The sequence below is a fragment of the Panicum virgatum genome, chromosome 6N (genome assembly GCF_016808335.1).
Source record: "Panicum virgatum strain AP13 chromosome 6N, P.virgatum_v5, whole genome shotgun sequence".
Classification (NCBI taxonomy): Eukaryota; Viridiplantae; Streptophyta; class Magnoliopsida; order Poales; family Poaceae; genus Panicum; species Panicum virgatum.
The window spans coordinates 14,805,639-14,877,727 of record NC_053150.1 but is presented as its reverse complement, the minus strand read 5'-3'; the positions used below and the strand labels follow the sequence as shown (position 1 = coordinate 14,877,727).

General features: G+C 43.4%; 1 pseudogene; it reads right to left on the bottom strand.

Annotated features, from left to right (window-relative positions):
* Positions 1–51,079: 51,079 nt before the first annotated feature.
* LOC120677952 lies at positions 51,080–70,315 on the bottom strand (annotated as a pseudogene).
* Between the last annotated feature and the right edge of the window lie 1,774 nt (positions 70,316–72,089).

The window sequence follows — 72,089 nt, the reverse complement described above, 5'->3', positions numbered from 1 at the left end:
GTTGTTGCATAATTTAATTGAGCCCCTGTCAGTGTTTTGCTGGCATATGAGATTGCATGAAGCTTTTTATCCTTGGTTTGGCCTAACACCGCACCAACGGCATAGTCGCTAGCATCACACATTATTTCAAACGACAGACTCCAATATGGGGGTTGAATGATTGGAGCTGAGACGAGTGTTTTCTTAAGGATTTCGAAAGCTTTTAAACACTCTTCAGTGAACTCGAAGGGTGCATCCTTAGCTAAGAGGTTTTTGACGGTCCTAGCGATCTGAGAAAATTTCTTAATGAACCGACTGTAGAACCCGCATGGCCTAAGAAGCTATGGATCCCATTAATGTTTACTGGAGGTGGAAGCTGTTCTATGACATCGATCTTAGCTTTGTCCACCTCAATCCCCCTTTCGGACACAGGCGTCCAAGGACGATGCCTTCGCGGACCATGTAATGGCACTTCTCCCAGTTTAGTACCAGGTCTTTCTCTTGGCATCGTTGCAAGACCTTGTCTAAGTTTTCTAGACAATGATCAAAAGTTTTCCCTTAGACAGAGAAGTCGTCCATGAAAACTTCCATGATTTCCTCGATCATGTCTGAAAAGATAGACATCATGCACCTTTGGAAGGATGCAGGAGCATTACAGGGCCCGATAACTGGTCTGACCGGTCTGCGTAGAAGGTGCTGCAGTGAGCTCGTTGCAATCTTGTGTTGACCCCAAAAGGCATCAACACTCAGCAAGTATATTGGAAATAAATGACATGAAAGGCTTAAAACAAGGAATAAGGCTGGCTGAGTAAAGTGGTAAGTATTTTTAATTAACAGTTAAGCATTATCAGTTAATTACTATTCATGTATGATCCATCCCACATTTATGAAAAAGAAGAAGATATCTGAATAAACATATAACATGGAACATTAAGTAGCTGAATTAAAATAATGATTTCAATTAAGTAAACATGTGAGGGTCTGAGCCGCTCTTGACCATGAGCACAGTTGATATATCAATTTTTACTCTATAGAGGTTGCACACTTTCACCACAAGTCGTGTTACCCGTCACGCAGTGCTGATCAAGCACACTCACCACACTTCCTTAGGTATGGCTGCATGGGTACACTACGAGACCTTTACATAGACACCCTTACCAGTAGTAGCCCACTAAGATTTTAGCCGCTAGGTGAGTGCACCCTCCCCCAAAGCGAGTGTACCCCATAGGCGCACCAACTCCTTTGGAAGGCCGAGTACCCCTCTTGAAACTAGTCCCCCTCTTGCGCCTTTTGGTAAGCTACTAACAAGCTAGAGAAATATAATTAATCGGCTAAAACCAGAGCCATATAATTCTTATGGTTGCGTTATTTTTCTGGGTGGTTCTCCATGGTTGATTTTATTTAACTTCACTAGTTCTTCATATTGTTCCAAAAGATATAACATCATGTCTCAAGTATTATTGTCGTAAACCACCTATAACCATTGTTTAGCAACTAAGCAAACTATCTAAAAGATTTTATAGAAGAAATTCAGCTATTCAAGGATATGAATGAACAATAAGGATAATAGATACCCATCAAATTAATGCATGTAAGCATAGATTACATAATGGTTATTAGGACAAAGTATGATCAAGGAATATATTTGCCTTATTCCAGAGAAAAGCTGCCTAGAGTCTTCAACACTTGCTCTTGAAACTCTTAATCTTCAGAGTTCTCGAACTAATTTCCTTTCTACTCGCAATAAGCATGGGGCACAAACATAAAAAAACAAACAAGAAAACAAGCACCACTAAGAAAAGATCACTAGACAAAAAGAAAGCATTACAAGAACACACTAAAGGAGTGGGCTCGAAGCTATGATCACCAGAGCGCAAGAAATGCTAAAAATAAAGCTATGGTTGAAAAGATACATCTAACAGAAGATTTATATCATAACAGAAAAGAAAACTATAAGATTGGATTTATTTTAATTATGAAAAACATATGTAATGGATATTATAAAGAAATACCTTTAATTAGAATTAAATTAACTATATTTACATTTGTAAAGTCAAAATAAGCTTAGTCACATTTTATTCTATCAATTTTTGATCCAACTTATACCAATTAATTATTTAAATAGCAAATAAGAATTAATTATTTAACTAGCAAATAAGAATTAATTATTTAACTAGGAAATAAGAGATATGCGAGAGCAACTAGCGTAAACTTCATGATTCGTGTTTCTCTAAACAAATTATTTAAAAGACACATCTATGTTGGCATTAATCAATTTAACATAAATTATGAAAACCGATGTACAACTCTAATTAGCTTTATTAGAAAACCTAGTTCAATAGTTATTAATCAAATTAATTCTAAATTTATTTTAAAACAGGAGCTATGATACAACGACACTACTAAACTGTTGCACATGCTAAAACAAACTAATGCAACTAGAACGAAATAAAACATAGCTAAAACTGTCGATCTATGGACTAAACGGTTTTGTAGGGACCTATGTGCGATAAAACAGCATATTTCAGGGACCAGTCTGCAAAAGCTTGGGCTCTTCCATTGATGGCGGACAAGAGCTTCTTATGGTTAAATTGTCGATGATATACAGCATGAGAGGGCTTGGGATTTGGAGGATAAGAAAGTGGACGACGAGGGGATTCTGTTTTATACCTTACTTGCGACATGGACTTATCGTTGTGGCCAGACTTGCAGCCAGAAGGAGGCACCGGTAGTCTGCTCTTGTCGAACTCCCTGGTGATGACACTGGATGTCATGCAGGGCCTCTGGTGCTCATGATTTCCATGTGCCGTGATAGCAGGAGGGACTTGCCCGCAACCAGACGAGCGGCGACGACACTGGATGCAAGGAAGGGTGTAAACAACAAGGGGGGATCATGCGCGATGTCTATTTATCGCGGGCGCGAGTAGGCGCTGGCGCGTCACACAAGCCTCCCCTGTTCATCTTCTACCCCCAGTCAAGGGAGGCGGCAGCGGCATGCTTGGGGAGGGGAGTGGGGGAGGGGGTGGCGCTAATATTCTGATGAGTGCAGCAGCTCCTGTCCTCTCTCTCAAATTCCGTTCGATGTGTCTTAAGATTCGTGCTTCTACCGCCACTAGGGTGCCGTCCCAGGGTGGTTGGTGGGGGGGGGGGGGGTCGCCGGCGGCTAGGGTGGTAGAGGGAGGTGGCGGATCATAGGGAGTTCGGGTTTTGGGGGTGCCATGCCCGCCGGACTTAGAGGAGAAGGCGGTGGCGGCGGCGGTTCGTCCGGCATCATGGACGAGGGGGTGGCCCGGGCGGGGTGCAGCAACTGGTGGGTGATGGGTGCCGGCGACGGCAGGTCCAGCAGCGGCCGAGAGGGGCACGTGCCGCTGCGCTCACCAAATCCACGTTCGAGGGGCTGGCCAGGGAGGGGTGGTAGGTGGGCGGAACGGCCGCCGGCAAGGTCGCCGGCGGCTGGGGTGGTGGAGGGCGGCAGCGGAGCTTTAGAGTTACGGGTTGCCGGGGCTTCTACGGCCACCGGATCTAGAGAAGGGGGCTGGGGGGTGCCGCCCGGTGGTGGTGGCGGGTTGGCCAGCGAAGGGCGAGGCGGCGCGGGAGCGCCGTCGATCCGGCGGTGCCGGATTCCCGGTGGGCGGTGGCCGGCGGCGGGAGCGATGAGTATGCGGCGTGGTGGTGCAGTGGTTAGCGGTAGCGGAGGGCAGCGGCGGAGACGGCGGAGGCGCCGCCGGAGCCATGGAGGGGTGGGGGGACGCGCCAGCGATTTATTTCTCGCTGACAACGGAGCTTCTCAGCGACGAATTGAGGGCGGCAACCAGTGGTGGGCTTCGGCACATCACGATGACGCTCGAGGAAATCGTGGATTGAGCAGGCGGGTGGAGGAGTCAACAAATCGATAGCCAACAGCTGGTGGCGCTCGGCTTCGACATGCGGGGGAAATGAGAATGGTTGCCGGAAAATTTTTTGGGACTTTTCATTGAATGGGCTTAGCTTTGGGGGGAAATGAGAATGGTTGCCGGAAAATTTTTGAAACATTCTTAGAAAATTCAAAGATGGATAATTATATTCGAAAATTTATTCACATCCCAAAATTGAATTTTTGGGGCGTGACATTCCACCTCAAAGAATTGGGCATTGAAACAGTTAGACTTTGGTGCATATAAGTGCCACATTGATACTAATATATTGTATATTATACCCTAAAACATAATATATGCATAAATAGTTAATTGTCATACATTATATTCTCAAATAAAGAAATGTCATTAATATAAAGAAAAAGATCTGGTACCTTGACCCAGTAGCGATTTGCGAGTCCTTGCACGCGGGCCAAGTTGGTGGAAGGATGACGATAAAATACTAAAGTTGTACAAAACTCGCAAGGAAAAACAAAATCAATGAAATAAATTTCACAAAGGCACCATGAAGAGGGTTGCGGCCTACATATCGTTTATGATACCATGATGGCAAGATATGGATTCATATTTGCACCATACAGCGTCAAGTAAGTCTAATTTCAATCATTTGATATAATAAACAATTACATTGATCCAAGCCTAAAAATTGTATATAATATTCTTGCAGGAATCACTGGATTGCTTTCGTATACTACAGCCAAAGCATGGAAAGTCATCATATTGGACTCCCTGGATTGGCCATAGAGTAGATAAGAATTTACAGTCATGCTAAGATTGTGAGTGAATTTCTTATCTAACATATGTACATCATGCTAATTTCTCCACAAAAATATACATTATAAACTAACTTCTCATTTCTTTCCTTTTACAACAGGGCTTACCAGTGCTACGTTGCCAGAGGAGGAGCTCGTACCACTAATAGAATAAAAGAAATGACTATGCACATACACTTCCCATGCCACAAGCAACCCTTTGGTTTCATGTACCGTGGGTACGGCCTGTGCGAGCATATGAGGGTGCAGGGGAGATATACTACTAATCCCGATTGTGTAAGGGGAGCTCTTTATTAGGGATAGATGCATACGAAGATATACTATTAATCTCGAACGTGTAAGGGGATACTCTTTATTAAGGATAGATGTATATATATATATATATATATATATTTCTACGGATTCAATAATTGGAGATTCACCAAGAAAAAGCACCAGACGCTAAATATAGTGGGCGGTATGTGCCGTTTCATTATGCATGAAGTAGTCAACATAAGGGACAAATACTTTTATGGTGCATAGGAATTAGCAGTAGACCTTAAATAGATTGGCCTTCGTGAGTGGGAGAATCACCATGCCGCCTCTAGTAGGGTTCGTAGAGAATAGGGAAAATAAGTATTCAACATGCACTTTGATGATGTACTCTAATGATAATAACGTTTTATTTCTATATGAGTTAATTTTGTATGCATAAGTATTTCTATTTATCAAATTATTCCGTGTCTCGATTACTGTGACATTCGATTGCAAACTAACTTGATAGCTTAAAAATTGGCGGGAATCCAATTTTAAAACATACTGGGAAACAGAATAAAAAATTTCAAATTTAGACTGGTGAATTATTTGGCGCGCCGAAAAACCCATTTTCAACGGTGGGTCTCCTCCTCACCCACCCCTGGAAATTGATTCCCTGAGGCGGGTGAGGGAGTGATCCGTCCCTGCAAATAGTATGTTTAGCTGCAAGAAGCAGGGCCGGTACCGCACCGGCCTCTACAAATGGATTTTTACATGCTTCTAAAACCGTTTTCTTATTAGTGCGTGTTAGCGTCGTTCCTTCTCTCAATCTCTGCGTCTTCTCCCCTCGGCAGTTCCTCCAACCATATGATGGGTGTGTTGTTTGACGTGTTGGCTGAACGCCTGAACCCACATTTAGTTTTCACTCTGCGTATCACCACCTGTTTAATACAATTCCTGCTTGTGCTCGATAAGATGTTTAGTAGTGATGCAGGTAAAATCTGAATATTAACCTTTGGTTGTTTGAGCAACAAGCTTTCATTCCTTTTTATCTGAAAAATGATTTCAGGAGGAGAGGAAGAATTGAGTCAGCACTAGATGTTTCCGGAAAGAATTGAGTCAGCGGCTCAGCGCTAGATGTTAAAGGAGGATTTAGTGAATTGTTAACTTGAAAAGTGAGTAGCAGAGATCTTACATTCTGAACTTATCTGTTGCTATGAGTATCTAAGAGGTAGAAACATAACTGCAGCCAATTAATTCTAGCTTGCTTTAACTTTCTTAGGGATATTATGCAAACAAAATAATCTTAATGCACAATTGGTCGCACTACGGTTCCTGATAGAGGAGGCGGGCGCCCCGAGGCCGACCTCCCTGCATGCTCTGCCACCGGCCGAGCCTGCTCATGTTCCCCGTCGCGGCGCCGCTCCTTCCTGCGCATGCTCGGCGTCCTCTCTCTGTACTGAAGAGGTCACTTGGTTTCCCGCCCTTGACCTCCGCGCTGTTGTGCGCAATTATACTCAGTCGTGCAGACCTGCTTGCTTTCTCCGCTCGTGGAAAAAAATAACAGAGAGGTGTGAAGGAGATTAGTTGTAGAGCTTGATATGAAGGAGGCCAAGCAAGTGGCATGTGCTCACTGATTTTGGAGTGGAATGATTTCGTTCTGCTGGTCTCGAGATGAAGCTGTCATCCTACACACCAGCATGGTCTATTTTTATCTCTCTCTCTCTCTCTCTCTCTCTCTCTCTCACTCTCATCCAGGAAACCTGGACCCTTACATTCTGATGGTGGTTTTATTAGTTGGAATTTGCAGTTTTGTAGCACTAACTCAATGGCAATTTCTCGCTGAAGTTTTGATGTTCCTTTGCTGGTCTGTTGTTTGATTGTTCTTAATTACTTCATCTTTGATGAAGTCAAGAAGAGAGATAAGGAAATGCTGCACCCATGTGTTTTTATTATGCAACTGATGAGATCTGGTTAAAACCAAAGTTGTAATCTATCTGGGCATATATATTCCACGCAATATGTTGATTAAGCTTGCTGGTTAGTCGATGTGTTTCATGGCTCACACCCAATGGGTCCGGTAGTACTCTTAGATAATGCAACTATACATGGTGTATTTTTGTCTAGAATCTATCCACAACTGGGTCATTTCAAAAGCAAAGAATAGAAAGTTTAGTAGTGTCATGTTCTATGAATATAAAATGTGTGTTTAATATTTCTTAAATACGTGTGTGCCACATGTACACTTTACTAGCTAGTTGTACATGAGGAACAAAATTTTTTGACACCATGAAAAATCATATGAACTCACAAAGCAAATAATGTTTATGCACATGGCTTGCTAACAAGAACTATTCAATTGCTTATAAATTTTCGTGCACATGGATCACATTATGCAAACTTGTGCAAATGGTTGTACGAAGGAAAAAAAGGTTTGGACATCGATAAGAAACTTATATAAACACGCAGAGCGCCAAATCGATGGAGATAGAACAAAAGATCTAGCAGGAATTTGGGTTATGATCTGGTTGTCTAGTTTGGTGGCATACCAGAGTGCTGTCAAAAGATCTATACACTATCAAAATCAAAATGATCCCCACCACCGTCCTAATTGAGCACTACTGCAAAAATGATCTGTAGCAACAATCTAATTTTTTTAGGGACGGACCAAAATTTCATCTGTTCCTACAAAGGGAGCGGGGTTACTTACAAAGGAAGTGGAGTTACTGTAGCATTCAACCCGCTCCTAGAAAAACATTTTTAGAAGTGGGGCGGGTGATGGCGTCACCCACCCCTAAAAAGAGCATTTCTTGGGGCGGGTGACGCCATCACCCACCCTTACAAATGGTGGCATTTCCGCGGGCGGGTGATGACCTCACTTGTCCCTGCATTTTTAGAGGCGGTTGATGGCATGACCCGCCCTACAAATGGTTTTACACAAAAAAATTATAACATTTTCATATGATCTAGGATGAAGTCAAACTTTATATCACAATTATAGTGAATGATGAGATCTAAAACTTTATAGTTGATAATTTTTCATTTAAGGTCATTTAATGGTTCCAAAAATTATTATAAGTTCTTTAATAGCTACAACCATATAGTATCTCATATAACTCAAGTCATATTTTGAAGTTTCCACAATCTTAACCTCTATATACACACTGAAATATACTTAGCATATTTTTTTTTGTTTCTACAGTTCTCAATAACCATAGTGCAGAAGTTTTATTTATTTATTTATTTTGCTATATGTCAAGATTCCCCTAAAAACTGATTTTTAGGGGCGGGTAATTGCGTCACCTACCCCTATAAATTAATTTCTAGGGGTGGGTCACGCTATGACCGGCATCATCTTTAGGAGCAGGCTCGTTACCAGCTCCAAAAAATAACATTTTTAGCTGCGAGAACTAGAGGCGAGTTCCGCACCTGCCCCTAAAAGTACATTTTTATCCGCCTCTAAAAATCTTTTTATGTAGTAGTGAAGGGTACTGGTTAGTATTCATGAGTGTAGCCCACACATCATATTGTACAACCCCATATTTGAATTTGAGATAACGTTCCATGCTTCTGCATGGAAAAATATGATAAGAAATATTTTAAGCGAACGAAACTGACATAGTCAAATGGTTCTAGAGACAAGTCTGCTGTCCAGAGGTAACATATTTTTTTCAATATTTAAACAAGAATAGACTCTAGTAGAATTCAGGAAATCACATTAAGGAGATACTTTAATTCACATGAACAATTTCTTTTTCTAGATTAAGGAAAAATCCGGCCTTCAACAATCACATGTGAACGTCTATAGCCAATTAGGAGAGCTCTTTGGCTCCAAACCTCAAAATAAGGGATTAAAAGGTATAAGAAAGAAAACTCTAAAACAAAGAAAGAAACATAGAAGACTATTGTTTCAATCCTGCAAAAGCTTTCGCAACACCAATCCAATATATGTCTTGTCTGCTTAGAAACTTGATATTTGAATCTTCCATTGCTCGCGAAATCCTTCCACATAGAGCACTAGGTTCTAATGTTTGGGAGGTTCCTCCACAAGGACACCTACATGTTGGACACGAAGTCTTGATGCTGCTGCCGCTGGTCTGGTATAACCAGAGCTGAGTTTTCACATGGAAGGATCCTATAACTGAAGGAGGAACATTGAGTGCGAAAATTGCACCAGGTGGCCGTCTGTATACGCTTCTAGTCATAAGAAGCTTCTTGAACCCCATTTGTTATCTGTTCGATGTTATACGGATACTGAAGAAACAAAAGATGTCGTGTTTCTTCAAAAATAAAATGGTGCGTAAGCGCGATGTTCTGATGAAATGGTTGGGCCTTCGTTTGTATAGAATTTGTTTGATGGACCGAATGCTGGAAGCTGGCGGGCGGAGTGGGCTTGAAGGCAAACTGTGGGGTAAACTATATGCGCAAAGCCCAGAGCCCAACACACTGACTCGCTTTCTCCTTAAGCTCCCTAGCACCCCAGCAGCACGACCAAGCACAGCAGATGTAGCAGCGGCCAAGCAGCATCCTGCATCGCTGGCTGAGCAGCAACGCACCATCTGCCCCCAACGACAAGCGGCACGACCGGCCAATGCCGTGGGACTGACCAAGCCCTCGGAGCCCCACAGCCAAGGTTGCTGCCGAGTTATGGAAGGGGAAAGAACGATGGAGGAAAAGATTCGTGGGAGGAGACCCGCCGCCGCCGTCATTGAGCTCCGGCAGACTTCCACGCGGAGGCGCTCTGGCAGTGGCGAGGTGGAAAGAGGGAGGCCGAGGGAATGTGGGGACGGCCTGAGGTTAAACTATTAAACTTGAATTCCTTTAGTCGTGAACAATTTCGGTGAATTCCATTTACATTCTTCCAATCTGTTGACCTATGGTACTAGCAACATGATCCATGTATGGTTTGCAGGGAAGGATGTCCAGTGTCCAGTTCATGTTTGATGAGAACTTACCAAAAAAAATGTGCTGATCCACTTTCAAATGTTGAAACATAAATATAATTGTCTTTAATATCGAGCACATTATTTCTAATCATACTTTATGGCAGGGGCAACACCACATTATTGAGCTTCCCTGGTGCAAATAAATGCACCGGGGTAAAAATTTCTTCGTGCCACTAACTAAGCTCAAAATCACGATACAATCCTGGGAAGATATACAAGTCCCTTGAGGTTACACAATGTATTTTATATTAACAGTGTGGCTTCGGTTAACCCCATATGGTATTACTCATGAACTGACATAGAAAATGTGTTGTGAAACATTCCATTAGTAATCAATTAGATCAATTATTTATTTATTTAATGATATGGATAATTGGAGGGCCGGGGCCTCTCCAAGGGACACCCTCGTACCCTTTGTATTTTTATATATATTTTTTGCGTTATGCTTTTATATATACCGTGTGTTGCTGCGGGTAATATAAATTTTACCCACATCTATATGAGACCAGCAATTTTATGTTCTTTCACTCCGTGTACAATCGTATTGTGACCGTGTGAGGTATTGATTGTCCGGGTTCCGATTGGGATTCCGATTAATTGGTTCGGATTCTGATTAGGATTCCGATTGCTTTATTCAAGTTTCGATTAGGATTCCGATCGACGGAACATGGAATTATTGATTGTTTTAGAAATAGTAGGGATAGAGTTAGAGATGTAAACAATTACATCAATGACAATCTCTTGGCATTTTATTTCTCCCTCAAATTCCATTTCTAACAGAAAAAACTGTAATTTCCACCACCCAAATCCCTTCCTGCCTTTATAGTTCAGAAGAATTACATCAAGAATAAAAGCAATAAAAGCAACAGCACAGAATATCGAATGTTTGGCGGTAGGGAGACACGGGAAAAAGGAAGACCTTAAAGTTCAATCGGATTCTCAATCTTTCCTCACTTTTTTTTCCCGGTAGTATGCATGGCAAATCTAATAGGCCTGACAAATCCTGTATCTGAGACATGTACGCCTTCCCGGATAACTAGCAGATCCGTCCCTACATATTCTCCAGCAAAGCTCGTCTCTTGTGTACCTTCCTCCAAGATTTCTGTGAATCCCTGAGCTGCTCTAGCCGGCCTCTAGGTTCATCGACTCCTTTACATCCGATCAATCAGGCTTCAGACTCATCCATGGGCAATATCTGGTTGTCTCCGGCGACGGCGAGGACGACTGTAACACCCGGTTTATAAAGGAGATAAACCGAGCAATCATATATGCGCCAGGATCAAGTCACGCATATATACAACAGAATCATTAAGATATCACAACACATGTCACGAATAAAAGAGTTATAATAAGCGAATATGATTTTATTACAATAATGAAAAAAATATCTGATACAGCGGAAGCGTAAAACAAAGGTATGGAACTCTCCGAAGCAGGGCGCCACAGGAACGTCAACTGGGAGACAAACGCCTAGAAGTCGTCGAAGCCGCTGATGTAGTCCTCCATGTCGCCGGGAACTGAGCAGCAGTAGAACATAGCCAGAGGAGGTAGAGGAAGCAAGAGTGAGTACACAACTTGTACTCAAAAAGTATAACACAAACTATGAGACTCTAACGCTAGCTTACTTTACTGTATTAGCTTTTAATCTTGGCAAAATTTTATTAAAACTATTTCCTATAAGTGGGTGAATTACCATGAACCCAAGTTACATAATAATTAATCAAATTAATTATGAAACTACCGAGAACCAAGCCAAATCACCAAGGTAACCCCACTAATCAAACGGAGCATCTGGGCCGCTCATGACCGTGAGCACGGCTAGTATACTAGTTTTACACTCTCGAGATGTTGCACATCTGCACCCACAAGTTATGAGCTACACTAGTTGTTCATCACACTTCCTTAGATGAGATGACTAGCAAGCGCACTACGGGGCCGTTACAAAGGACACGTTGGTAAGGTGTAACCGTTGAGGATTCAGGATCAGCGATTATGGAGCAAGCCTCGAGGGGGTACAAGCACACAGCACAGACTAAGCCTCGTAGCGCGAGGGCCATAGAAGCTTACCACCCCTCTTGCCCCGCAGGTAAGTTACTCCCAAACCAAAATGACCTAATTAGTAAGCCAAGACCGTCCCATTCCAGTTTTGTGGTTGCGCGGTTGTCCCAGGTTGTCGCTCTATGAACCGATCCTTATGGAGAGTGGCCAACCAAGCACTAAGCACTGTGCTGGCTCCCTAAACCATGTTTCTGTAAAAACACATTTTAACGAGATGTGAGCCACTCAAGCACACAACACAGAGGGCCACTCTCAGAATTAAGTTGCATATACCATTAATCAAATTAATTAAAAAGGACCATTATGTGTGAGAGTGCAGCACTTAGCACAACTAACCAAAATGCAACCCAAGATATTTATAAAGGATACAGGTGGGTAGGAAATCCTTATAGGCATACAGTATTAAAATGCAGTATGAAATTGTATTTAAAAGTGATAGAAATGTTTATGTTATACTTGCCTTCCTCGACGTTCTCCTGCTGCTGCTCAAAGTGCTCTGCCGGTAGCTCCTGGTACTCCTTCGGTGGCTCGATGTCTACTAATGATCGCAACACCAAAGCAAAGGCCCAATCACATACACATACATGCAAACAAGAGCAAAAGTTAAGAAACAGTACATCATTATATAAAAATAGCGCACAAAACTAGGCTAAGACTATTCTACGCATTACAACGATCGCGTGGCCGTGAAAACCACCTAAAACGGAGATAGAACGCGAAAACTAGAGCTAAAACAAAGTCCAGCGACTAAACTGCGAGAAAACAGAAAGCTACAGGGGGTTCTGCGCAAAAACCAGGGACTAAAATGTAATTAATAGGTAGATCTGGGGTCTAACTTGCAAAAACTCAGGGGCTGGATGGCGGGTTCTATTTCTAAAAAGATCAGGGGCCTAAACGTTAAAAATATGGTTTATCTAGAATTACTTTTGAACTGCTATGGATCGCGGGTTGATTCTGCGAAAGTTCAGGGGCTCTTTAGCAAAAAGACCAGGCTGAAGCGATAACTGCGGATCTGATCCGTTCGATCTCGATCTGGCGGCTCAGATCTAAATGGTACGCGATCTAATCTTGGACGTCGATCTTGGGCGGTCCAGAGCGAAGCGGTACGCCGATCTAATCTGGGCCACAGTTTTCAGATCGGACAGCTAGGACAGCTCGTCGCGTGGGGCTGCGGCGAGGGTCACCGGAGCTAGAGCTCCCATGGCGGAAGTTCGCTGGAGCTGGCCGAACTCGGCCCTCCGGGGTCTATTCGAGCGGGGCTTAGGCCTGGGAGGACTAGCGGGACATGGCGAACACACCTGGGCACTCAGGATGGGCGGTCTGGGATCGAGCGTGGCTTGCCACGGCGAGGGGCGGCGCTGGGTCGCTGGCGAACTGTGCGAATGCAGTTCTGGCCCTAGTTCGGGCTGGGTTTCGCTCGGGTCAGGACCAGCGTGGCACGGCCTAGCTTCCTAGGTACTCAGGTTGGGCTGCAGCACAGTGGACAGGGCCGCCGCCGTGGCACGGCGATGCGGTTGAACTACTGCGAGTAGAACCACTCGCCACAGAGGGAGAAAGGAGTGGGGAACGAGCACGGCACGTTTGTTACCCCCACGTGAAGCTGTGGCCGGTCGCAGACGTCTACAAGCGGCGACGCAGGGGCGGAATAGTGTGGCGCAGCGGTGGTTGACGCTCCTCCTCCGCAGCGATTCCCATGCGTGCAGTGGTCGGGGTCGGCGGCTGTGGCTCGGAGATGTTCCTGGCACCGAGGCGAAACTCCTCCGGGACCTTGCGATGGGGGGGGGGGGTGCCGCGGAGCACTGGGAATGCGGCGGCGCAAAGCTCTGCTAAGGGCAAGGGTGGTGCAGTGGCGAGCTAGGGTTCGGTGGTGGCTGTGGAGTGGAGAGGAGGGCGCAGGGGGAGGCTTGGGTACCAATTAAAGGCCGGGCCAGGATCCTGGGCAGGCGTGCCCAAGGAAAGTCGGCGAGAATCACGGCCGAAATCGCAGGCCGTTGAGTGCGGACGCGAGGAGGACGGGGGAGCTGACAAGCGGGGCCAGGGCATCAGCGACACGGCGGAGCAACGGGTGGACGCGCGGTGCGAGCGCGGAGGCTGACATGCGGGGCCCGTGTGTCAGCAGGAGGGCGCGCGCGGGAGCTGAGGGGCGAGCTGGGCCGCGTGCTGGGCTGAGGAAGGCCGGGCCGAGCGGGAACTGGGCTGAGCGGAGGGGAGGGAGGAGCGGGCCGCACGAGGGAACCTGGGCCGGCTGCGGAGAAAAGGGAAGCGGGCCGCGGGGAAAAGAAGGCCGGGCTACTGCTGGGCCGGTTGGGCTGGTTTAGTTTCTTCTTTTTCTGGTTTTCCTTCTCTTTTCTATTTCTTTTCTTTTTCAAACTCCACTCAAACTATTTGAATTCAAACCCTATGCACTCAACCAAATAAAACATATGCACCAGCATGAATGCACAAACATGTTGAACTAAAATAAATTTTTAATTCCTTGTGAAATAAATTACAATTAAATGTAAGGCTAAATAAATTAAACCTTAGGAACTTTATTAAATCCAATTAAATTTATTAATAAATCAGAATTTTTACATTAGGGTGTTACAACGACATCCCGGTGTGCCCCGCCGTCGCGCAGCGTGCTCTCGTTCGAGATCATATCACTGGGTACAGCCACCACCGGGGCCTCGGCGACGGCACGTTCATCCAGTCCGCCACCTTGGATGTCGGTGGGTACCGTTGGTGCATCCGCTGCTACCCGAACGATGACGGCAGGAAGGAATCCCCAGGCTCCGTCGGAGTCTATCTCGAGCTCCTCAGCAAGAAAGCCGAGGTGAGGGTGCTCCACGAGTTTTGGCTGGTTGACTAGAAGAACGGTGGGCCCTGCTCGTCGGTGATCTTTCGTGCCAGAGCGCCCACTCTGTTCAGCCCCAGGGACGCCACCGGTGACCCCAAGGTTTGCTGGGGCGCCATCTATAACAAGCTCAGGGAGTGGAAGGCGCTGGAAGCCTCGTTGTCGCCGTACCTAAAGGATGACCGCTCGTGATCCAGTGCCACCATTAGAAGTTATATTTTAATAACCTTCCCACCCTATAAATATAAAGGGCTATGGATGACCGAGACACACCCAATAGAATCAAACAACAATGCATCTACTTTTTTACTCTAATTCTCTCTTCCAACCTCTCATTACTATTCATCCATGATCTCCATGATCATTAATGGCGTCCTAAGGCTTGTTGGTTAACCTAGGGCACGTCCTGTGACAGAACCGCTAAAATTAAACCGACTTAAGTGCGCTAACTATCATTTTAAGCATTAATCAAGTAACCGCGCACTTAAAACGGTGTAATCTGGCAGCCTGTTGGGTTAAGGATCGAAAATACTGGAAGTCTCACCCGAAAGCGAGCGCAGATGATTACAAGCAGACATAAATTTCTCAAATTTAAATTACAAAATAGACCTTAACAAAATGAGTTTATCTAACAATATTAGAGTTCAAAATGCAGTAGAATTTAATTTAGAAGTTTGATTTAAAAATCACGATACTACGAAGACGTGAGGATATCACATCGAGCCCACCGGTGTGAATCCTAGTCAGCTTCCTCCAACGGCAGCTACCTGAAAGAAGGGTAATAACAAACCCTGAGTACTCTAATACTCAGCAAGACTTACCCGTCCATGGGTATACTTAGCCCATTATCTAGACATGCAAAACTGTTTGGCTCTGGAGTTATTTTGCTGAAAAACTACTAATATTGGATTCTTACTTTCAATATTTTAGCGCCAATTGAGTTAATCGCTATAAACTAGATTTGCCTAGTTCTCTAGAGCATACATGGTTGATCATATTAATTTTTAGTAACAAACAACTCAACTTTTCCATTCCAGTCTCATTCCATTTCTTTACTACGATGCGACGAAGTGACCAAGGTTCTCATAACCGCGAGTCACGGCGAGTCGATCCGATTTAACCTTGCAAGGTGGACCTAACTCACACGTCTAGTGCGACCCCGTCGAGTCACACCACGCATGTTCTCATGATTACCCCGAAGTCTGAATCAAGCCCGTAAACACCCGGATGAGGAGCCCCACACGGCGAACACTCCGTGAACCTGTGGGCCACTATCCCATCCGTCATCCCTACCCAGCACCACAGGTCGAGAATCAGACTTCGACGCAATTTAGGTAATTAGCTTACTGGTTTCAACTACCTCCTACTTCCGGCATGTGGTTAGTACTGTTCAATCTTGTCAGCATGGCCAGCAATGGTACGGTCCTCAATCGACACAGGCGGAGACTCAACTATCCTTTATTCCATGGTCATGTCCAACTTTCCCTCCGTCTGGTCTCCATTTCCATTTTCATAGTATTATTTCTTACTTTCTTACTGAAGTATCAAACCTATATCTCGCGGGTGACAGGAAATCACCCATCTTCTACTGGGTTTTACTTAAGTGTAGCAGTGCTAGCGATAAAACACATTAGTAAGACACTGGGTATTTAAGATTATGCATCTATGGTTCCAATCAATTCCTCCAACGTAAATGCACAATACTTTAAATAAAACATGGAGTAATTGAAAGTAAGGGATATGCTCCGGGGCTTGCCTGGGGTAACACTAAGTCAGTGTTAGTAGAAACAAGGCCCTAGGGCCCTTCCGACCTTGGGCCGGGTCTTCAGTTGCTCTAGCTTGATAGCATCTCTGGCCCAAGCATGACTCCAGTTGGTCCTTCCATCTTTTGGATTGGTCCATCCTTGCACCATCTTTTGGCTCGGCTTCAACATTGCCATTCGGTTCCACGTGTCGCACATCTAGTGTATCTAGATGATATGCAACGATGCAAATGCATGAACTTAAGGAAGACAACACACAATACATTTAAAATGCATACAAGGCAATCATACGGTCACAATTACATGGGTACGGATGATGCAATGCAATTATAGAGAAAGACATGATTGGCAAACATTTGAGTAACCACAACAAACAAGGCTCACAGGAAAACGATTCGAGGCTTATTTTAGCCTGACGTGTTTCCTACAAAAAGTGTGACTAACTTGATTAGGAAGACTAAGCATAAACCTAGAGCAAAAAGAAGTAAGCTCTGGACTTTATTTACTAACCAGCAAACACAAGAAAAGTACATAAAAACAAGCAACAAACTAGTTCTAGCATGGTTAGCATGATTACCCAGGAAACAAGAATTATCTACTGAATTTCACATGTAGGAAATCACCTCTTAGCAACACACAAGAGAACAACTATATTTAGGAACCAAACAAAGGCAACAACTTGACATGCAGCAAGGACCTGATAGCACAAATTAATTAGCATGATAAGATACTGATAAGGAGTGTAAAAACAATTTACCAATATTTATTGATAACATTAAGCATTTATTTTAGCTCTAACAAGACAAGCTGCAGCAATTAAAGATCTAAAAACGTGCACATAGATTCTGGACATGAGACTTTTACAGTGTATTAAGAATACAAGGACTAGGCTACTGAATAAATTTCATAATTTCTAGACTACCAGAACTGCATATACAAAATAAACAAGATTAAAAAAGCATTAACCATGATTAACTCAAAACATCACAGAAACATTAAACAACCAGCATGTTAAAATTTTTTCCTAAGTTATACAAGTCCAAACAAAGCTAACCCAACAAGTTTTACATTTTTCCATTTTTCTACTATTTACTATGCATTTTCAAAGCTTGCAACCACTTAAACTAATATTTAAACTAGAGTAAAAACTATTTAGAAACTGAAGATCAACCTGTAAGGAAAGTTGTAGATCTTAGGGAAAGGAATCCAAAAAAATTTTAGTTAGCATTTTTCTGATTTTTCTATGATTTACTATGATTTTTCAAAGTTTCAACCAATTATTGCAAAACAACCCTTTGCAGCACTATTCATTTGAGTCTATAGCTATGCAGATAACCCCCTGAACTTGTTTCAATTCTTGCCCGAGGTCCCTCACGTGGATTTGGAACAGAGGAGTGCTCAGGGAGCTCGATTCCGGTGGGGGAAGGCCGTGCCGGCTGTCGGGGAGTGGTGGGGAAGCACGAGGGTCTCACCTAGGGCCGGATCGAAGCAAGAGTTGGAGCCGGGGATGGTTGGAGGAAGGGCGTCGGCAGTGCAGCAGCACGAGCAGCGATGGCGGCGGCGCCCTCGCCTGTGGCGAGGCAAGTTGGTGATGGGGCGGCCACGGGAGGGTTCAATAGAGCCGGGTGGACTAGTGGTGCTCGGTGGTGCGGCGCAGGGGCGCATGCGCGCGGCTCGCGGCGAGCAACAGCATGCCGGCGATGGCATGGCTGGAGAACGAGCGCGAAAACAACAGGAACGCGCAAGAACGAGGAGAGCATGAGATTTAGGGAGTCCAGGGGAGTTGATTTCAGCCGTGGGTTGGTGGAAACAGTGGCCGGGAGGTGGATTTCGACGGTGGCCTGAGTTTCGACGATGCATTAATGGAGGCTGATGGCGTGGGATGTCGATTCCGGCCGGGCTAGGGCGCGGCCGGGTTCGGGAAGGGGCGGAGGAGCTCCGGGGTGATGCGAGGAGGGTTGGGGCGCGCTGAATCGATGCGGGGATAAGCTGGCGCGGCGCCGGCGACGGCTCTGTTCGCCTAGCTCAGTCCGAGCTCGAGGAAGAAGGAGAGGATGGGGAAAGGATAGGACTTCTGCGAGCGGAGAAGAGTGGCGCACACGGAACACGAGGTTTGCCGGTGCGCGACGCGTGGAGTCGTCGGCGCCGGGTCGTGGTATGGGCAGCATACGAGAAAGAACAGGGGAGCCCAGTGCCCATGCTTGAAACATTTTGATTCGATTTTGACCATCCAGAACTCAAAATTTCATATAGAGACTTGAAATTTGGCCAAAATAGAAGTTGTAGAGGAAGAGAAAATCTACAACTTTTGTTTTGGGCGAAAGTTGATTTGGAGCTCAGATTAGGGAGAAAAACAAGATTGAACATAGCTAAGTTGATGAACACTATGCGTGCTTAAGTAACTCTAATGACCAAATTAGGATCATGATTAGAAAATTAAGCACAAAATTAATACCGGGTTGTTACAATCCTACCTCCTTAAAAGAATCTCATCCCGAGATTCAGAACGAAAGACTTCTAAGGAGAAAGGAACAGATCAACCACCAAAAGCGGCAGGAAACAGTCACATCAGAGAAGATCGATGTTCATTGTAGGAGCCGTTGCAGATAAGAATGGAGAACTTAGGGAGAAATTAAGTAGCAAGGTATAAGAAACACGATATCTCTCACGATTTTGTCCAACAGTTAGCTTGTCCAACTTTGCATGTTTTATGCCCGCTCGTGCCAACAATAATGGCACAGGTTGCTTGATCATCGTGGTAAGGTTCCTTGTCTACCACCTCTTGCAGTCTTCTAACATGTTCGTCCAGTAACAGTTCTTTCGAAGTAACTTCGGCAGAAAGGCTCACTAGATTTATGTCCAACATAGAGATCTCTAGGAAAAACAGCGAAGGATAGATGCGGGAAATGTCCACGAGGAGATAGCACACCGACATAGTTGTATAAGAGATCATGATTAGCAATCTCAATACCAGCGTGTGTCGAGAAGTACAAGCATGTGTCGATTGCTCAGCGTAGGCTCTTGGTTTCCTTGCGACACCGTCAAGCATACTTCCAACGAGAAATCCCTTGTAGCACAGATAGATCGTGCATGGACAAGCATTACAAGATGGAGGGATAGCAAGGAGGTGATCCAAAAATGGAGGCATAACATGAGAGCAACAGGGATTAGCTGCCACAGACTGCAGGAAATAAGATTCTTGCTTAAGCTTCACATACAGCTTGCGTCCACCGATGAGATTACCTGATTACCGATCAACAGGGGATTCGGTCCGGTTGGACAGTAACATGAGATCAAGACCGCTAACCATTCAGGAACCTACGGGAACTATAAATGAAACAAGCAGAACACCTGGAACAAAACCGATGTACCCTCCAGAGACTTACCTGATAAAGCAATGACGTGATTTACAAAGGAACGATTTTGACACTAAGGTAGAAAAGGAGATTAGCATTACACAAGATCATTCTTTACATGAAGTCAGGGATGCCTCCTGATGACGATGATGATTTTAAGAAACATCCGAACTCAATTCTTGCAAGACTCTTCGAGTAGAATGGATAATTGAATGATATAAGGTTTTTCATTTCAGAAGAAAAGGTCAAACAAAACAAGGAATGACGCTGAGATCAAGTGATGAGACAAAGTGATCAAGTTCTCATAGAGCTGAGATCGTGACATGAGGATTAATGAAGTCCGGAAGATTCGTCACAAGGCTTATCGATAGCAAGTAAGCATAGTATGGAAGAATGATTTAAGGAGAGGTTTTTTTTTGAACATTCTTGTTCAGGATTTTTTTTCTAGTAACAAAACATGATTTTTTTTGCCAAAGAAATATCACTATGCCAAGAAATAATAACAGAATGTTCCCATTCATGGTGTACATGCTCGATAACCATGACAATGATGCACTCTTGAGATAGATGATTGCAATGCCGGTGCAATGCCATGATGGGATGTTCCATGCGCAAAATGAAATGGTGCATATGACATGATGCAATTGCTATGCTGCCGGCTGAATGATGCATACATCATGATGCAAGAATGACGATGCTCTTGATTCATGCGCATAAACAGATGCATAAAGTATGATGCATTCACCCATGAGCTCATGAGGCACATATGCAACACGCACCTCGCAACCGTTCTCTCGTGACTAACTCCTTGTTAGCTCTATACCGACGAGTGAAGCCAAGAAGTTAGGACACTAGCAAGGGTTGCATAAAATGGGATTGCAGTGAGTTATGTCACATATACCTTGGCACCAGCGCGCTCCTAGTGGCTCAATCATGTGGCTGCAGCACACATGAGGCCCTAGGTTCCGTCGCGGTATCAGGGTCATGTGATTAAACACCACCACAAGAAATCAAGAGTAGCAACCCAATAGTGCCAACAGCGACAAGATAGGTTTAAGAAACCGAAGGCAACTCGAATTTATACTCAGACACACACCCATTAGTTAGCTCACATTTTTTTGATGACGATGATGCAACACCATGCACTGACCAATGATGTGAAATGATGTGATGCATGACTGTTGCAACAATAGCAATTAAAAGATTATTTTATCATGAATCTTTTTAATTTATCCAAAACTAACTGAGCAAGAATGAAGGTATAGGATTTCAGATGTTGGAATCAAAATAGCCAGCAATATAGATTACAACATCAAGGATAGGCCGATCATTGAACGATGGATAGAAGGACTTTGTTGGCAAATTCAAGGCTTAGCCACGGAAGGAAAAGCAACAGTTGTTTTGTTGGAATGGGTTCAAGGCATGGATCAAGAGGTTGATTTGCATGACAAGCTAAGATTACTGGAAAGGTTCTCACATGATCCAAAGCCACTCAAGATGATCTTCTGAACCAAGGTTAACCTAGCAGATTGCATGGGTCTCACTACTAACAACACAAATCTAGGTGGACATTCATGTAAAAGCCACACACTTTAATAAAATGACATAACAAGCAAGGGGATCAATTAAACAAAGATATGCCATGATGCATGCACATTCTATCGTTCCTCACCAAATAATTGCCAATAACTAGGCATACGGGGACAATCGGTGGTATAAATACGTACTCTCCCTATATAGAGTAGTCGTTCTTACGTTCAAAACTTATGTAACGTGGTTAGTGTACCTGCAGAAAGCACAAGATATAACCACTTCTGGACCCTTCGTGCCAGCACACACGTACGGCCCCCATATGTCCTACGCCACACGAGAAACGCATATGCAGTTTCCCACATATTCACACATACATTACCATCTACTATAGAGATGGCACCCAAACGTTCGACGCTGAATGGACAGTGCTTCATATGTTACCGAGGCAATGTATTCACTTCCTGTACCGTCGCCTTACGGGAAATACCAGATCCGATGCCACCTGGAGTAGCATCGGTTTCATGCAACCGAACAGCGGATACTTTACCTTGCTTACCTTAGCGTAGGTGCGTCATTACAGAATAGTAAAGGTCGGTTGTGCCAGAAAGTAAGTTTTAACAGAATATAAAGTGCTGGAAGTGCAGGAATAAAAGTAGATACATATATGCCACCTTAACTTACAATCTAAATAGGACATACGAGCTATCTATCTTATTTCTTAGGGCAACTAGCGTCAATTTTTTTTTCAAAACCAACAAGTTTGTAAGTTAACTATCAATTTTTGTCGTAATTAAGAATGCAAGTAATCATCCCCAGTGTGTTTCGGCTCTTATACCAGCTGTGACAGAACCGCCAAAATTAAACCGGCTTAAGTGCGCTAACTATCATCTTAAGCATTAATCAAGTAACCGCGCAATTTAAATGGTGTAATCTGGCAGCCTGTTGGGTTAAGGATCGAAAACACTGGAAGTCTCACCCGAAAGCGAGCACAGATGATTACAAGCAGACATAAATTTCTCAAATTTAAATTACAAAATAGAGCCTAACAAAATGAGTTTATGTAACAATATTAGAGTTCAAAATGCAGCAGAATTTAATTTAGAAGTTTGATTTAAAAATCACGATACTACGAAGACGTGAGGATGTCACATCGAGCCCACCGGTGTGAATCCTAGTCAGCTTCCACCAACGGCGGCTACCTGAAAGCAGGGTAACAACAAATCCTGAGTACTCTAATACTCAGCAAGACTTACTCGTCCATGGGTATACTTAGCCCATTATCTAGACATGCAAAGCTGTTTGGCTCTGGAGTTATTTTGCTGAAAAACTACTAATATTGGATCCTTACTTTCAATATTTTAGCGCCAATTGAGTTAATCGCTATAAACTAGACTTGCCTAGTTCTCTAGAGCATACATGGTTGATCATATTAATCTTTAGTAACAAACAACTCAACCTATCCATTCCAGTCTCATTCCATTTCTTTACTACGATGCGACGAAGTGACCAAGGTTCTCATAACCGCGAGTCACAGCGAGTCGATCCGATTTAACCTTGCAAGGTGGACCTAACTCACACGCCCAGTGCGACCCCGTCGAGTCACACCACGCAACTGTTCCCATGATTACCCCGAAGTCTGAATCAAGCCCGTAAACACCCGGATGAGGAGCCCCACACGGCGAACACTCCATGAACCCGTGGGCCACTATCCCATCCGTCATCCCTACCCAGCACCACAGGTCGAGAATCAGACTTCGACGCAATTTAGGTAATTAGCTTACCAGTTTCGACTACCTCCTACTTCCGGCATGTGGTTAGTACTGTTCAATCTTGGTCAGCACGGCCAGCAACGGTACGGTTCTCAATCGACACAGGCGGAGACTCAACTTTCCTTTATTCCATGGTCATGTCCAACTTTCCCTCCGTCTGGTCTCCATTTCCATTCTCATAGTATTATTTCTTACTTTCTTACTGAAGTATCAAACCTATATCTCGCAGGTGACAGGAAATCACTCGTCTTCTACTGGGTTTTGCTTAAGCGTAGCAGTGCTAGCGATAAAACACACTAGTAAGACACTGGGTATCTAAGATTATGCATCTATGGTTCCAATCAATTCCTCCAACGTAAATGCACAATACTTTAAATAAAACATGGAGTAATTGAAAATAAGGGATATGCTCCGGGGCTTGCCTGGGGTAACACTAAGTCAGTGTTAGTAGAAACAAGGCCCTGGGGCCCTTCCGACCTTGGTCCGGGTCTTCAGTTGCTCCAACTTGATAGCATCTCTGGCCCAAGCATGACTCTAGTCGGTCCTTCCATCTTCTGGATTGGTCCATCCGTGCACCATCTTCTGGCTCGGATTCAACATTGCCATTCGGTTCCACGTGTCGCACATCTAGTGTACCTAGATGATATGCAACGATGCAAATGCATGAACTTAAGGAAGACAACACACAATACATTTAAAATGCATACAAGGCAATCATACGGTCACAATTACATGGGTGCGGATGATGCAATGCGATTAAAGAGAAAGACATGATTGGCAAACATTTGAGTAACCACAACAAATAAGGCTCACAGGAAAAATGATTCGAGGCTTATTTTAACCTGAAGTGTTTCCTACAAAAAGTGTGACTAACTTGATTAGGAAGACTAAGCATAAACGTAGAGCAAAAATAAGTAAGCTCTGGACTTTATTTACTAACCAGAAAACACAAGCAAAGTACATAAAAACAAGCAACGAACTGGTTCTAGCATGGTTAGCTTGATTACCCAGGAAACAAGAATTATCTACTGAATTTAACATGTAGGAAATCACCTCTTAGCAACACACAAGAGAACAACTATATTTAGGAACCAAACAAAGGCAACAACTTGACATGCAGCAAGGACCTGATAGCACAAATTAATTAGCATGATAAGATACTGATAAGCAGTGTAAAAACAATTTACCAATATTTATTGATAACATTAAGTATTTATTTTAGCTCTAACAAGACAAGCTGCATCAATTAAAGATCTAAAAACATGCACATAGATTCTGGACATGAGAATTTTACAGTGTATTAAGCATACAAGGACTAGGCTACTGAATAAATTTCATAATTTCTAGACTACCAGAACTGCATATACAAAATAAACAAGATTAAACAAGCATTAACCATGATTAAATCAAAACATCACAGAAACATTAAACAACCAGCATGTTAAAATTTTTTCTTAAGTTATACATGTCAAAACAAAGCTAACCCAACAAGTTTTATATTTTTTCCATTTTTCTACTATTTACTATGCATTTTCAAACTTGCAACCACTTAAACTAATATTTAAACTAGAGCAAAAATATTTAGAAACTGAAGATCAACCTGTAAGGAAAGTTGTAGATCTTAGGACAAGGAATCCAAAAAAATTTTAGTTTGCATTTTTCTGATTTTTCTATGATTTACTATGATTTTTCAAAGTTTCAGCCAATTATTGCAAAACAACCCTTCGCAACACTATTCATTTGAGTCTATAGCTATGCAGATAACCCCCTGAACTTGTTTCAATTCTTGCCCGAGGTCCCTCACGTGGATTTGGAACAGAGGAGTGCTCAGGGAGCTCGATTCCAGTGGGGGAAGGCCGTGCCGGCTGTCGGGGAGTGGTGGAGAAGTACGAGGGGCTCACCTAGGGCCGGATCGAAGCAAGAGTTGGAGCCGGGGATGGTTGGAGGAAGGGCGTCGGCGGTGCAGCAGCACGAGCGGCGATGGCGGCGGCGCCCTCGCCTGCGGCGAGACGGGTTGGTGATGGGGCGGCCACGGGAGGGTTCAACAGAGCTAGGCGGACTGGGGGTGCTCGGCGGTGCGGCACAAGGGCGCATGCGCACGGCGAGCAGCAGCATGCCGGTGATGGCATGGCTAGAGAACGAGCGCGGAAACAATGGGAACGCACAAGAACGAGGAGAGGATGAGCTTTAGGGAGTCAAGGGGAGTCGATTTCAGCCGTGGGTTGGTGGAAATGGTGGCCGGGAGGTGGAGTTCGACGGCGGCCTGAGTTTCGACGAAACTTTAATGGAGGCTGGTGGCGTGGGGTGTCGATTCCGGCCGGGGTAGGGCGCGGCCGGACTCGGGAAGGGGCGGAGGAGCTCCGGGGCGAGGCGACGAGGGTTGGGGCGCGCTGAATCGAGGCGGGGAGAAGCTGGCGTGGCGCCAGCAACGGCTCTGTTCGCCTAGCTCAGTCCGAGCTCGAGGAAGAAGGAGAGGATGGGGAAAGGATAGGGCTTCCGCGAGCGGATAAGAGCGGCGCATGCGGAGCACGAGGTTTGCCGGTGCGCGACGCGTGGAGTTGTCGGCGCCGGGTCGTGGTATGGGCAGCGTACGAGAAAGAACAGGGGAGCACAATGCCCATGCTTGAAACATTTTGATTCGATTTTGACCATCCAGAACTCAAAATTCCATATAGAGACTTGAAATTTGGCCAAAATAGAAGTTGTAGAGGAAGAAAAAATCTACAACTTTTGTTTTGGGTGAAAGTTGATTTGGAGCCGGATTAGGGAGAAAAACAAGATCGAACATAGCTAAGTTGATGAACACTATGCGTGCTTAATTAACTCTAATGACCAAATTAGGATCATGATTAGCAAATTAAGCACAAAATTAATACCGGGGTGTTACACGTCCGGCAATGCTGACTCCCTGACGGGATCCCTCTTAGGCGAGAGTTTCGACTATCTTTCCTAGTTTGCTCGTAAACTAGTCATTGTTCGTCATGTAAGCACGTTGGTTATCACTTTGCTGGTTTGCTTGTAAACCTCGCTGTCCTTCACCATGTAAGTGTGATAGTTATCCCTTAAGACGACCGATTCCAACGAAATCCCAGAAAACTGGTCTGACTGGTTTGCTCAACCGGTCTGATCGGCCTATGAGACCTCGCTGCCCTTCAATCTATTTGCAGCCCGCACGCTCGAGTGCTCTCATGTGTTGATCGAAATCTGCATCAACATATTTTGTCGACTCCGCTGGGCACAAAATATCTGGTTGCTCAAACTGTTCTATGAAACCCTAGCCTGTTACCTAATTGATCTATTATTTTGGTTCACCAGAATTTTGCATCTGGTCTTTTAGACCGACTGCATCTGTTTTTGAAGATTGCATCAGGCAACTCAAGCCAGTTGTGTTCTACTTTGCTTTCTGCTGCATATCAAAGCTCAAAAGAAAGCAAAGTTTTGGTTCTTGATTGCTTGATCATCGAAATCAATTGGATTTGTGGGCTACAAGACTAGAAGCATCAAGACCAATTATTGAACATACATGGCAGGTTATTCATATGCTTCACAACAATATTACCACACCACGCCTAAGGTACAACATGCAAATACATCACATATTCCTACTAATTATTTTGCAAGTGCCATGACCTCTCATGTTGATGTTGCTTGTCATAATAGTGTATACATATTGCAACGGCTAGTAATTATTCAGACAATAGATTTTATTATGCACGTCATTATAATTATGAAAACTACACGCAAAGGAACATGTCAAATAATATGCATACTTTGAATTTTGATGCTACTAGCAACATACAACATACATCTTTTCATACATCGGCAGCGGAACAAGTTCACATGCCGATGAGCAAATATCAAGGCCAAACTAGTATGGTGAGTTTGGCCAATCTTTATGAGACACTATGTGCTAATAATTTTAATACTAATCGGCAAGGTGTTTCACATGTTTATTCGTCAGCAGCAAATTCACAATATTTGACTCCATCTCAGAGCATGGCGATGAATGAGAAAATTGCCCATGCTGATTTTAGCTATCCAGCTAATTATTCTCAACCATCATATGCTGCACAACATATTATTAGAGTGGAGGTTGCATCTACAATTTCAGCACCACATGCAGATTTGAATTCATATGATTCGGCTCCAAGTGTTATTTTTAACCCAAGCTGAATTAATGAAAATTCAGCGACCTCGCATGCATCTTCATATGCTAGTGCAGCCAATATCTTGCCTCCAAATTCGGTCCACTCTTGGAACGAATTAGAACAGAAATTTCATGATCACAATTATAGTGGAAATAACGAAGTTAAGTTGACAGATTTAACATCGGTTAGACAAGATAAAGATGAGCCTATTTCAGATTACTTTAAGAGATTTAAAGATATAAAAAACTGATATTTTAATTTGTCAATTTCTCAAAGGGACTTGGCTAGTTTGGCTCTTGGTAGTTTATGTTCTCATTTTAAAGAGTTATGATTATTCTTACATTGGTCAACTTCAAGTTAGAGCTTTGGTCCAAGAGTACAGATTTAAGAAGGCCAAAGAAAGTTGTAAAGCTCATCAGTCCAACACATTGGATGGTGAAAAAAAGAGAATAATTTGGATATGGATAATAATTCGAATATAGCGGAAACTGAATCAATAAAGATTGTTCCAAATTTGTTGTATCGTAAGAAGCAAGTCTAGCTGTACAAAAACATCTCTGATCTAATAAAAACAATTATACTTGATTTTTCTAAAGCCAAAGGTGTTGTGCATTTTTCTAGTGATTATCGCGTTATTAAGTAACAAGTTCTGGCTGAGAAAAGTTTGAGCGGTGAAGAACATCTCATTGTCAAAGAGCATGGCAATGGAGGCAACAAGGAAATATTGACGTGTCAGCAGAAGATGATTTCCTGCAGCTCTAGGAAGACCAGTCTGACCGGCTCTATAAAACGGTCTGACCAGTCCTTGAAGGATGTGATTGTTGGCTACTATTAAGAGGAGAGGCATGATATCATCCCCATCAAGGTTCCTCACCTCTCCATATTTGACAATGTATGCTTTGCAAGTAATTTACTCAATTCCAAATCAGATTATATGGTTTTAGTCGATAAATTTACTAGTGATATGATTGTGAGTAATCCTAGAAGATCGATTGAGGAAGGTAATTTACATGCTAGCAGCAGAATAATTTCAGATAATATTGGCCAATGCATTGTGAAAATTGAAAAGGCTGATAATAGTAATATTTTGGCATTTAAACTTGCTCCATCATCATTGCCAAAATTTTTGTCTACATGGTTAACTTGTGGTCATTCTAGAATTAAAAGCAAGCAATCAAAGCCAGAAAGTATTGTGAAATCCGATGATGATATAGTGATAAGCTCTAAAGCATCGGATATGAGAAGTACAAGGAAAGGTATAGCTGAATGGATCAATAAAAAATCTGAACCGTTTGTTTGCTCAGCCTTAAAACCTTCTCCACAAAAGCATCGGTTAGAGAAAATAAAATATACTTTTGATTTCACTTTGTATGATGAGTTATTTGATATCTTGCTTGAACAAAATTTTATTAAACCTTTTGATCACAAAGTCTTGTTGTCATGTCTTGATGCAAAGGAGCAAGATTATTGCAAGTAGCATAATTCATTAGATCATAGCACTAATAATTGCAATATATTTCACCAAATTATACAATCGGGCATTAACTCAAGATTGAAATTTGCTCATGCACAAGAGAATGACCAATTGAAATCAATTGGTCTTGATGATAAGAAGTTACAAAATTGGACAACATCGGCCAGTTCATGTAACAATAAAAATATTGGTGAAAAGAAGAATTCATCGTTCATGAATTGCATGTTGTGGATATTCTCAAGGACGATGAGCTTAGTGAAATTCTAGGAGGCACTGGGGGCAAGCAAGTTTTTCCCAAAGCTAGTTACCCCTATTGTCTTGGAGAAACATGTAAGAGTGGTTTGCTCAACCAGTCAAACCGGTACCAAACATGTTAGACCGGTTGCCCAAACTAGTCAGACCGGTTCTGATCAAGGATGCTCAAAAAACTGAAATCAAAGCGTCCTAAGACAAATGGTGGTAAAGATCATTTTAAGCACAATAGGAGAAAGTCGAAACTCAGTTTTGATGAACTTCTGGCTAAACATATAAAAGAGAATGAGGCTAAACCTGCTAATAGGTCAAATGATGTTAAATCATCAAGATTGCCTCCTAAACATAATTCTTGGAGTCGGAATTGGCAAAAGAAAAACTTCCATTCAACAGCATCGTATTCTCCTTTAGGTTCATCAATGCCAATTCCATATGCTCCATACCCCACTAGTTTTATCACTATTCATCATGGGGGTGGGATGATTCATGGCGACATACTCCTTCATATTTTAAAACATATCATGTAGAGTATGCAGCTCCAAGAGAACCAGTGCATGCAGGACAACCACATAATGTTAATGACCATTTTGTGTTAAAGAATTGGTCTAGAGTTCATGCGAGGAAAAAGGTTGTAAAGCAAGTTTATCAAGTGAAAAGAGATGGTCGCAAAGATACAAGTTCATATCTGAATGCAATTATTGAAAAGCCTATTAATGCGTTAATGACTTCGGCTGTTGATTTTAATGAAAAGGAAAATTTAGCTGTTGATATTCCAAATACTAATAAGGGCAACAGAGATTAAAGGAGCCAAAAATAAAGAAGGAAGTGCCGCTGTCCAAAGCTCAAGTACAGCTGAGGTGTTTACTCGGCTCATCAGGTTGGCAAAAGAGGAAGCTCCAAAGACTTTGTGCCCAAGAACTGAAAGAAAAGGGCATGGCGTGGGTTCCTAGACGAAGCATTACAACTCAAGACAAGGATGATGGTCAAGCAAAAGGAGCAATGCAATTAAAGAAGAAGAGAAGGTCCAAGAGACAATCTTCAAATATGAGGTTTGCACCAAATCATCGAAATTATTGGTCACAGCATCATCCGTTTGATCTACACATTCCATATATGTCTATATCTTGGAATTCATCCTTAGATATGTTTGGTTGCCCCTCACACTCTTATTTTGATCCTTGGATGCCATATTTGTCCTTTTATCATGGAGGGTTATCACTAAATTGCTATGCATATTGATTGATTGCAATAGGTGTTGCTATTAATTTTTAAGAACTGAGATATTTAGTTCCTAGAGATGGTTTCAATTCTTGAATTTATATATCTTTCTACACTTTATTTCGGCTATACATGGTCTTATTGATGAATTCACTATGGGCGATAATTTATATCGTCTTTGGCAACATATAGGACCGATGAACGTCTTTCACAATCGTCCTAAAGCGATAAGCTTCCCGATAAGAGATCATTTAGTTTCTTTGATACTCTTGGGGCAGGATGTTAATAAACTGTGTAATTTTCCCCTATGGATTTTATACTTTGTTGAATCGGCTTGAAAGGGTTCTCAAGGTATTGGTGCTATTTTATTTCAAGTGATGCTATTCTGAGACATATAGCCAGTTTAAATACCTTTACACCAATAATTAAGTCAAATATGAAGTTCTGTATTCGAGCTAGAAATCTTGTGGTCCATAGGTGTGAAATATCCAAAAGTGTTTGGTGGTTCAATATTGATAGGTGGCGCAAGTACCTAAATTAAACTAATGCTTACTTGGATCCCAAAACACTTATCATGAGAATGACTAGATGTGATATCTTACTTTGATGAATTCGTCATTTATCATATACCGAGATATGTTAATGATGGAGCTAATGTTTTGACACATCGAACTTCTGGTTATATGATTAGAAAGGGTCAATTTCATATCAAAAGTCTGATGTTTTTGGATGCCAAAGTAAGCTCTCTGGACAGACCAACCCAACCGGCTCATGAGACCGGTCTGACCGGATTCCAAGACTGGTATGTCTGCTTGTAGAACCAGTCTATTTTTTCTATAGAAAACACTAAGTCGGCTATGGTGGCCCAAAATTATAATGCAGCCGAGGTTAATATTTAGGGAAAATCTTTTATCGATTATCAACAAAATTTTAGCTGTATAAAGGTTCGACATTTCACATTCAGTTATACTTTGATGATGAGTTATGCCATCAACATGCCGAAGGTTAGTTCTTGACAATAATTTAACCTTGGCCATTTGCACCGTGATTGTAGCATATTCATTTATGAGGATGATTGGAATATTTTGCACTAATAAGGAAGCCGAATATTGTTCTTTTATTTCGGCTAGAGATTTATGATTCATGATGTAAGCAAGCCGAAGGTTAGTTCTGGAAGATGTTGTAAAAACCAAATTGCTATTGATTGCAATTTGGTCAATTTGTACATCCATGGTCACTTATAGCCGAGGGTCATGTGAACTCAGGCTTATATCTCACTGAAGATTGCAGGAACATGAGCAGCAAGGTACAACTATTATCTTGAGGCACATCAAGATATGTTGTCATTCGGATTCCTTCATCACTACAGAAAAGGTATGATTGGTGCATAGGTGCTTCTTATTAATTCAGGGTAGTTTGGGCTTTGAGAAATGTTTCTTAGTGCAAAAGCTTCACCAAGAAACAGGGGGGCGTATGTTGACACTCAAAATTAGCAAATACTGAGGTTTGCCGGACAATCTGAGCAAACCGATCAGATTGGTCATGTAAACCGGTCAAATCGGCCTACGTAATGTTGTCAAAATGCAAACTTACTGCACCATTGCGTAGATCTCATCAAGACAATCGAAATGCATATATAGAACATCCAATTTGGTGTCTGGATGTAGAAGTTCTGGCTCCAAAAAGATCTGCACCTCAGTCAGACCAGCCCAGGGGTGGTCAGACCGGTCCAGGGGCAGTCAGACTGGTTCGTAGATCAGTCAGACCAGTCCAAAGAGCCAATCCAAGTTAGGAGTTGTATTTTAACATGTGATTTGTAAGGGTTTTGACTCCTAATGGGTACAGACCTCCCCACCCTATAAATATAAAGGGCTATAGCCGATTGAGACACACCCAATCGAATCAACCAACAATGCATCTACTTTTTTACCCTAATTCTCTCTTCGATCCTCTCCTAGTTGTATGTTCATCCGTGATCCCCATAACTGTCGATGGCGTCCTAAGGCTTGCTGGTTAACCTAGGGCACATTCGGCGACATTCACGCCCTGACGGGGTCCCTCCTGGACGAGAGCTTCTACAATCTTTGCTAGTTTGCTCATAAACTAGTCGTTCTTCATCACATAAGCGCATTGGTTATCTCTTTGCTGGTTTGCTTGTAAGCCTCACCATTCTTCACCATGTAAGTGTGATAGTTATCCCTTGAGATGACCAATCCTAGTGAAACCCTAGAAAACCAGTCTGACCAGCCTCCGTGGCCTCACTACCCTTCGGTCTGTTTGCAACCCACACACTCGAGTGCTCTCGTGTGTTGATTGAAATCTGCGTCTATAGCATCATCCCCACTTGTTGAGTACTAAACATAAGAGTACTCATTGTTGCCTAATTATTGTTCAGAAGAGATGAATGAAGTGGAGTACTACAGTCACTTTGAGGATTCATAGGCGCGTTCATCAGTCAGGTGCCTATGGATGAAGTTTTGTTGCAGGTCTCATATAGGCTATGGTAGGACATTAAGACCTTCATGTCTATTTTGTTTGAAGTGTAATAATGTTATGTACTCTCTTTTGTTTATGTTTTGAATATTGTCTTTAATATATTCACTTATGACGTGCTTCGTATATGTGTAAACTGATCCTGATGCACATATGAGATACGTTTGGTTTCTTTTTTAAATCAGGCGTGATAGAAGTGGTATCAGAGCTGTGTTGACTATAGGATGCTAGCCTAGATAGAAATGGATAAAATTAAGGACTCAATTTCTTAGCAAGCTTTTCTGCTCAAAAATATCTTAATTTACTTCATAAAAATCTAATTTATTTCTTTTATTTTTTCAGTACTTTGATTTCAAATTTATTCTGAGTTTTATTTTCTTGCTCTAGTAGATGGCTAGGACCAGGCAGACTGCTCGCAAGCGCATTGGAGGTCACCAGGTTTGCATTGCCCCTGCCCAGTCAGCTCTAGCTCCAGCTCCGGCCCCAGCTCAGCTCGTCGGAGATGGTCTACTTCTTTATTGAGATGGAGGATGGCCGCACTATGGTGGTCAACTCGGAGGGAAACCAGAGAACTTCGTCAACATCACCAGCACCAGTAACAGATGCACCCTACCGCTAGATGCTCCTGTTCTAGATGCTCCAACCCCTGGCGCTGCAGGAGGAGACCCGGATGACTCCGGGGATGACAATGATGGAGATGATGAGGATTACAAGGAAGATGAGCACAGCAGCAATGGCCAAGATTGCAACATCAACAACAACGGCAAACTCTTTTGGCAATCAAGGCAATGGTCCTCGTGAGATGCGGTTAACTTATGATGCTCAGTCCTCGGCGAACGAGCCCGGCTACTTTTCCTTGTTGTTGCAAGATGTACTAATGCAGTTCGGCAACACTGTGAACCCCCTGTACCTCACGCACCACTACTCGGAGCCTGATCTCGGAGACTACTACCACACCCTGGTCCACATCAGGGAGTCCTTGTAGAATTTCCAAGGCATGAGGGCCCATTCAGCGCACGACTCCACTACGCCCCACTTAACCTATGCCGCATCTGTCAGCAGCACTGTCAGGTTAGCCCTTTGGTCCCTCTACCACACCCACCGCCAGGAGCTGCACACCACTGAGTACCACCACATTCCTCACCGTACCAGTGGGACTGAGGATATGGTGCTTGCACTGGGAGAAGATGGAGAAGTCCGCGTCAACATCCTCACTCGAGTCACCGCTGCACTCAATAGCTATAGAAGGCCCAAGCCCGTATCATGCAGCTTGAGGCTCAGCTTGCAGAAGAGGTGCCACCGCCTGCACAGGATGATAAGCCTCCCCTCCCTGCCTTGTCACCACCCTGCAAGAGACTCCACTGCGGTGCACCTGGCTCCATCACTGGTCTTCTAGGCTAGGCTTCTAGGCTCTTAGGCTGTTACCCTTTAAAGTTTTGTTTCGCTAGTACCGTTCCTATGAGGATGACAATGTAATAATGATTGCTTTGTGGACAAGCACTTGTTCGTTATGTTTCATTTTACTTAATTAAATAAAATGTTTAAAACCTATTTTGGGTTTCTATCTTGACTCTCTTTTGCTTTATTCGCTTTATTAGTTCATCACTCTTATCCAAAAATTTATTTCTCTGACCATCAGATGGTACACACCAGGTCAGGAGGAGGACAAGATATTCCAAGCATGAGGCGCGCTCACATAACCAATCCAAAAAATCAACTGCCACCCCACCACCAAATCCAACAATGGAGCAATTCATGGCAGCCTAGATGCAGCTGGTGCAGAATCTCACCGCCACCATTCAAAACTTGCAAGCACAACAAAACCAGCAAGCACCTCACGCTGCTTAGGCACCCAGGGACAAGCATTGGGAATTCATGAGCCACCATCCTCCAACATAGTCTCACTTTGTGGATCTCTTCGATGCTAATGATTGGCTGAAGATCATTAGTAAGAAGCTAGAGATAACGTAGTGCAACAATCGCGAGAAGGTCTTGTATGCCTTAGGGCGTTTGGAAGGGTCTCCAGCCAACTGGTGGGATGCCTATACTATGGCACACGCCAATGCTGATGCCATCACTTGGGGGAATTCAAGAATGGTTTCCGTGAACACCATATCCCAGCAGGTGTGATTAAGCTCAAACAGAAAGAATTCTTGGCTCTGATGCAAGGCAGTATGTCAGTAAGCGAGTACAGGGATAAGTTCACTCAGTCGTCTCGGTATGCGCCCAATGATGTTGATACTGATGCAAAGAGACAGGATCGCTTCCTGGAAGGTTTGATAAGGCCACTTAACTATCAATTGTAGAGTCGCACATTCCCAAATTTCCAAACACTGCTGAACAAAGCTATAGGCTTGGAGAGCAAGCGCAAGGAACTCGGCGAACAGAAGCGGAAGTTCCAGTCCCAACGGCAATCCAGCAGCAGCAATCGCCCCTATTACAACTCCTTGCAGAGTTTCCCATCTCGTTCTGGAGTCCAAGTTGGAAACTATCAGGAGAACCAATAGTCCCAATGCAATTATCAACAACTGCAGTGTTACAATCAGCAGACTCATCGCCCCTAATCAATAGCAAAACCACTTAGGCAATGCAACAGGTGCACCCGTTGGGACCAACAATCCAATTGCACTAGTTCAACCCGATGGCTATTTCAAGTGTGGTGAAGTAGGACATTATGCCAACAAATGTCCCAAGTGCAACATGCATACTCCTCAGAATCAGAGGAACAGTGGACAGAAATAGACTCCACAATAGCAGGCACCAACAGCAGTAGCCTAGAAACAACAACCAGGCACCACAGGGCAACAAGGGTCAGCAGAATTACGTTCGCGGAATAGTAGCCACAGCGACATTGTGTTCGGTATGTTCCTAGTCCACCTAGCCCATGCATTAATTTTATTTGATTCTGGAGCATCACATTCCTTTAGTTCTGCTCAGTTTGTAGCAAAATATGGTATTCCCATACATACTATGTCAAAACAAATGCTAATTAGTTCCCCTGGGGGAAATATGAAAGCCATGTATCAGGGCCTTTGTGTCAGTTTCAAGATCATGGGCAGGGATTTCTGTGCCAACTTCATAGTGCTAGATTCTAGTGGGATTGATATTCTAGGAATGGGATGTTGAGCAAGGTAGACACAATTATTCAGCGTGCCAAGAGGTCAGTGCTCCTCATATGTCTAGAAGGTGAGCGGTTTGAGTTCGTTGCAACACTTCTATCTGTAGCAAACTATGCTTTGAATCAGATGAAGGGAATTCCGTTGGAAGATAACAAGGTTGGTTGTGAATATCCCGACGTCTTTCCGGAAGATTTACCAAGTATGCCACCTGACCGTGATATTGAGTTTAGTATTGATCTTTTACCTTTGCACCACACCTATTTCTAAAAGGCCCTATAGAATGGATGTTAAGGATCTGAGTGAATTAAAGAAACAAATAGAAGAATTGTTGGCAAAAGGGTTTATCCAACCTAGCTCATCACCTTGGGAGTGCGTGGATTATAGGGCACTTAATGATGTGACCATCAAGAATAAGTACCCACTACCTAGGATCGAGGATTTGTTCGATCAAATGAGAGGTGCAAAACTCTTCTCCAAAATTGACCTATGATCAGGCTATCACAAGTTAAGATTTTAACTGGAGGGCATACCGAAAACGGCGTTCACAACCAGATATGGTCTTTTCGAGTTCACCGTTATGTCTTTTGGATTGACTAAGCTCTAGCATACTTCATGTACTTGATGAACAAGGTGTTCATGGAATATCTCAATAAATTTGTGGTTATGTTTATGGTGTGTTTATAGATGATATCTTGGTATTCTCTTGGAATGAAGAAGAACATGAGGAACACTTAAGATTAGTGTTATAGAAGCTTTGACAAAATTAGTTATATGCCAAATTGAGCAAATGTGATTTTTGGTTGAAAGAAAGTTCCCTTCCTTGGACAGGTTATCACCGACAAAGGAAGCACAGTAGATCCAAGTAGAGTTCAAGATGTCTTGAATTGAAATCTGCCCAAGAATGTGTCAAAAATCAGAAGTTTCCTCGGACTTGGAGGTTACTATCGCAGCTTTGTTGAAGGATTCTCAAAGATCGTGAAACCCCTCACTTCTTTGTTGGAAAAAGGGAAAGAGTTTAAATGGTATGCCGCATGCCAGGCTTGTTTTGAGGAGCTGAAAACAAGATTAACCACCGCCCCTGTGTTGATAATGCCTGATATCCACAAAGGGTTTGATATTTATTGTGACGCTTCTTGTCTCGGTCTTGGATGTGTGCTGACGCAAGAAGGCAAAGTGGTAGCCTATGCCTCTAGACAATTGAGAAAGCATAAGCAGAATTATCCTACTCATGATTTGGAATTGGCTGTCGTTGTGCACGCAATGAAGATTTTGAGACACTATATCATCAGGAATAGATGTTAGGTTTTCACTAGACACAAAAGTCTGAAGTACATTTTCACTCAAAGAGATCTCAACCTAAAATAGCGCAGATAGCTAGAGTTGATTAAAGACTTCGATCTAGATATTCTATATCATCCAGCAAGGCAAATGTCGAGGCAGATGCCCTAAGTCGAAAAGGTCAAGCTAATATGGATATAGGCTAATTGATGCCCTAAGAATTATGTTGGGAAATGGAACAATTCCATTTAGGGATAATTTACCATACTGAAGCTATGACTATGAAAATTGAACCTACATTAGAGCAAGAGATCAGAAAAAGGCAACTGACAGATGCTAAAATCAAAGAAATCAAGATTCTAATTGGTTTGGGTAAATCCCCAGATTTCACAAAAGATGATCAAGGAATTGCTTGGTTGAGAAAGAGATTTGTGTACCTCACATTGACCGCCTTTATGAACTCATTATGAAGGAGGCCCCTAATTTATCTTATTCCATTCACACCGGTAGCCCCAAGATGTACAAAGATTTAAAAGAAAAGTACTGGTGGTATGGTTTGAAAAGAGACGTAGCTACCCACGTTGCTTTGTGTGATGTGTGCCAAAGAGTAAAAGTAGAACATCAAAGATCGGCGGGTTTACTGAAGCCATTGAAAGTGAAATGGGAAGAGATTGGTATGGATTTTATCATAGGGTTACCTCTCACTCGTGACGGCTACAATTTTATATGGGTCATTGTGAACAGATTGACTAAGGTTGCCCATTTCATACCAACAAAAACAACTTATACTGGGGCCAAACTAGCAGAATTATACATGTCACAGATTGTATGTTTACATGGTGTTCCAAAGAAGATAGTATCTGATCGAAGTACTCAATTCACATCACGTTTTTGGTAGAAACTGCATGAATCAATGGGTACGAAGCTCAATTTCACTTCCGCATATCATCCACAGACAGACGGTCAGACTGAAAGAGCTAACCAAGTTCTAGAATGTATGTTAAGAGCCTGTGCTTTAAAGCATGGAGGCAGTTGGGATAAAAGTTTGCCATATGTTGAATTCTCTTACTACAACAGTTATTAAGCCAGTCTCATGATGGCCCCACTTGAAGCTTTATATGGGAGAAAGTGTAGAACGCCATTGTACTGGAGTCAAACTAGAGAAAGTCAGGTCTTTGGTCTAGAAATTCTTCAAGAGGCTGAAAGACAAGTCAAGATAATTTGGGATAACCTTAGGACTGCAGAGTCACGACAGAAGAGTTATGCCAACACTATGAGAAAGGGAATTGACATTCCAAGTTGAAGATTATGTGTATCTCAAAGTCTCGCCAATCAGAGGTCCGGCAGATTCAAGGTAAAAGGAAAGTTGTCACCTCGGTATATCGGCTCTTTACATATTCTAGAAAGGAAGGGTGTAGTGGCATATCAATTTGAATTACCTGCACGATTGTCAAATATCCATGATGTGTTTCACATATCTCAGCTCAAGAAATGTTTGAGAGTGCCTAAAGAATAGTTACCCATGGAAGAGCTCAATGTGCAAGATGACTTGACTTATTCAGAGTATCCCGTCAAGATATTGGAAACATCCAGAGAGTCACCCGGAGCAAAGTGATCAAAATGTGCAAAGTACAGTGGAGTCACCATTTAGAGGATGAGGCTACTTGGGAAAGAGAAGATGAGCAAATTGCAGTGTTCTATCAGTTGTTCTCCAATCTATCCAAATCTCAAGGATGAGATTCATCTTAAGGGGGATAGGATTTGTAACACTCAAAATAAAATTTAGTTGAGTTTGAAATGATTTTGTTTTCTAATTATCTTTTTACTTGGTGAAAAAAATATTTTCTTTCTCATCTTTCCCTCTTTCTCTTTCTTGGCCCAAACCAACTCCCTCCTCCCCTCTATTTTCTTTTTCTTTCTCTTGGCCCGGCCAACAACTCTCTCTTCCTTTCCCTCTCCCTCTCTCATTCCTTTGTTGTGCAGCCCAACCTGCTCGGCCCATCCTACCGCGCTGGCCCATCCCACCTCCCCTCCCTCTCTCTCCCACCACTAGGAGGGCCCCACCTATCGGCACCTCCTCCTACCTCTAGCGCCTTGCCTCCCCATGTCGAACACTGCCGGCCGCCCATGACCCGCGCCTGCTCGTCTCCTACCCTCCCTTTGTGGTCACCTTTAATGCTCAGTGGACCGCTAGCTCCACCTCTTTGCCTCCATCTTCGGTTACTTTGCCCCGCATCATGGTGAGCCCTCATTAGTTCCCTTCATGGCTTTGAAGGCCCACCACCACTCAAGCGTTGAGCCCCTTCCCTTCCCTTGCTGGCAGCTTCGCTTCCCTCCGCAGCCTATAAAAGGCGCGCACAAGCCCTGCCTCGCACCTTTCCATGCTCTCGTGTGTTACTCCCTGCTCCTCCACCGCACTACAGTGCTGCCACCACCCTGAGCTCAGCCGCACCATCGATTCACCGTTCTACCGCATGTTCATCATCCTCAACTACCGCTGGAGCTTCGCGTGGTGGTGGGCATCGTCGCCGACTCCCTCCCCCCCTCTCTCTCTCTCTCTCCTGCAACAGCACCATGGCGATGGCTCACCAGAGCGCCATGCCTGCCTCTCACCACCGACACTTCCGCCCGGTGCCGCCATTGCCCCCTCGACACCACCATCATCTTCACGCTCGCCCCCTCGTCCTCACTGGCCTCTCCGCGCATGAAACCGAGGTCGGGCGCTCAGTTTTGGCCTTCTCCAGCGGGGTGCCGCCGCCTCTGCTCGCCGTCGACATCCCGAGCCACCAATGCCACCCACATGAGCCTCCACCCGTGAGCCAAGCCACGCAGCCGAGCCGAGGCATCCCCCGCCAGCCGAGACAAGCCACCCGAATTGCTCCCAGCCCCCGGATCTTGATCCGACGGTCTAGATCGAATCTAGACCGGAGTCAATCATATCCATACCGGTCAACCCTAGGCTCTTTTGCACTTAAGCCCCTCTATTTCATAGAAATCAACCCGCCATCCTATCCAGTTCAAAAGTACTTGCGAAAATATCATTTTTCTTCTTTTTAGGCCCCTGACCTTTCTGGTTTTTTAACCTGCCATCCCTTGACCTTTGTTTTACACTCTGGACCCTCTGTTTATATGATTAATTAGGTTTTAGCCCTTGGTTTCTTCAGATGTAGCCCCTGGAAGATCAAATCTATCGCAAATAAGCCCCATGAACCTTGTTTTAAACCTTGCTTTAGCCATATCTTTCTCATTTTAAATCTGTTTTCATCTATTCTTGCACTCGTGATTCTTGCATGACGCTCTAGATCTTTATTAGCTTATTCATCTCTGTTTGTACTGTTTCTTATTTTGTGTTTGTTTTTTCTTGTGTGATCGTGTAGACAATATAACATTTAAGGGAGAACAAGAGCAAGTATACGAGGAAGAGACCCAACAATTTGATGAGGAAGGTAAGTGGACTTCACTCCCTACATGTTCCATTTTTTTGGACCCAATAATAGCATGATGAAACACTTCACCTTATTGTTGTGTTGTATAAACTTGATGGGAATCCTATTATGGACTTTACCTAGTCTTTTTAGCCCTACCTTGAAACACCGGGTTTAATATCTTGTTGGGTAGAAATGCTTGGTTGCTTAACTTTGGGAATGGTGATATCATAATCTTTTGAAAATGATAAACATGGTTTATGTTGTTGTTATATTTTGGATAATTTACAAGATCACTTTATTTAAATGGAACATGGGAAACCACCCAAGAAAACCGTACAACCACAATACCACATAGCTCTGGTCTTGGCTAATTAATTAGAAACACTAGATTATGATGGTCTTATCGAAAGGGCAAGAGGAGAAGCATTGTCGGGGTATAGCTCAATACTCTTAAGAATTGGATAAGTGGTCCTTTCTAAAACACTTCCTCATTAGGGAGAATTATGACCGCTTTGACTTGAAACCTTAGCGGGTTGTCATAGGTTGGTGAATCTTTGTAAAGGCCTCCTAGTGAACCTCTCGCCACTCACCAAAGGAAGTTTTTAAGGGCCTTGCGAACCTAGGTGAAATAGGGGAACATGATTTGTGGTAAAAGTGTACAACCTCTGCAAAGTGTAAAACTGATATATCATCCATGCTCATGGTCAAGAGCGGCTTGGATCCTCACATGATAATTGAACTTTAAGAATAATTAATTTGAACTGATATGTATCATTTATGTTTAAGTGGGTTGGTATAAACTTATACCTATATAATAGGTACTTGCTAATAAAATTTAACCAACTAAAAATGATAACTGCTAAACATCTCAGCCTTTCCTTGATGGCCTTGCATCTTCCCCCACTTGTTGAGTTCAAACCATTGGAGTACTCACCCTTGCCTATTGCTATTCAGAAGAGAACAATGAATTGGAGTACTACAGTGACTTTGAAGAGTTCTAGGCGCATTCGCCAGTCAAGTGCCTGTGGACGAAGCTTTGTTGCAGATCTTGTATAGGCTATCGGTGGAACATTTAAGACCTTCATGTCTATTTTATTCTGAGTGTAATAATGTTATGTACTCTCTTTTGTTTACATTTTGAACATTGTCCTCTTTGATATATTCACTTATGACGTCCATCATATGTGTGTAAACTTCCTGGCACACATATAAGATACATCTGGTTTCTTTTTGAAATCGGGTGTGACACATTCTGAATCCAACTGCCCCCATGCTGCTATAAATGCTGCCCACAAAATCCGCTTCCCTAATGCCCACCCCATGGGCAGGGGTGGAGCTAGAGTAAACTTGAGGGGGGTGCGACATTTCATCTCAATTTTCAAGATGTTTAAGTGATCAATAAAACAATGTTCAAATGGTATAATGTATAATATAGACTAGTAACCTAACTTCAGTAATAGACTAATATCCCAACTTGAGGGGCCTGCATTTACAAAAATAAGAAAATGAAGCAGCATGCCATATAATGAGCAAAAGACACCTGATGTTTGCAAAATATATGATCCAACCTCAAGATCCTTCCCTGCTTCAAAAAATGAGAATAAACATGTCAATTTCAAGCAAAGAAAATGTAGAATGATCCATTATATTGCAAAAATGAAAATCGATGCCACACCTTTTAGAGTTCATATTTAGGTTCTTTTCCTTCCATGTTCATGGAACGACGAACCACTGCATCATTGGTAACTTTTTTAAATTCTTCATTCAGCACATACCAAATAAGTCTATTACTCAAGTGCTCATCACCAATTTTATTAAATAAATAAGTATTCACAAGCTTCATAGCCCAAAATCATCTCTCTACTGTTGCAATAGCGATAGGCAGCACCAATACAAGCTTTAAAAGTCAATAAACCAATGCATAACAATGATCTTTTCTTATCTACTGCAAGCTCACAAATAGTGTTTAAGTTTGAGAATCTATTGTCATCTCGCACATCAACAATGTGTACATGTAAGTTGGCCCGAAGATCCCTCAAATTCATAGAGCTAAAATCATTAAATGAATTTCTTGGACTAAATGCACTGAGCAAACAAGCAACTGAGAGTTTGCCTCATTAAAGAGGCTATCAAGCTCTTAAAAGAGCCAATCAATGACATCATTAAAACAATCCACTTCACAGTGATGCTTGTTTGTTATTCCAGATTTTTTTCCCTAGGCTGTTGAGGATTAACATATGCATCTTCCTTTTCCAGTCTAGTAATTTCATGAAAGTCACAAATCTGATTCCCTTCATCTAATAATTCAGCCCATCCATCTCTTCTAAGATTATCCAAATTGAGTCTAGTTGCTTTCACACATTTATGGCATTCACAGTATCTTGATTCTTTAGTTGCAATGCCAATGACAAGATATTTGTAATGGACAATGTAGTCAACATGTGATGCAACTAAAAGACAAAATCAAAAGATCAGAAATACTCTAAAAGATTTTGCTTGGTCTCTATTTTTCCAATCTCTACCATCCTTTTCCACAACTTTCATCACTTTAATTATTGTAGGAAACATGTCAATCAGACTTTTGGGTGTTTTATATTGGGAATTCCAACGAGTATCTCTGGGTCTTTAGAGGCATTATTGCTCTTTATTTAACCCTCTCCCAGTTTCAAGTTGGCACAACCTAAAGCCTTTGCCACTTGTTCATGATTGATTTCTCTCATCATGTCCTTTTTCGTGGCTGATTCGCCCACCACATTAAATAAGACGGAAATGTTTGTTAAAAAATTGCTAATACCCTTATGCTTTCTCACAATGTACACAATGACTAACTGAAGATGCTGAGCAAAACAATAACATAGTAAGCTGTACTACTTTCCCTCATAATCAGCAATTGCAGCCCATTGAATTCGCCTCGCATATTGCTAGCACCATCGTATCCTTGCCCCCTAACTTGCTTTAAGCTTAGCTATAATTGTACAAATAGAGAATCAATAGCTATCTTCAGGTAGGAAGAAGTTGTCTCATACACATGCACAGGGCTAACAAACCTCTCTTTCACAATTCCATGTTTGTCAACGTACCTCAAGAGCAACATAACTTCAAGAAGCAGGCCCATCTCCAACTCTCGAGAGTTAGAGAAGTAGATAGACCAACAAATGTACAATGGATAGATTCAATTTCGTAACTCCTATTTTGTAATTTTCCTTTTTGTACTCCCCCTCCCTCTTTTGTAAGTATCTCTTCTCCTATACAGTTTTAATTTTAATGCATTTGTTGTGGGGAACTCCCTTCAGTTTTTGTTCAAAAAAACATACCTCAAGACCACAGCCATCTGTTCTTTGCATGAAACATCTGACTCATCAACTAGCAACCAAAACAAATCATCCCCAAGTTCTTCAAGGATAGAATTTAGAACTTCATTTGCAAAACATGGAACATATCCCTTCGTATTTCAGGAGGCAACAGACAACTATTACTAGCAGTACCCACCGCCTTGCGTAAATCAAAATTATGCTCTACTAAGAAATCATAAACCTCCAAGAAATTCCCTTTGTTCAAGGACTTATTCGACTCATGATGACCCCGGAAAGACAATCCTTGGTTCAATAGTAACCTAGTAGTATCAATTGATCAATTCAATTGAGTAAAATAATTATGCTGTCTTGGCTGCATTACTTAGCTTATGGAAAGCAACATCTATATGTTGTTTTATCTGTAATATATCATCACACTTCTTCATTGCATTATAATCTGAGCCACCAACATCATTGACATGCAAGTTTAGCCTTTCTTTTCTATGATAACCATTCCAGCCATCAACAACAAATGCTTTGCATATATCCTACATCCTTCTTTTCTCTAAATAAGAAACAGAAAAAACAATATGCCCTATCTTTGGACTTGCTATATTCAAGCCTATCTCCAAACTCATCGAACCATTCTGGACGAAACCTTCTTGGGTTTTTTTTGTTTAACCAATCTATGTGGAGGGGAAAATGCATGTGCGAGGTTGGCAAGGCCCATCCTTTAAGTATTTCATTCTCGCCTTTTCTCTCTGATTGGGATGATAAGAATCAATTTCTTTCCTCAAGGCTGGATCATATTTTCTATAGTGTATTAGGTAACTCTGGTTATGGTTAGTTTAGCATTGATTGTAATCCTAGGATAACCTTCCTTATCTCTAGGAGAGGCTACTTGCCGTCCAAGCCATGTAACTCATATATATTCACCCTACAGGCTCAATGTAATATATCCCACGCAATATACACAATCTTACATGGTATCATGAGATTAGGTTCTAGCCCTAGGCCTCCGCTTCCACTGTCCTCGTGCCGTCCCTTGGGAGGTCGATATCCGCCAGGGGCAGCACCCTCGTATGATGCGCGGCCGATCCATCTGATCCGCCGTGCCATCGTGGTCAACAAGCAGCATAGGGGCCTACCTCTACCACACTGTTGGTGTTGTCGGGCCACCACACCACCAATTGACACCGTCATCGGGCTGCAATGCCGGGGGGGGGGGGGGGGGGGTTCCGCCTCTTCCCCGCTCCCCCTCCTACCAGCTCCGCCGCAACACTATCTTGAGCGCGAGTGAGTGGCCATGCAGGAAGTACCCGGAGGTTTGTCTTGCTGCTACTGTTTTCTTTTCCATTCCGGCTAGAGTTCAGTTTGTGTCGCCCTGCCATTCATCACAGCAGCGTTGCCGGCACTCCTGAGCATGAGGTTGTTGCCGCGCCTTTCCAGGATGCAGCGCCGACACTCATGATCAATGCAAGCGACCACCGTTGGCGCCGCCACTTTCTTCAGACGGTGGTGCCATGCATGCTGCCGGTCCTATCACATTGGCTCTCAATCCGAGTCTGCACCTATTACTGAAACCTCATCGACACTACCACTGATGCTGCTGATAGTAGACGAGTTATGCTCTTTAGCTGTATAGTCTACCATCGCCATCCGTGGCTCATCATCTTGCTGAACTCGTCGGCAAGAAGCACCTGATTTTGTGCACTCGCACGCCTTTGTTTATGCTTCGGACCCACGCCCTCCTCCACAGCTTTGACCACGTCCACCTCGACCTTGGCTATTTTTGCACTAAAGGGTTATCATCTGCATGAGCTACTCTAGTCAAAGCATTCGCACTAGCATTCCAACTGCGGGGGGATATCTCCAGCATTCTCCAGTCTATTCGTTTGTGTTGCTACCGCTATGATTGTGGGGATGTTAGATTATATTAGGTGTTGACACTTACTACAAACCATTTTATGCATCATTTCTATCAGAAAATTAAGATATTTTGCATTTCTTACATGCATACCTATCCAAAAAAATGCCAAAACCGAACATGCCTTGGAAAAATATGCAATGCTGGAAATAGAGCAGAAATGAAGGCGATATGCACCCCCATGATCCAAGGCAAAACACGTCGACCAATCAGAGCGCAGCATTTAGGCTCACACGGATCAAAGGGCCCACCTGCAGACGCAACAGACTTAGGACAAGGTCAGTGCACCCACAACTTCAAAGAGGCCCCACTACTCAGTACCTCAACCAAGACTGAGGTCGGTTGGCGCCAACCCCAGGTCAGTCAAACCATGGCGGGGGGGGGGGGCTCAATTTGCTTATCTACACATTTATTCTTCGGATCCCCAAGGTTGCTCAGGAGTTTTGATATGGGTTTAGCTCTTACTTTCATTTATAATTCTCGGATATCTATAATAGACATATCATATAGTTATTTATATTTGCATGATTTATACTCTGCAGTGTCAGACATGTATTTCATTATTAGTTTGTATTCATACTTTATACCTTGCATGATTAGAAGAGTAATTCCAGTGCCCTGGTATTAGAAGAGTAAACCATGTTCAGTATTTGAATGTTTGCTCTAGTATGATACCTGTCCAGTCCATCCGGAGGGTGGGGGCTCCACGCGGGGATACTAGAGCACATATGGCTTATTAATGTAGACATGGTGTCTGGGTTAATTAAGTGTTGTTGTTTGTCGCCCCATTTTGTTCACCATGATCCTTCACATTCTGTTAGGGGGTAGGATGTTCCTAAAGTACCGTGATATGCTAGACAGTCTTATCTGTTAGTCATGAACGGTCTCCACATAGTGCATAATCATGTGTATGGTGTAAATGTATAATATACGCTGTATAACTAACTAGAAGTACATAAAACCCGAATAACTAACTTCTTCCTTTCTCCTTGCGTTATCCTTTTCATGTGTATGAGCTTGATAGACTTGTGTGCCACACTACCTCTTATCCATTATTTATCTTACCTCTGTTTATACAATTGAATATCTAATCATGATTTTTTCATCAACTTACTTATTTATTAACCGCCACCTTCCCTCCAAAAATATAAATTGACAACCTTGGAATACTCTCGGATAAAATGCTTCAGTAGTATTCCATACACTTACGGATTCTTTCATAACGTAAGAAATACCCCCTTGGCATTTGTGGGCTCTGTTACCTAGGAACAACCACCTAGCGATGACGCTGGTAAACGCCAACATTAGGCAACTCCGGATTGGTTAGTTTAAGATTGATTGTAATCTTAGGATTAATCTTCTTTATCTCTAAGAGAGGCTACTTGCCCTCCAAGACATGTGCTCCTATATATTCATCCTAGAGGCTCAATGCAATATGGCCCACACCCTAGAGGCTCAATGCAATATGGCCCACGCAATATACACAATCTTACAACATTTAATCTCCTCTTCCCAATTAATCTCGGGTAGGCATGAACTTGTCAAATGGTTGCCGCAATCTTGCTCTGGTGCTTTTCTTTACATGTTTTACCTATCATTTGCAAGAATATTCAGTCTTTAACTGTCACAATATTAAGAGCAAGACCCCCCCCCCCCCAAATACAACAAAAACCTTAACAAAATAATCGTATAATCTGACCAAGAACAAATTAATTGAAATAAAATTGGATGCCCAACTTGTTAGGAATCGAAATAATTTAAAGGATTGTCGAGGGTCCTTGTCTTTCCTTGTGATCGACCAAAATTGGATGCCCAACTAATATGGATTTTTGTATTCATATCCAACTTTAATACAGATGCTAGATGAATGTATCCGAATCGAATATTCATTATTTTTTCTATCCGATTCCATTCGAGTTTGAAATAAATTTGGAATACCCAACCATATTCGTGTCCACAATAAAAAGTGACTTATCTTTATGACTAATTACTTAATGATCTACACCATTTAAAATATTAAAAAATTGGCCACATGGCAATTGATTAATGATATTAATTAAAATATTACTAATGGTATTGAAAAATTAAATATAATTACATTTATTTATTTATTTAATGTTGAAACTATTTTTTATGTGTTCATTTACTTATTTATTTAATAGTGAAATAATTTTTACATTTGTTAATTCTTAATTAGTTAAATATTTATTAAACTATCTATTTACTTTATATTTATAATTATTAGACATGTTTAATTATAGAAATTATACATTGATAGGTATCAAGGTATGTTGATTTTTATTACCTATGCTTATGTAAATGTGCAACATAGTGATCCTTTACTCACTAGTATATTGACTTTAATATACTATAAAATCATCGATAAAGCAAATTGATACTAGCAATGACGCTATCTGCTGAATCAACATTCTATTCATTTGTATTCGCATTCACATTAGGATTTGGATTAAAATGGTAAAAAATGATGCTATCTGTGTTCAATTTTATCCCTATTTGATCCAAATCCATCTATACGGAAATGAAAGGAATCGTCTGCTAGTAGCCTAAGAGAGGAAGGGGTGAATTATGCAACTTAAAACCTTAACCTAAGACTCCAACTAGTTTGCACATAAACTTAAACTAAAATATACTATAGTAGCCTAAGAGAGGAAGGGGTGAATTATGCAACTTAAAACCTTAACCTAAGACTCCAACTAGTTTGCACATAAACTTAAACTAAAATATACTATCTAGATGTGCAACTACGGTTCTTCTAGTGTGAAACCCTCGTTATAAAAGAATTTTGCAACCAATAGTCTATCCTAACAAGATACTACTCTAAGAATGTAAAGACACTCAAGTTGTAAGTATGAAATGCAGAAAAATAAAGAGAGGATGAGAGGAAAGAAGCTCTTGACACAAGGATGTATCCCGTGGTATTGGTGGGTACAAAAGCCACTCCTAGTCCACATTGTTGAAACACTAAATCAAGAGTATTGCTTCTCGGCAACCAAGTCTCTTCGGGAACCCTTGACTTGCCAAAAAAATACTAGGCCACCAAGGCTCACACCAAGTTTTCCGGTCACCTTGATCCTACTTTCCACTAAAAAGCTTCTCTATGAAGGATTGGGGTCTCCACGTCTGATGCGAAAAGCCATCAAAGCCACTCCACACCAAGCCGGACGATCGATGACTTGCTGGCGAGCCACAAATGCTCCAAGGGGGCGGCGCACCAAGATACAAGCTTCAGTAGCTCTCAAGCATAGCACACAAGGTACAACACCTTGATCTCACACTCAATCTTGAGCTAGCCTAGCATTCTCACTCACAAGATATGTGCTAAACCTATGTGTATGATCAATTGGCTCATGTGTGGCTTGGAGGTTTTTTCTAGTGTGTGTAACTTCTCTAAACTCCAGCTGCCTTAAAATGCCCGGGGTGAGGCCCTTATATAGCCCTCCTACTCGAAGTAGTTGTTGCTAGCTGTTATGCACTTTTTGCATGTAGCGTCGGTTCAACCGGTCACATGTGTCAGTTTAACCAGTCGTACATAGTCTGCTGCTAGCCGTTGGAAGACTGACAGCTGCCTGCTGCTGATGTGGATGCACCGACGGTTGTACCGACATGGTGTTGGTTTAACCGGTCCTTAAAGGACCACTGCAGCACCCAAAACCTGCTCTTTGGACAATGCGTAGGTAAATGCACCAACGCCTTCATCGATTCAACCGGTGACTATTGAATTCTTCACTTGCACCATCGTTGCACTGACCATTGCACTGACGCTCTAAAATTTCATGCCGTCGGTTTAACCGGTCTCCCTTTTTCTAGAGCACCAGTGCACCCAAAGCTCAGTCCAATGCACCGACGCATTGATTTCCTTAGCCGTCAGTTTAACCAGTGCATGCTTCCTGCTGACTTTGTCAAACTCGTCACAGCTGTTATTTGGAAATATATTCTATCTCTGCTTTTTCACTATAATTTGGATATCTTGACAGTGAATTGGACATCTTGGATATGGATTGGACTACATCCGTGGATCTAGAAATCCTACCAACTTGAGCATACAAACTTGTTAGTACCATTATTTATGTTGTCATACAATCATCAAAATCACAAACTATAGCCTAATGGGACCATGTTCCTTATAGGAACCTTCTTGCCAGCAATGAGGTGTTGGAAGAATCCCAAGCCGTCAGCGCCTCCCCATCCACACCTCTGGTCTCCCATCGCTGCCAAGCTCAACGCTAGTGACACCTAGCATGCTCAAGTTTTGAGAACACAACTTCAAAAGGGGAAGCCAGTAGGCAAGCTACCAGCCTCAGAGAGACCTCGACGATGGCCATGGAGTTTGGCCTGGTCAAGTCTATATCACACCCCCAAGAGGGTAAAATGAAGAGGAGATTGAGATTGGAGAGAGATGACGAAGGGGACTGTTAGGTGGATCTTTCTTTCTAGGCTAGTGGGGCCATGCTTAAAGGCCACCCTAGCTCAACATTGTGGTAATAGAAAGAGACACAAAAGCCTGATGACAAAGGACCGATACATAAGTACTACTTCGTGCTTATACATTGTGCCCTTACAGCATCACCAAAAGCCTCTGTAATACGAGTTGACTAACTAAAAATAGCAAAACTGGGGAAAAATCGGATGCAACTGTCTTCCCAAAATCCTATTGTTGCTATCTAGCTCTGTATCCAGCCCCCTCCGCTAACCATAGTTCACGCGCCCCCTCCACTCGCCATCCCTTCGTCCCGCGTGCTTCGTCCTCCTACCGCGCCCCCAGCTCGTCCTCCCGCATGCCAGGTCCTCCTCCAGCGTGCCCAGCTCGTCCTCCTGTGCGGTGCTAGAGGCGGCGGCAGGAGCTCTGGGCTGAGCTGGAGGCAGAAGCGGAGCAGGTCACTGAGCCCCTATACATTGACAACCCTCCTCCGACCCCGGCTCTTATTATCTAAATCAATCGCAGGTGGTCCGTCATGCTTCCCCACTACTTCCCCACCGCTGGCAAGCCCTCCCCTCTCCAGAATTTCACCTCCACCGCTGCAGCCATGCCTGGGTACTACTTTGCAAACCCCAAGTTATTTCTAGGGTGTTTAGTTCAAAAATCCAGGGACCTCATCGCTGAGAGTCTGTTGGTTTACTCTCTGATTGTGAAGCTCTCTATTTCTTTGCGAAAGAGAGAGTTTTATTAAGGATTAACAGGAGTGTTTACATCATGAGAAACGAACTGCTCGATACATGCCGGTACTCGCTCTCTCCAAATAGCGCTATGACGAAGAGCGTTTAGCCATCTATGCTAGCTCATGGGTAACCCAAATCTGCTCTCTCCCTATCTGCAGGAACTGGATACTGGGCAGCTTACAGGTTTCTGCTAATGCCTCGTGGATGATGAAAGTGGAAGGCGACCGTTGGTGCTGCGGGTGTTTCAGGGACGTGACCATAGATGCACAATTCGACTCAAGAATGGCCGTGTGCGGGGCCCATTCCACAGCCAGGGCCAAGCCTTCCTTGCATGCCAACGCCTCCACCTGTTCACCTGAGCTAGCCGAAGCAATGAATTTCCAACCTATAAGAACCGTCTGTCCCGCGTGGTCTCTAATCACCACTCCAATACATACCTGCATCACCCGAGGATTCAGAATAGGCACCATCAACATTAACCTTCACCCAGCTGATATCCGGAGGCTGCCAAGGTTCGCACACCTGCTTTTTCTTCGGCTTGTGAACTGCTCCCACCTATTTCTTACCTTTCTCATTTTCCGGACCACTGTGCCGGACGGTGAACAGTGTGTCCCAATAGCTAGTCAGGAAAGAGACAGATCCCTCCGTTGTTAGCCATCTATTAGAATGCACTAGTTCGTTTCTCGCAAACCAAGCCCTGCATAGAATTAGAAGGAATCGTGATGCAACCTCTGCATCAACTCTATCAATAAGCATCAAGAGCCATTCAGGGCCTGAAAAGTTCAGCATATCATCCGGCGGCAGGGGCCAAATCTCTTGCATGGCCTGCCTCAAGTTGACAGCATGGCCACAGGTAACAACTGCATGGAATTCTGTCTCCTTTCCGCGGCCACATATATCACAAACTGCTTCCTGCACTATTTTCCTCCTCATCTAATTAACTTTGGTGGCCAGGCCACATATATCACCGTGAATTAACATATATCACAAAAATGCGTACTTTGTGGGGGGCACCGGGAGCTTCCAGAGTTTCATCCATGCAGGCCGGCCTCCATCCGGACTAGAAGTGCTAGAGGTCACGCTGCCCAAGTCCCTGACCTCTACTCCCAATCGGTGTGCACTACTGAAAGTGACCGGGTGCTCGTAGCCTAAGAGAGAAGGGGGTGAATTAGACAACTTAAAACCTTAATCTATAGCTCCAACTAGTTTGCACATAAAATTAAACTATTGCAGCTATCTAGATGTGCAACTATGGTTCAACTAGTGTGAAACACTCATCCCAAAAGAGTTTTTGCAACCTATAGCCAATCCTAGCAAAATATTATACTAAGAATGTAAAATCTCATAAGTTGCAATAAGAAATGCGGAAGCTTAAATAGGGATGAGAGGAAGCAAACTCTTGACGCGAGATTTATCCCGTAGTTCGGTTAGGCACAAAGTCACTCTTACTCCACGTTGTTGAAGTACTCACTAAGAGTATCGCTTCCCGGTAATCAAGTCTTTTCCGGGGATACTTTGACTCGCCACAAAGGCTTGCCACAAAGTCACCACGGTCACCTTGATCCCGCTTTCCACTAAGGAGCTTCTCCATAAAGGATGTGGGTCTTCATGTCCTCCACACAAAGACATCCACGCCGCTCCACACCAAGCCGGAGGGTCGTAGACTTGCCAGCGAGCCACCAAGACTCCAAGGATGGCCGGCACACCAAGATACACGCTTGAGCAGATCTCAAGCACAGCACACAAGGTACAACACCTTACTCTCTCACTCAAACTTGAGCTAGCTTAGCACTTACTCACAAAACTTTTGCTAAACCTAAGTGTTTGAACAATATGCTTTTAGATGACTTGGAGATATTTTTCTGGTGTGTATGGGGTTCCTCTAGACTTCAGCAACTTCAAAATAGCTAGGGGACGACATATATATAGGCCACCAAGTTGAACTAGCCGTTTGTAGCCATTTTCCACTAGGTGTCGGTTCAACCGGTGCTTTGATCAGTTCAACCGGTCACTCTGAGCTCTGAAGTAGCCGTTGGACTTCTAACACGCTGTTCTGCTGACTCAGCAGTCATCGGTTAAATTGACGCCTTGCTCAGAAGCCCATCGGTTCAACTGGTGCTGAAGATTTTTCTCCTTTATTTCCTGCAGCGCTAATGTCATTGAACCGACGCCTTACTTTGGTGCACCGTCGGTTCAACCGGTGCTGAAAACTTGGTTTTTTTGTGCCCTGACATGCTCTCTGGACAATGGTACAGTGAATGCACCGACGCCTGCTTGACAGACCATCAATTTAACCGGTGTCACTTAGATTTCTTCACTTGGTCTTCATACGCACTGTCCAATGCACCGATGCTTGTGCGTCGGTTTATCCGATGACCATCGGTTTGACCGGTTGTAACACCCAAAATCTGGAGCCCTAAAATTTTTGAGAAATAAAATTTCGAAGTTTCAAAACACCTTTAACAATTTTTGTGAACCCTTAGTAGTTTGGATTTATTTAAAAAAATAAAACGTTTCAAAACGGCATTTCAAAAATTTTGAGAATGCCTTTCATGTTGCTTTGGTTTGAATAGAATTTTGTGTGTGCTTGAGTGTGCCCAAAAAAAACCTTCAAAATTTCAAACCGATTTGAATTCAGACCCTTTGAAAAATTGTTAAATCCAGAAAATCCTAAACGGGCCACCCTTTCTTTTTCTTCCCTGCGGCCCAGCCCAACCCGCTCTTTCTTTTTCTTTTTCCTCTCCTCCTTATCCCGCCTGGGCCGCGTCGTGCCGGCCCAGCTCCGCCTCCCGCACCGGCCCAGCCGCGCCGTTCTTCCTCCTCCCCCTCTTCTTCTTCCTCCCGACGCCGGCCCCTAGACCTCGCCCCGCCACGCGTCCGACGGAGCGAGCTGGCCCCGGCCCCGACCCGCGCGACCCCTACCCCGTCCACCCCGGCCCCTACCTCCTCGGCCCGCTCACCCCTCTCTTCCCCTCTGCACGCGCTCGCCCCCCCCCCCCCCGCCACCGCCATTGACGCAGGAAGCTTCTCGAGCTCCGTCTCCCGCCCGAACCGACCTCCATCGGCTATAAATGGAGCCCGCGCGCTGCTGCGCTCCTTTTCGCCACGACCCAAGCGCCACATTCCCCTCCACCGAGCCCCAGCACCCGCGCAACCGACCTCCCGCACTCCGGCCACCTCCGCCCCGCCGAGCAATTCGCTCGAGCTGACCCTACTCCGCTCAATCCCGTGCTCAGGTGAGCTTTGCCATGCCCCTACCTTGCTGTGCCGTGCCGCCGCGGCTTGCCGTGGCGAGCTAGCTGCAGAGCCTCGCAGCCCCAACCAAGCCCCGTGTTAGCTCACGTGCGACCCACAGAGGCTCCCCAACCCTTTAGCACCCGCGTACCGGCTCGGTAGCGCCCCGAACGGCCCGCACCAGCGAGCTCCGCCGCACAGAGCCGCCACTGCACATTACTACGCCACTCTGAGCCCAGCCGTGCCTCGCCCATGCCCTAGGTGGATTACCCGTGCCACGCTGATCCTCCCCGACCCGAGCCCAAGCCAAATGGACCGATATCAGTGAGCTCCGGAGCACCGATATCAGTGAGCTCCGGCGAGGTCCGGCGCGCACCGCCACGAAGTAGGGAGCTCCGGTGAGCGTCGCCGCCGCCCCGCGCGCTGGACGCGCTCTGGGCCGTCCGATCCGAGATCGGCGGTCCAGATTAGAAATAACTTACCCCTTCGCCCCGCACCGTTAGATCAAGATCCAACGGCCCAGATTAGAAGATACCGTTTCACCCGGGTAGTTTTGCTAAAGAGCCCCTGGACTTTTGGAAATCAACCCGCAATCCAGCCCAGTTCAGAAATAATTAGAAATAGGCCCTTAACTTTATGGTTTAAACCCCGAGGTTTTAAAATATAGAACCCGCCGTCCAAGGACTGAGTTTTTGCAGCCCGACCCCTGGAAGTTTAGTTTTATCGCATTTAGGTCCCTGGTTTTTGCAGTCAGACCCCTAGACCGAGAATATTCTCGGGAATATTCCCCGGTTTCACAATTTCTAGGTTTTAAAACTTCCCAAAGCCATAACTTCCTCATTTTTCATCCAAATCCAGTGATTCTTGTTTCTAAATCTTTCTAAAATCAAGATCTATGCCACCATACCAAAATCATACAAATCCATGTTTCCAAAAGTTGCATGCTTGTTTGTTTGATCGTGTTAGTAACGTTCCGACGTTCGCGCGTAGAATCGAACAACGACGCATTCGACGACTACCTCGAGGATCCGGACTACGAGGAAGATCCAGTCGAAGAGTTTGAAGGCAAGTCCTATCGCCCCCCTCCTTGATCATGTTGGACACAGTTTTCGCAAATATAAAATATGATCAACGTTTTAATTAAACTTGTTTTGTATGCATGAAGTGTCTTTTAGAATGTTTTTCTTCTGGTTAGGGTTTACCCTAAATTTGTGATTAAGCCACTCCTTGATCTTTGAGCACCCTGATCCCTTGACAACCATAGGTTGATCAGTCTTTTACAAATGCGTAGGCTAGGTGCTTCACCACTGCAAAACTTTCAAAAACAACTCTTTCCCCGGGTGAGTCTGCAAATGTTTTAAAATTGTTTTAAGCTGGGAAAGACATGGCTATGCACCTACATTGTGCATATTCTACGGAGAGTCTGCCCTAGCATATAAGGATTGTCGTTGTGGTCGTCACCTAGCATCTGTTTCGTGCAACCACATGTCCGACCTAGGACGGACTTGGTCACGGACCCATAGGCTTAAAGCCGCAATTCACCTGGAGGAAGGGTGCAACGGACACCAGGAGCGGACCTGGGAATTGTGTGGCGTACCAAAGTCTGGCCCCGGCATGGGACCTGTGTGGAGTACCATATCGTTAACTAAATGAGATATCCTTGATTAGCTGTGTGCTAATTTGGACCCCTGGTTGATCCGTGGTGATTGTGGGCTATATGTCCTATGTGTTTGCGAGATTGAGTTGTGCTTGATGTAACTCAAGCACATCATGTGGGTAAAGTGTACACACTCTGCAGAGGTTTAATCTATCCGGATAGCCGTGCCTGCGGTCTCAAGCATGCTATGGTGAAGCCACAGTGATTAGAATGTTCGAATGGTTGTGAGTGTGTGCTGTGTGGTAAAGAATCCCCGAAACTCGGATACCGAGGGAACGCGTAAAGCTATGTGAGAATGCCAAGTGTGGCAGCGTGCCTTAGGGCATCGGAACTGGCAGGATAGAAGTTTCTCCCCCAGGGCCAAAATCTATATAAAGAGATATACTCTTTAGTACCTTCCCTTCCTTAAAGAAAAACTTCATGCATGCATCGAAAGCAGCTTTTCCGCAAAATCAACCCAAGCCTTCCCTTGCCTTACCCTGTGCATCTAAATAAACTTTTGCTTAAAAGATGGGACTTGCTGAGTACTCTATGTACTCACCCCACCTATCGCCATGCCTTTCAGCAGAAGAAGTAGAAGACGACATCGTCGCACAAGAGGACGAGTAGATAGGGTTTCACCTACACCCAAACTGATGCCTGCGGTGTTGGGTGCTGTGTGTAGCGCTTCTATTGTGTTAGGGTTTGCGGCCTGCGAGCCATTGTGTAAAGAACCCTATGTGTGAGGCTTTGTTCCATATTTTGTAAGCGATGAAAGGCTTCTGTACCACTTCTGTTATCTGTGCGTATCAGCTACTGATCTAGGGATTGATACGGTAAGCACAGTGGATTCCCGAAAAGGGGGTCCTACACCGGTGCCGGGTCATCGATTAAACTGGTGCTACTTATTTTTACTAACTTTGTCCAAATCGTCGCTACGGTCATTTGGACACCTCAAACATACTCTGCTTTTTCACTATAGTTTGGCGTCGCGATGGTGAATTGGACACATCTCTACGGCGAATTGGACACATTTGATTTCATCCATAGGACCTAAAAATCCTACAAATGTGATCTCACAAACTTGTTAGTCCCATTGATTATATTGCCACACAATCACCAAAATCACAAACAATAGCCTAATAGGGCTATGTTCCTTACAACTACGGACCGATAAAACACCAGATTTTCATAATACCAAGCTATCACGTACGTCCTCAGCCTCATGCTAGGGAATTTGCATCTTTAGAATCTGTTCCACATCAAACTAGTACAAGAACCTCCTCAAGACATCCTCCTTCCAGCGTCTGGACTCCTCATCGATGAGCTGGTGAACCCATTTCAGTCGACATGGCCTAATACTCCTGCATGGCCTGAATGGGGTTTTGGGATCCACGCATGCCTCCATATTTTTATCTGTTTTCCTGATCCCACACGCCAAATTATCCCCTGCTTCAGTTGCTCCAGCCCATGCATGATTGCCTTCCATGTTGGCGATACTTGGGAAGGGAATGCAGTATCATCCGACATATTACGATTTGGAAAATACCGAGCTTTGAAAAGCTGTGCACATAAGCTGTCAGGGAAGGCCAGCAATCTCCACGCCTGTCTAGCCAGCAAAGCTTGGTTGAAGATCTGCAGATCTCCGAAACCTAATCCCCCTGTCTTTCGATCTTGTAAACTCATCCCATGAAATCCAATGTGTCTTGCGTAGGCCCTTCTCTGCTCCCCACCAGAAATTTCTTATGCCCTTCTCAAGTTCCTCACACAGCCCTGATGTTAGCTGCAACACGCTCATAATATAAGTAGGAACTGCCTGTGCGACAGCCTTAATCACGTACGTCCTCAGTCTCACACAGTCCATATCCTGTACCATGCAGCCATGCGTTTAGCAAAACGCTCCCCGAGTGGTTGAAAACTCTCTATTTTTTACAGATCTTCTAAAACTCTAAACTTAGATAGGATTAAAACTAGGCTCTTGGACTTGCTCTTAGGTACATTCATTCCATACTTGTTCATCCTTTGATGTTAAAACAATATGGCACGTCTCTAGAACTGAATTAACTCCCACTTCTTTTACCTACATATTCTTCATGTGCAATTTTTTTATGTACATCATAGTAAACATGATTTCAACTAGTATATTAAACATAGTTAACTTATACACAATATATATAGGTCAATATAACATGCATGTTTCAATTACTATGCTCAAAAGGATATATCATGAAATTAATGTGTGTGCGCGCGTACGCGTGAGAGAGAGGGGGAGAGAGAGATACCTCTGGATCTTCCAAATGACCGGGTAAGCGGAGGTTCAACTATACATCAAAATCAAGTAAGGCAATTGGGGGCATGATATAAAAAGGCATACCTGGAGTTTTCTAATACCAAAACTAATAGAAAAGTTTACTTTAGGCTGGTGTTCACCACATTTTCTTGAGTTTTTGCTTTCATTTGGGTATCGCCGTGAAAACCAGCAACAGGTTTGGGTATAACTGAGCCAGGCAGGCTTGGCTGGATGCTATGCTAAATGCAGGGCAAAAAGATGAAATGGTTTCCTAAATTTGAACAACCATCACATTTATCTTATTCACAGCTGAAATAACAGTACGAAGGATAACATAACAGAACGAACATCCTAACATGCATCATCCAGTTAACCAACAATTCCAAATTCAGAACAGTGCAGATTAAACCAAACCCCCACATTGAGCTTAACCATCACTCCCTGCTTCGGTGGCGGCGGCATGGTTCCACTTGCTTCTTTTCATTGACGCTTGGTTGATCCACTTCGTCCCATCGCTAGATAGTTCCATCCTCACAGAGTCCAAGGATTTTGCTAGACAACCGAAATAATGTCACAATTTATCAATATATGGTGAAACAAAAGAAATTGTGCAAGAACATTATGTATATTGTGAAATGGACACTTTCTAGAACTGGCTATACAGCAAGAGAAGCGTTAGATTGTTGTACCTTCCATCAAAGGACACCGCAGTCTGCCTTATCAGAGATTTGCATTGCTCATTATATAGCCTGAAAATGAGTAAGTGTTTGCATGCAGGAACAGTTGATTTGGTGATACACAACACCAGTACAAGTGGAGGACAAGAATAACTGACAGTCTTGCAGTAAAAATTACTGTGCAGATAGGACTAGAGGGCTGGACTGTACTTCCCACAAATAAATTGCACCTTCACAGTTGCCTGCTTGAAGCAGTGGATATATATGATTATAAGAACTCTTACTCTTTATACAAAAAAGAATCTGATAACAAACGTATCTGTATCTCTAAATCACATGAAACCTATATAATCTTATCTTTCACAAAATAAGTATTAGACCAAAACAATTTTTTCTATGAAAAAACAGTCATATATACATGGAAAAATCCCTCACATGCTACTAGTTAAATCCTAAATTCCTTATATGTCACTCTCAGTGACTGTCGAGGGACCTATGTGCCATAGACAAAATGATGGCATATGTGGGATTATGAGTTTTCTTGTTGACATATAAACATCTTCCCGTTCAGAAACATCTGCAACAACTTGTGGAATATAGAATTTAGAAAATATTTATGTCAACATACATTCCCATAATAGATGTTATTACCTATTGCCATCTGATCGAAGTGAAAATCACATGAGAGTTTGATAAACCAGTTGTCACACTTTGGCACAGGGTACTTCTGAAGAATATCGATGCTTCCCAATATGACGAAAGAGAAAAATATATTGCTTTAGAGGAATAATGATGGGCAGTTGTGCTAACAAATTTGAAAGATCACCGGAACTAATTTAGAACTGTACATATTACTATTATATGATGAAAGTTACACGATTACAGAATGGTTGAAGTTTATCACCAATCCCCTGGACTCTTCTCTTTTATTTTTGGTTCCCAAAGCACAATTTCGTGCTCAACACTCTGAGAATCAAAATTAGCACAGATCAGATCCCATCTCTCACTATATAGAAGTTGCAATACAGAATTAAACAAAATGGACAGTACATACAGCCAGGATCTCGATGCAGTGTTGAACCCACAATTGAATGTGGACTGTACTATTATAATTTATATCTATTTCAGTGAATAAGAAATTTCGCCTTTGACAGGATGAAGTCACCAAGCCATCTCATACAATCAACATAGTCAAAGTGTACAACAACATTCAAGACCTGAAAGGAAAGAAACAGGTTAGTTAACATGACATGTAGACTAAACACCAATATTAGTTTGAAATTGGATGGACCCAAGATGATTATACATGTTTAGCATACCGGAAGTTGGACATACTTTGTTGAAAACTTTGATGGAAGGTTAGTCCATGAATATGATTTCTCAACATATTCCAAAAATTCTATGACAGCATTGGCAAACTCAATCAGTTATATGCAGGGTGGAAATGTAAACAGGTATATATTTGAAGTAGTTTTCTTACCTTTAATTGATCAGATTTTTACCGTATTATACATGCCACAACTTGCAAAGCAAGTGAAATCACTAGGGTGGAAGTCCTTTAGCGAAATAATATATTTTGATCAGTACCTTTATGTCTAATGCGATGAACTAAATTTGAACAGGTCAATAACATATGGTGGAACCATAAGCTCATATACACTGCTACAAAATTAATTTGTAGCAACGCCTCAATTTTTTCAGAGATGGATCAAAAGTAACCCGTTGCTACAAATAGAGCAAGGTCGTTGTAGTATTTGACCCGCCCCTAAAAATGTAGGGGGCGGGTGACGCCCTCACCCGCCCCTACAAATGAAGACCATTTTTTGGAGCAGGTGATGGTGTCACCCGCCCCTACAGAATTTGAAAGCAGCACCTCTAAAATATCTTCGGAGATGGCGCCATTTCACATGGGTTCCATAGTGCACTTACCCATCACCTTCTTATCCTATCTCGTCCTCTTCCATCCATCCGTTCCTTATCCTTATCCTCAGACCACAGCTCTCTCATGAGCTCTTCTTCTTCTTGCCTTTCACTGTCGGGCCTGGATCCAGTGCAGTTGTTACTGCTACTGCAAAATAAACAGTCCCTGCATCTTGTCACACCCGGTTTTAAGGACAAAACCGAATGCATAACTATATGTATGCCAGGATCAAGTTTCATACATATAGAGACATTATAAGTGAATAATCAGTAACAGTATCACGAAAAAGAGAACTAAAACAAATAAAGACTATCAGAGTTATACAGCTTATCCTAGAAACGAAGGCTTCCAACTTCACGGCAACCGACTGGGCGTTACGTACGCTTAGAACTCAGCAACATCTTCAAAAGACTTCACCACAACTTTCTCCTTCTGAGCAGCAGTAAACAAGGGTGAGTACACTTATGGTTGGTACTCAGTAAGGCCACAAGAAATAACCAGAAAATGATTTAAATCCATCTTTAAGTTTATTAATCATGTGAGGGTCCAAGCCGCTCATGACCGTGAGCACAGCTGATATATCAGTTTTACACTCTATAGAGGTTGTACACTTTCACTACAATTCACGTAAAAGTTCAGAAGTACTTTGAACCCAACCACGCATATGTGCTGATCAGGCACAATACCAAACTTCCGAGGTGTGATTGTATAGGGACGCTACGAGGCCTTTACAAAGATTCCCTAACCCGTGACAATCCGCTAAGGTTTCAAGCTAAAGTGGTCATAACACTATCCTAATGAGGTGGTACCTTCCAAAGGACCATTAAACAATACCAATTGCCCCAAGAGGACCGAGCTATACCCCATCGATGCATCCCCTCTTGCCCTTTCGGTAAGACTGTCACAAGCTAGAGTCTCTAATTAATCAGCCAAGACCAGAGCCATGTAGTATTGTGGTTGTACGGTTTTCTTGGGTTGTTCTCCATGTTCCAATTAAATCATCATAATACTCTTGTAAATAAGCATAGACAGAAAGATGGTTAGGGTCACTTGCCTTTCTCCAATGAAAAGCTACTCTTACTGCCCTTCAGCTCTTGCTCACTTGGAGAACTTGATTCTTCAATCTTCAAACAGCGATTCTTCTACTCGAAGCAATCATCGAGCAAACATACAAAGCAACAAAAAGATACAACTAAGAACAATACACCAAAACAAAAGAAAAACTTTAAAAGAACATACTAAAGGATAGGGCTCACTGCTATGGTTACGAGAGCGCAAGAAACGTAGAAAACGGAGCTAGGACGTGGAAACTACGGGATAAATGGTGGGTTAGGGATTTGGTCGTGATTAACTATAAACGTGAAAGGCTAGCAAAAAGGATTTGCGAGGCACATTAAAGTGTGCTCACAAAGGATAACAAGGTGATAAAACTATTGCACACGTCACAAGGATCACGTGAGCGCAAGAATTGATGAAAACGAAGCTAAAACAGAGAAGTTATAGCCAAAACATGGTTCTAGGGGCTTAATTGTAAGAGTTTTGGGAAGAACAGGGGCTCTGCGTGAAGAAATCGAGGTCTAAAATGTAATTGAACCCTAAACTCAGGGGCTAGCGTGTAAAACAGCAGCTCAGGGATGGCGGGTTCTATTTTAGAAAAAACCAGGGGTCAAAACATAAAATAAAGGGCTGTTTTGTAAATCTTTTTGAACTAGCATGGACGGTGGGTTGATTTCCTAGAAACTTGGGGGTTTTTCTGCAAAACAGAGGGGGCCGGCTTGGGTTGACCGGTATTGACCCGATCTGGACGCATCGGGTCCGTCGGATCGCCATCCGACAGCAGAGAGGCAGGGAGGCTGGCTCGGCGCGCGGCTACCGGCTCGGCTGCGGCTCCTCACTTAGACGGGCGGCTAGCGGCTCAGCGCATGGCTCGGGCCGGCTCTGGGCGAGGTGAGCGGTGCTGGGTGTTGGCGGTCGGCGGCGCGCGGCAGTGAGTCACCGGAGTAGCCGATTCGGCGCTTTGGGGCTCGATTTGGCTCTGCTTTGGGTCTAGGAGCAAGAACGCGGCACGGCGAACTCGATGACGGGGTTCGCGCACGGCTGCGGTGGCCGGAGCGGGTCTCGCGGCCGCGAGCGGCGGCGCACGGCTCCAGCGAGCTCGCGTGGTCGGAGGAGAGCGAGAGGGAGGGGAAAAAGGGGTCCGAGAGCTCCCTTGCAACCTCGTAAAACTCCGGGGCAGTGAACTTGTCGAGGAGGAGCGGCGGAACGGTGGATCGGCGGCGGCACTGAGTTTTCGGGCTCCAATGGCGGCGCGCGCGGCTAGGGTTTTGCACGAAGCGGCTGCGGGTCGGGGGGGTCCAAGACGGGTCCTGCGGCGCTAAATAGGGGCGAGCGGGTAGCCTCGGCGTGCGGGCCACGCAAGGCTCGGATGGCGCGTGGCGTGCGGCGGCCGGACTCCTTGAGTCCGCGTCGCCTACGCGAGGGAGACGACCCCAACAGGCGGGGCCCGCTTGTCGGCGGCAGAGAGAGGAAGGGGGAGGCGGAGCGGGCCGCGCGTGAGGAATGGGCTGGCAGAGCGAGTTGGGCCGGCGTGGAGAAGAAAAAGAAAGGAAGGGGAAGGGAGAGAGAGGTTTTGGGCCGGGCTGGAAAGAGAAAGGAGAGGGTGAAAGGTTTTGTATTTTTTTTTGGGAATTAGATCAAACGAGTTCAATTCAAATTTAAATTTAAGAGAATTTAAACTCGAGTTGAACAACAAGCAATAAAATAATGCATTGCGGCATGAATGCAAAACAAACCAAACAACCTCATTTAATTTAGAAAAACAACCAATTATATATATTCTTATACTTAAATTCCCTGTAAAGAAAATAAATGTTGGGGAAAATTTTAAAATTATAAGAAAATTGTTGATTTATTTTTAATTTTAATCACATCCTGAAATCCAAAAATTTCAGGGTGTGACACATCTCAACCATTCCATGAGCTTTCTATGGCTAGGATCAGACCCATTATTTTCCACCTTTCATCCCAACTTTTGCTATTAGTCAGTAAGCAAAAACAACAACAAAACAGAGAGGAGAAGGCATGCATTTCACTAGAAATTGAGAGTTTAATGCCCTGCAATTTACATTTCCAAAAGAGCATATACTAAGCTGAGATCTCTTGTATATACCAAGGTTCTCTATTTCTATTCATATACAAAAGCTTGCATCACCCAGGTTTACAGTCACAAAAGACCATATGCTTAACACAAAAGAGCATATGCTAAACTGGGATCCTTTTGCATATAAGAACTCTAAAATTTGCATCATCCACTAGCAGCCATGGCTTCAGTACATGGCCTGCTAACAAAAAAGAATTACAGATCATGACTTGTCAAGACAATTGAACATGTATAGTTGACCTACACTTACATTAAAGTGCTGCTAAAAATGCCAGCCATCTATCCCTTCCAAGGAGTGAGGGTTGTTGACATATTGAGCAACATTTGAACTCTGAAAAAAAATACAGAGAAACATAGAGAAGAAAATAGCATGGTCAGATTCAATATTGGAATGCTATTTTTATGGGAAAAGAGAACTGTCAGCATACCATTAGAAATTGGGTAAAACTACGAATTGATTCATATTCTTGCGATTCTGGTACAGGACTTTCATATTCTTCATGTTGTGCAGGCTTGCTCTTTTATTCTTGTTTGAGTTTTTCTTGTTGTTTGGGGTTTTCTTCTTTTTCTTAGTAAGTTTGTCAACCCAATTTTTCTTTCTTATTGATCCACCCTTTTGCCTTTCTTTCTTCTTTAGACCAGCAGCATGCATATATTGTTCCGGCAAGCTAAATATTTCTTGAACACTACTTTTCATATATTGTTCCGGCAAGCTGAATATTTCTTGAACACTAGACTTTTCAGCATCAATGGTAGGAGTTCCTTTGATTTTTTTTCATTCACCTGCTTACTGATGCTATGAAGTGCATCTTCCACAAGCAAGTAGCAGTCTTCGAAATCAGCAGCTCATGAAGCCAATGAAATGAACGTTTTGCAAATATTTTTGTACCGTAGTGCAGCATCTAACATTGGATTTTCCACTATACCCTTCCCACGCATATCTTGGACAATCCCTGACTTTGCATATCGAGTCCATCGTTTCAAAATATATCTTTCAGGAAGTAGCTTAATGTTCATCAAATCAAGACCTTTTAGTGCATGTCTACACAATATGCCAATCCTCTCAAAGAGTCAACAACTATATGAGACAATCTGATCAGCCGGTTTGACAATAACTCTGCGCTCTTCTTCAATTGTTGATTTCCCTCCATGAGCTCCAATTGCAATGGCAAACTCATTAGCTCCATTTGAACTGATTGTGTAGGCGGCCAGGTGCTTTTCATATTCACCCTGGAAGATTTCAAATATTGCTGGTGTATAAGACTTCAAATATTGCAGGTGTATAAATCACGCTTGCTTGTAGTAACATAGGTGCCATAATCCCAATCCTTGGTTGTTTCTTTCTAGATTCGAATTCAGATTGTACCTCCTTCTCTCTCTTGTCTTGAAAACATGCTCCATGCCCTTTAGGAACCTAATGATGTCAGGATTTGATTTCAAGTGGCCTTTCAGCGCATCATTCATACTCTCACTTAGTTGCGTACTTCGCATTCCAATTGAAAAAATATTCAGCATGTAGCACTCAGCCCACTTATGTTTCAACATGTAAATGTTGTCTAGCCAAGTTGATTTACTAACTTTTAGTCTCATAGCATCAAATGCTTCTTCAAAATCTACCTTTTGTTCATACTGATACATGCAAGAACTGAAATATGATAAGATACTTGACTCTTCCACGTCCTCAGGCTCTTCTTCATTCTGAGAACTCAGGTGCTTTACTACATTTTGTGATATATGTCAAGTACACAAACCATGCCATGCACTATTGAAGACTTCAGCCACTGCCTTTCTCATAGCAATATCATGATCAGTGTAAATTGTTTGCGATTGCTTTTGATTGTGTTCACAAAAATGCATTGAACAACCACTAGAATGACTCAAATGTCTCATCATACATCAAAACTGTACCAAAAACCATAGTCTCCCTGAACTGGTTGAAACCAACAAACATACCAAATGGTCTATATTCTTTATTGGTTCCAAAAGTAGTGTCAAATGTGATGACATCACCAAAATGAGCATAGTCCACAATCATCTTTGAATCAGCCCAAAATATATTGGCTATCTTTTCTTCACAATCCATTTGCATTGCATACTGAAAAGAGGCATTCTCCACGACTTTATCTTGAAAAATATTTTAGCAAACTTCCAGCCTCACCATACAACATCTCTTTGTGGCGTTTAGTGCGCAAATAATTCTTATGATCATGATGGGTGTACTCGAGGTTAGCTGATCCACCAACATATCGACCAAGAAACTCATGAGCTGCTTTAGGTGCAATACCAGAATCATCAGCCAGTTCAATATCAATAGCTTGATACTTAGAAATGTTTCTCTGTGATGGCGTCAGATGACTAGTTTGTGCAGTTGGAAGAATATGATTATGCTAATAAATAAATCATGCACTTTGTATATCTTATTTTCTCTTTCCAAAGTAATGCCCATGCGAACTAAGCAGCCTGTTCTTGTATGAGCTCGATTACGTTTGACAACACAAAACCTTTTATCTTCGGCATGAGAACCCTGATTTGAACAAACAAACCTACTTGATGTCACCAATCCATCATATTACTCAGTGTTTGTGAAGACTTTCAAACATCAAAACACATCCGACCACCATATGTCACCTAGAAGTCCAAGGCTTCATCCAAACTATTAAATGTCATACCAGGCCATGGAATCCAAAAAGAAGTTGCAGCAATTCTGCAATCGCGGGTAATGGGTAATGCAATCAATCATTTTGCTCATTTACGGTAGTACTTCCTTCCTACACGAAAATTAGTAATCTAGAGCACAAACCTCATCGGCAATTCCTCGAGCTGCTGCTGGGCGTCATCAATGGAGCCACCAGCCTCAGCTGCAAGAAATTGGACAGGAGCGCGGGGTGGCTGCGCAACTCCAGCAACAGATGAAGGAGCACGCGGGAGAGGAGATTCCCTGGCGCGCCGGCCGCTCGCACGGTTGCCGCCCTTCCCTGCGGCAAAGAAGAAAATGGCGCCAATTGCTAGCGCTTTCCCTCCAGCCAGTGCCGTCGCGCCTTTTTTTCCCTCCAAAGTGCTGGCGCTTTCCCGTGTGTTGTACCCCTTCGATTGGTTTGGGACGCTCCGGATCCTGCGACTGCTAAAGTTGTAGTCTCTATAGCGACTGCACCGGATCTTTGTCCTTCACTGTCTCCTCATCGATCCACTCCATGGAGGCGTTGTACTCCGTGGCAGCTCGGCGCGAGAGCGAGCGGCGGCACGGAGTGGGCCCGACGGCGGCGAGGGGCCGCGGCTGCGTGGCGGGCGCGGCTACTTCGTGTGACCAGTGAACTACGACGACGCCAACCTCATAATGTCCAGAACAGGTCAGCGTCAGTGAGTGACACTCCATTCCAACGTCACTGTCCATGGCCGTGATTGATACTCAGATTCATTACTTGCGCCCTGTTGGCAGCATCGGAGGCCTGGATGCAGAACTAGATCTCGTCGAGTTCCAGAAACGGCACCGGCGTCAGGCAGATGGAAGGGCCGTCGCCTTCATGGCTGCTTCATGGCGGCGACGCGGCGGGCGTGGCAGCTCCGTGCGCAGCCGTGGGTGCGCGGCGGGCGCCGGGCAGCGCGGCGGCTCGGCACGCGGGCTTGCAGCAGCGCGGGCCCAACGGCATCGCGGAGCTGGGGCGGCTCGGCCCCAGCACGTCCACGACACGGAACCCCAGCCCGTGGCTCGGCGCGCGGGCCCGACGGCGGCAGCTCGGCGCGCAGGCGGCACGGCGGGCACGACACGGGACTGCGCCAGCACCTGCGCCGGCACGGGAAGGGCAGCGGCTCGGAGGAGCTGCTGCCAGTTTTTTTAAAAAAAATTTATTCGATCTGTAGGGGCACGTAGGATGGGTAATATATTGGTCCCTGCAAACAGCTGTTTCTAACTGCAGAAATCAGAGACAGGTGTGACATCTGTCCTTAAAAATAATTTTTTACCTACCCTACAAACTGTTTATGTTGTTTATGTTGTTTACATTGTAGTGATGTGACATCTTCAGTGCACTTTATGCGAGTAATGCTCTAAAACCACATGTCATAGGAGGTGGGCACCATTTACAACAAACACGTCATTACGATGGCCTCCTGCTCCTGCGAAGTCCAAGATACATATGCCAGTGCGGACATTCCAGAGCCTAACATATTCATCCTATATATACAATCATTGAAACAGTGTCAAAACAAAAAATAAAGCATGTACGTACAGTCTAATATCAGGATATTTGCTTACCTTGCTGGCAGATATGATTAGCGAAGGCTTTAATGCTTGAGTTCTTATCTCATTTATTGAACCACCATGGCCAACTAAGCTCTCGATAATATTGTAGATGGAAATAATTATACACCAATTAATGTCACGATTCATAATTTAGTATAATATTTTACTGGTGTACCTGGTATCTAGCCAAATGTATAAATCAAAATAGATTGTGCATGTTCTTACTACACTACTAGAAAAAGATCTTAGGTACCCATTATTAGTAAGGACCTTAGCTACCGGTTTTTGAACCGGTACCTCGAAACTGGGACCTTTGGCCTCGATCTTCGGCACCGGGTATAGGAACCGGTGACTAAAACTCTCTTAGGTACCGGGTGAAGATTCTACCCGGTACCCAAGTAGTTTTGGCCAAAAGAATATATATTAAACCTTGGAAGAGGCACGCACACGTGCATGCGGTGGCCGGGATTCGAACCCACGACCTCTTGCCTCATGCGTAGCTCCTTTGCCATCTCACGTACACATCACTTATAATTGAGAGAGATATTTTCCTTTTAAAGTAACCTATGGATGAGCCTAAGGTACAAGTTAGTAATACAACCGGTACCTAAGGCTATCCATAGGTACAGTGTGGTGTTACCACCCGGTATTAATGTAAAGGTACTGGGTGGTAACACCACCCGGTACCTATGGGCCTTAGGCACCGTTTGGTGTTACCAACCGGTACCTAAGGTTCTCCATAGGCTTCCATCCAAATTTGCTATTGATTGATACTAGTAAATAGCAACAGACCATTCCTTAATCAAACCAAATTGAAATGACTTTAGCAACAGACCGTTCCTTAATCAAACTAAATTCAAGTCGCCTTGTAGAATAGATAACACAGATGAACTTGTATGTATCAAGTAAGTAACTGAATTTTTGTTTTGAGCAACAGACCATTCCTTAATCAAACCAAATTCAAATGACTTTAGCAACAGACCGCTCCTTAATCAAACTATTCAAGTTGCCTTCTAGAATGGATAACACAGATGAACTTGTATGTATCAAGTAACTGAAGTATTGTTTTGAGCAAACCAAGCTTCATTCGATTTAGCAACCGAAATATAGACAAGTCGGGTACTTGACCTTAGCAATCTTCTCGGTAGCACAATTAATGACCCGAATGATCCCACTGCATCCTCCTACTACTAGCAGTGGTGGTGCACTATCGACATGATCGCAAGCCCAGCTTAGAGTGTAGAATGACTCACCTTTCTGAGAAGACCATCAGACCATCAGGTAGCATTAGAGAAAGCACATCCTCAGACTTGCTTGTAGAAGAGCAAAACTACCATTCTCGAGGCAGCGGTAAGTTGTCACCTGCAAAGATCAATTGGTATGATAAGCGACTTCTGAACACAAAGAGCTGAAAGTATCATTGATTCATGAGAAGGGGCATAAAAATATCATTTGCATTAATATGGTATTGCTCATATCTGGTTCTATGAAAAGTTGCAGATTCTCATCAAACGAAAGCAGAATCTACCATTGTTCCACAAAACATAGTTCCTCAGATTTGCATTTTGCCATGTGTCAGGTATTTGCCGTCTGCCGTCTGCTTTCTTGTACTACAGACGGCAAAGAACCTATTTGCCGTATGTTTTTTTTCCTGTGTGGTTTCCTCGGCAGCATACGGCAAACCACCTCTTCGCCGTATGCTCGATATAGTGCTCATGCCAAAGCCTTGGCCACACAGCAACTGAGCTGTTTCCAGTAGTGCATTGTGGGTAGTGTTTACGGACCTCAAATTCCTAAAATTCAATCGAAGGTCCCAGCTTTTGATTGAATCTGAGAACAAACAGGCTCTATTTCAAAAAATATATAACAACAAAAATCCTAGTTTTTCCTTGCAATTTATCATCCAGAACCACAAATTCAAGAAGCACAGCAAATAAGCAGGAAGTTGGGGCATGTGAAGGGGGACAAGAAAAGAGGCAGCCAGCTGCTTACACGATTATTGCCGCCGACAGTGGCAAAGGTGTCGTAGTAGCACGCATCCATGAAGTTGAACCCGATGCCATAGAGTGGGCACTTCCCCTCCGTGAGCTTGCTACAAGGCTTATACAGCCGCTTCAAGCTAGGACAATTGACTGACCCGACCAGCACCCTCACAACCCAGCCCTCCCACCGGGGAGACCTCCGCCATAATAGGTGGCAGTGATGGGATGTCTGGTGCTTTTCGGCACTTCAGCTCTACCTCTGCTTCCTGTTGCTCCTTCATTTTCATTGCCGCCATAATAGGCTTGGGCTTTGGGTTAGTGGCTTGAGCACCAGTAGTCGTAAACTTGGAAGAACTAGTTGTTTCCCTCATCGAAAGCATTATTTTCGGTTCAGTTTAGAAGTTTAGAATAAGAAAATTTGAGTGCCATTTCTCCCTTTTGTATCAAAGCTATTATTGTCTCTTCATAGCTTTTGCCTATGTAGTTTGGATGGCTTTTAGGACTTTTTTTTCTCTGAATTAGCTTTCACAATTGGTATATATTAGTTTTTTGCTTATTATACTCTCCCACAGGTATCATCTACAGGCCTGGCATACTATGTCAGCAAGGGATGCTGCAACTTAACCAAGTATTCCAGCAGGTATTTTGTTTTTCATACTAGTTCTCTCTAGTTTCTGTGTTTAGTTATAACTGAACATCAAAAGGTTGCTGTTTTTTTATACAAGCTTACAAGTATTAAAGCTTATGAACTATGCACGAAGTAGACAACATGCATAAGTATACTACAAGCTTACAAGTATTAAAGCTTATGAACTATGCACGACATGCATAAGTGTACTACAGCCTGAAAGACTATTTATGCTGTTAACTTGACCTTTTATATCTTGCAAATCAGGCTGTAGCATATTACTACCTGGACTTGCCAAAAGCATATATGCAGTAAATTTTGTGCACGCTACTCCCTTTTCTGTGTTTCAGCTAGGGATGATTATGGGACATATCTTGGCTTCTGGACTTCTAGATCAAACTATTAGATGATCCAGTAAGTAGTATTCACCAATATGGCTCAAAGTGAAAACTAAAGGTTTAGTTCTTGTAGAATGCCATTAGATTCGGCTTACTTACTAATTCAGATCAGTGGCATTAGGAACTGCTGAAAATAAGGTAGCAGGTTAGAGGTGGCACTGTGATGTATTTATGAGCACGGATGTATGAACAGATGTATGTATGTGTAATCAAAGGAGGCACTATGATGTATGTATGGCCTATTTTTTTGTATATTTTTGTCACCTATATTTTTTTTAATTCATCATAGGAGCCGCTGGTTGCCAACCCGCGTCTCCAATGACCCTCTCGTTGGAGACGTGGATGGCAAAATGTGTCACCTACGAGGGGTCATTGGAGATGCGGATTGGTAAAATGTGTCACCTATGAAGTGCCATCTCCAATGAGCTCTGAGCAGCATCTCCAATAAGCTAGGGTTTCACACACTACTACAAAAATGATCTGTAGCAACGCCTCATTTTTTAGGGTGGATCAAAAAGTAACCTGTTCCAACAAAATAAATGGGGTTATTGTAGATTTTGATCCGCCCTTAAAAATGTATTTTTAGGGGCGGGTGATGGCCGCCATCACCCGTCCCTAAAAATACCTATAAAAATCTGGGCACCTTCTTCTTTCTCCACCTGAGAACTCATTGCCTGCTCAAGGGATGTGCTGCCCGAAAATTCAAGAAAAGGGAAAAGAGAAGGGAAGGTTTTAAATTTGATTTTCTTTGAGTTGGGAGCTCTAGGAGGTAAGTTGATACTAATCCCATATCATTTCTAAGCTCTTTTGTTAGTTTTAAGGCTCAAATAGAATTTTTTTGCCTATAACTAGATCTAGATCTCCATGGTGTACATTTACCTTTTGAGGCACCATTTGCCTCAAACTGTTGAATGAAGCTGTGCTATTTTAGTAGAAGAACAAGATTATCTAATC